Source organism: Amia ocellicauda, chromosome 7 (assembly GCF_036373705.1).
Source record: "Amia ocellicauda isolate fAmiCal2 chromosome 7, fAmiCal2.hap1, whole genome shotgun sequence".
NCBI lineage: Eukaryota > Metazoa > Chordata > Actinopteri > Amiiformes > Amiidae > Amia > Amia ocellicauda.
Genome location: NC_089856.1, coordinates 47,961,098 through 48,022,057, shown reverse-complemented (window position 1 = coordinate 48,022,057; position 60,960 = coordinate 47,961,098). Strand labels below are relative to the sequence as shown.

At 50.0% G+C, this 60,960-nt stretch overlaps 5 protein-coding genes and 1 long non-coding RNA gene across 12 annotated transcripts; 3 read left to right on the top strand and 3 right to left on the bottom strand.

Moving 5' to 3' along the window:
• The first annotated feature begins 3,092 nt into the window (after positions 1 to 3,092).
• On the top strand, positions 3,093 to 9,353 carry comta (catechol-O-methyltransferase a). 3 transcript variants are annotated; one of them, XM_066710076.1, is made up of 5 exons: positions 3,093 to 3,192; positions 7,239 to 7,532; positions 8,311 to 8,504; positions 8,592 to 8,723; positions 8,858 to 9,353. In XM_066710076.1, the coding sequence occupies exons 2-5, from the start codon at positions 7,247 to 7,249 to the stop codon at positions 9,035 to 9,037; spliced, it is 792 nt and encodes a 263-aa protein (XP_066566173.1). In that variant the 5' UTR covers positions 3,093 to 3,192; positions 7,239 to 7,246; the 3' UTR covers positions 9,038 to 9,353. The 3 variants fall into 3 exon arrangements, with proteins under 3 accessions (XP_066566173.1, XP_066566172.1, XP_066566174.1); XM_066710075.1 differs by lacking the exon at positions 3,093 to 3,192 and adding an exon at positions 3,453 to 3,567; XM_066710077.1 differs by lacking the exon at positions 3,093 to 3,192 and adding an exon at positions 3,484 to 3,585.
• A 385-nt stretch (positions 9,354 to 9,738) lies between these two features.
• On the bottom strand, positions 9,739 to 13,235 carry abt1 (activator of basal transcription 1). The gene is made up of 4 exons (XM_066710074.1): positions 13,033 to 13,235; positions 12,041 to 12,531; positions 11,705 to 11,880; positions 9,739 to 10,722 (listed from the first exon to the last, which is right to left on the bottom strand). Exons 2-4 carry the CDS (start codon positions 12,528 to 12,530, stop codon positions 10,330 to 10,332), a joined length of 1,059 nt encoding a protein of 352 aa, XP_066566171.1. The 5' UTR covers position 12,531; positions 13,033 to 13,235; the 3' UTR covers positions 9,739 to 10,329.
• Positions 13,236 to 14,699: 1,464 nt separating this feature from the next.
• Positions 14,700 to 39,571, bottom strand: elk1 (ETS transcription factor ELK1). The gene is made up of 9 exons (XM_066710073.1): positions 39,034 to 39,571; positions 26,891 to 27,099; positions 25,423 to 25,827; positions 24,351 to 24,506; positions 22,943 to 23,212; positions 22,693 to 22,831; positions 22,023 to 22,252; positions 21,811 to 21,912; positions 14,700 to 21,255 (listed from the first exon to the last, which is right to left on the bottom strand). Exons 1-9 carry the CDS (start codon positions 39,056 to 39,058, stop codon positions 21,157 to 21,159), a joined length of 1,635 nt encoding a protein of 544 aa, XP_066566170.1. The 5' UTR covers positions 39,059 to 39,571; the 3' UTR covers positions 14,700 to 21,156.
• A 6-nt stretch (positions 39,572 to 39,577) lies between these two features.
• LOC136753731 (uncharacterized) lies at positions 39,578 to 41,528 on the top strand. Its single transcript, XR_010817464.1, has 2 exons — positions 39,578 to 39,664; positions 40,952 to 41,528. It is a non-coding gene; the product is annotated as an uncharacterized LOC136753731 (long non-coding RNA).
• Positions 41,529 to 44,559: 3,031 nt separating this feature from the next.
• On the bottom strand, positions 44,560 to 51,712 carry uxt (ubiquitously-expressed, prefoldin-like chaperone). 4 transcript variants are annotated; one of them, XM_066710069.1, is made up of 7 exons: positions 51,568 to 51,672; positions 51,201 to 51,308; positions 47,429 to 47,510; positions 45,753 to 45,820; positions 45,361 to 45,468; positions 45,194 to 45,257; positions 44,560 to 44,934 (listed from the first exon to the last, which is right to left on the bottom strand). In XM_066710069.1, the coding sequence occupies exons 2-7, from the start codon at positions 51,281 to 51,283 to the stop codon at positions 44,872 to 44,874; spliced, it is 468 nt and encodes a 155-aa protein (XP_066566166.1). In that variant the 5' UTR covers positions 51,284 to 51,308; positions 51,568 to 51,672; the 3' UTR covers positions 44,560 to 44,871. The 4 variants fall into 4 exon arrangements, with proteins under 4 accessions (XP_066566166.1, XP_066566167.1, XP_066566163.1 ...); XM_066710070.1 differs by having other exon boundaries at positions 51,201 to 51,303; positions 51,568 to 51,651; XM_066710066.1 differs by lacking the exons at positions 44,560 to 44,934; positions 45,194 to 45,257; positions 45,361 to 45,468; positions 45,753 to 45,820; positions 47,429 to 47,510 and adding an exon at positions 48,385 to 50,789 and having other exon boundaries at positions 51,568 to 51,712.
• A 121-nt stretch (positions 51,713 to 51,833) lies between these two features.
• On the top strand, positions 51,834 to 57,500 carry LOC136753729 (ER membrane protein complex subunit 3). 2 transcript variants are annotated; one of them, XM_066710072.1, is made up of 9 exons: positions 51,834 to 52,018; positions 52,548 to 52,703; positions 52,963 to 53,020; positions 53,269 to 53,362; positions 53,721 to 53,825; positions 54,250 to 54,331; positions 54,504 to 54,583; positions 54,923 to 55,005; positions 56,196 to 57,500. In XM_066710072.1, exons 2-9 carry the CDS (start codon positions 52,549 to 52,551, stop codon positions 56,322 to 56,324), a joined length of 786 nt encoding a protein of 261 aa, XP_066566169.1. In that variant the 5' UTR covers positions 51,834 to 52,018; position 52,548; the 3' UTR covers positions 56,325 to 57,500. The 2 variants fall into 2 exon arrangements, with proteins under 2 accessions (XP_066566169.1, XP_066566168.1); XM_066710071.1 differs by having other exon boundaries at positions 51,835 to 52,018; positions 52,544 to 52,703.
• Positions 57,501 to 60,960: the final 3,460 nt, after the last annotated feature.

The window sequence follows — 60,960 nt, the reverse complement described above, 5'->3', positions numbered from 1 at the left end:
GGGCTTATTAATGCTGCTGTCATTGTTATTATTCATTCGAATTATTAGGAGAGGGGGTGTTCATATTATTTAAAGACAAAGACTGATTTTTGTATGTAGTCTAAAATGTAAATCTGGGAACATCATTTATTTTGTTTATGATTCAAGGAGAAACAATTATAATACATTTGCTTACAAATCTGAAGTTACAATGCATCAGTATTTTAAGTAGACGCCTCTTCAACGTTCACAGAGAGTAAAAGGGGAACATTATGCCCCAATAAACACAATAAACGTGTATTTTTCCGATTCGTTTCATGTCTCACAATGTTCTGGCAGCTGGCGAATACAAAGTAGAACAGATCGGGTTTTAATGTGGGTTGTTACCTTTGTTTTGCTTTGGTAATGTGTCATCCATTTAGCTGTTGTCAAAATGACACTAAAAAGTAACACGACTAAGGTTATACAATGTAGCGAAGAACAGCAGTTAACAAGTTACTGGTACATTTGATCATAAACGACCTTCATGTTCACTCGTCCCCAGCAGAGGCAGTCGAGGCTCAGAGATGCCGGCTGATCGCGGCCGGTCAGGGAGGGAGTCTGCGCACTGAGCAAGCTCTGAGTAGAGCAGGAGGAGGGGTGCTAACCGAGCGGATTATTTTACACTCCAACAATAATTGCTTTACAATAATTAATAGTTACACGATAATTAAGAAAAATAACAATAAAACATCAAATATTCTGGAAACTTGTGGGAAAGTTTAGTTCTTTGGTTTTACACCAGTACAGTGTTAATTCAACACTCTTTATTTTGACACCCAGTATTGACACTGACTCTCAAGATGGTTTAACTCTCAGAGTGTTAATTTCACCCAATGAGTGTTGAAACAGACACTGTAATTTAACACTATAGATGTTGCTGTGTGGATGACAGGACGGCTCGTTATCAGTTTATCTCAAGGCAACAGAAATCAGGTGTTCAGAGAACTGAGCGTCTCTGATGGCTGGAGACACGGAAAGAAAGGCAGAGGCACGCAGGCCTGTATGAGCCGCAATGAAGTCATTTAGACAAGTTCAATATAGCTGCTGATCAATACTAGGAATTCTTACACTCTTTCTGTTCCCACATGCATATTAATAAGGACAATTTAGGCAGGAGATGTGGACACACTTTCCCGGCTAATATTTTTGAATTTTAGGCTACAGACGTCCGAGAGGAATCGACACCCAACAGCGCATAGAAACGCGTCTATAACTATAAAAGACAATGCAAACATGTGTATTCAGTTATTAATAATACTACTAGTAATAGTAATAATATTCTTTAAATATTGTAGAATAATTTTGTGTGTGTGTATCCTCCACTGCAAAAACAAACCAGCAAAAACCCACCCTGCTTTTGGTGTTTGTGCACACGCATGAGTGTGCATTATTGTTCATTGTGTTTTAACAGATGCCCTTACTCGGGGCGACTTAGGAAGTGTCACGAATATAGACTTTTCACAGATGTGTCACACATTACAATAAGCAGGACATAAAGACAATCAACAATACACGTCCTAATGTGTGTCTGTCTGTGTCTGTCTGTGTCTGCGTGCGAGTGAGTGTCTGTTGCATGATTGGGCGAGTGTGTCTGCACGATTGTGCATGTGTGTGTCTGTTGCACGACTGCATGTGTGTTTGTTGCATGACTGTGCATGTATGTGTCTGTTGCAGGAATGTGCATGTGTGTGACTGTTGCATGACTGTGCATGTGTGTGTCTGTTGCAGGAATGTGCATGTGTGTGACTGTTGCATGACTGTGCATGTGTGTGTCTGTTAAAGGAATGTGCTTGTGTGTGTCTGTTGCAGGAACGTGGGTGTGTGTGTCTGTTGCATGACTGTGCGCGGTGATGAGATTGTGGGTGACTGGAGCCGGGGGAGCAGCGCTGTGTGTTTGTGTGTGTGCTGTGTGTGTGTTGTGTGTGCGGTGTGTGTGTGTTGTGTGTTCTGTGTGTGCTGTGTGTGTGCGGTGTGTGTTCTGTGTGCGTTGTGTGTGTGCTGTGTGTGTTCTGTGTGTGCCGTGTTGTGTGTGCTGTGTGTGCCATGTTGTGTGTATTGTGTGTGCTGTGTTGTGTGTGTGCTGTGTGTACTGTGTGTGCTGTGTGTGTGTGTGTTGTGTGTGTGTGCTGTGTGTGTGTGCTGTGTGTGCGTGTTGTGTGTGTGTGCTGTGTGTGTGTGTGTTGTGTGTGTGCGTGTTGTGTGTGTGCTGTGTGTGTGCTGTGTGTGTGTTGTGTGTTGTGCCGCAGCCCCGGGCTCTCTCGGAAACACAAAGGTCACTCTGTGAAACCTTGCCGTGATGCCCACGCACGCAGGACTCGCATCATCCCGGGAGAGATGCGTCGATCCAGGACGTGGCACACGCGTGTATACGGCCAGGTCGGCTTTCATGAGCAGCATCGCGAAACTGCGAATAAACCAAATAGCCAAACGAACAAACAAAAACGTTGCGGTACGACTCGTCTACAAAGTAATGACATTGTAAATGTTTGTAAATGGTCATCTTAAAATAGGTTTTGCTATAGCACTGCACAATTAACAACCACAGCACCGTCACTTGTTGAATGAGTAGCCAAACACAGTACTGCCATTCAACTGCAGTGTGAGCTACCGTGGTAAAAACGCAGCGGTGTGCGAGCGATGCTGTGTAGTGACGGGCTGCTCTGCTCATTTTCACAATGTTTCGTTTCTTTGACCCCCACATGGAGAAACTGGAGACACGAGGCTGCTGTTGCTGTGGAATGTGTCGGCGTGTGAAACAACCCGCGCTGCGCTACAGAAAGCGGCAGGAAGACGGGAGGGAGGGAGAGAGAGAGAGGGAGGGAGAGAGAGAGAGAGAGAGGGAGGGAGAGAGAGAGGGAGGGAGGGAGGGAGAGAGGGAGATTATTGCACAGTTGGCTAAAGTAGGATTAGCATACCGCCCGTCTCAATGTTGCGTTTCTGCTGCCTTGCCCGCACTCAATCTCTCTCTCTTCCTCCTCTGCTAACCCATTAACACCAGCCCGAGCAATCACTCCCTAATTGTTGGGCCAGTGCTGGTTTGTCACATGCTGCGCTGATTTGCTGCGTTACAAAGCCCCGTCATTAAGGGTCCCTCCGTGATTAGCTGAGCTGCCCATCCACACCCCGCTGTCTGGCGTCTGCAGCGCAAGAGCAACCACTGTGTCTCAGGATGTAAGACCTCATATATCGTTTACTCTATATCTCGTATACACTTGTGTACATTGGAAATCGTAAAATATATAATGCCTTCAATTGCACTTGGTACTGCTCTTGTATTTTGAAAATTGTCCTGGAAGGGCGTCTACTAAGAAATACATAATAATAATTACTGCACCCTACCACCTCACTTTCCCACGCCCTCTGCGACGAGAAACCAAAGAGCGAGTGTAGTCAGAGAGATGGACTGGGGCTGCGAGTGAGCAACCGAGTGCGAGAGAGAGAGAGAGAGAGAGAGAGAGAGAGAGAGAGAGAGAGAGAGAGAGAGAACACAACCCCCTGAGACCCAGCCTGGCTGCACCTCCACCAACAACAGCAGCAACAACAAAAGTAAGACACCTTTCGGGGGTAAATAACATCCTTGATCTTTTTTTTCTTTCTTTGTTTCTTAATCAGAGAAGACAGTTTTCACTTGCTGGGGCAGTTGGTAGCTTAATAGTTTGAGTGCTGAGGGGTTTAAACTAAGTTCCTGTGAAGCCACGGTGGGCTGGGATGGGTGCACCTGGATTTTTCAAGAGCACTTCTGGAAGTTTGCTCTTCGGGGTGGTTTTTAGAGGCCGTGTCTGTGACTGCACTGTCCTCCTATAAGGGAGCAGCCTGCCTCTTCACAAAATGAAGTCAACAGGTTGGCTAGTAGAGCTCTGTGCACAGAAAAGGAGAGATTGCCCTTCTCAGTGGAGAAGAAAGAATGTGATGACATCAGATGCATTGAGACAGTTTAACAGCTTTAAAAGTATAATCTGAAATATTAACCTTGTTTATGTGGTTGGGTGGTGCCTTATGGTGTACGTGACCAGTTTCTGATGGTGTTGTGCAACGTGGGAGGCAATGGCAGCGCTGTGTTGCTTTGCAGCGCAGGGGGAAGCAGCAGGTTGTGTGGGTTGTGTCTTCTGTAGCTGTCGCTGGCGAGATTTCCCTCTCGGGGTCTGTCGAGGCCTGGCTAAAACCGGAGATTTCCCCTCTCTCTCGGTGTGCGGGGCTGAGTGCTCTGCCCTGGATTACCCTGGCAGAGCGTCGACGCCCACAGCGGCAGTGACCAGGCGCTATGAGAGGAGACGAACTCTGAACCACCCTGGGGGGCTGAAGGAAACTGACGGCTCCTTGGGCCAGAGGAGAGGTCACACTATTCCCAGGTTATTACCGGAGTCCGATGAAACTCTGCTCAGTTCTTGTTGTAACAGTGTAACTCACTTGGGCCCCCCTTGCCGTTCGTGCTCTTCGGCACGGCGCTCTGCAGCTGGATTCGGGGGGGTGCTGCAGGCATGCATGCAGGGTACAGAATAAAATAGCTGAGCACTTTACAGCCCTGTCCTGACCTCCTCCTCTCCTCCTGCAGTATCTCTTATGTTTGGCAGCTTTATTGCCTTTCTCAGAGATAGCATAGCGTATGCAGACTCATAGGGGACTGATTATAATGGGACACTTACAGAGAACTACCTGTATTGGGCAATGGCATGGGCCCCCAACAAGCCCATATAGGAGTCTCATACCAGGGGTGGGGGGACACAGAGTCCTCTTCTGCTTTTTGTTCCAGCGGGAGATCTGCGTTTCTCGAGGAGTGTCGTCAGTTGCTCACTCGTGGGAGTTCAGCTGACAAGTTCAAACGGGCCGATTACATGACGTTGGGAGAGAAGTGTCTCAGCTGAGAAGATGTTCTGTTGGGCAGGAACAGGAACACAAAGAGGTCCCTCTGGCACCAGTCTAACAACCCGTGCCTTGTTGTTCTGGCTGCGGTTGACCTAGCATAGGCCAGCGCGAAACATTTTTACCCCTCAAATCGCTTCCTCTCCCAGTGAAAACCAGAAGTACCAGCACACAGGGGACACCCGGTCCTCAACGGCCAGCCCGCTCCACGCCCTCCTCTCCGAGAGACGCCGCGTCGCAGAGGGACAACAAAAAGCTGCGGTGACGGTTGACAACGAACACACCTCTGGCTCCTTCGCCTCTTTCAAACCCTTGTCCCTGCCTGGGTTAATGTTGAACACTTTGTCCTAAGACGTACCTAAAAGTCTTCTAAAATGTTCGGTTACCGAGACTGTAGGGCTTCTTAATAAGTCACTGCAGTGGTGCCATTAAGAAATCACCCTGCCTGTCACTGCCTGCCGGGGTGGGGGGAGAGATTGCCAGAACCGGTGTGTGAAAAAGCGAACAGCAAGGAAGGCTGGTGTTGAAACTGGCAGAGAGGCAGCCGAGAGCGCCGGCGTCTGCAGAGGGGGCGCGGAACAGACGAGCATATGGTGTCTGTTTTAATTATTCATCGCCGGGCGCCATGTCAGGCATCTCAGACGTTTCAAAGCACAGAGTTAGCCTGAGCGACAGGACGCCCCCAGGAGCAGGGTCCCCCGGGTCTGAAGGGTCCGGACGAGACCGGGCTGCTACTGTGACGTCGTGGACGAGTGGGTCTCTGCCAGCACCGGTGAAGGTCTGGTCACGTTAAAAAACAAACAAACGCACCCTCTCACAAAGCAAGGGAGTGTAACACCGGGGGGTGTGAGGAGAAGGTGGTGCGTTACTGTTTCAGGCCCTGCTCAGCAGTCTCAGCCCCAGTAGCAGCCAGTTGGTCATGACACCAGTTGGCGTATAAAAAGATAGCAGAATAAAAAGAAATAAGCGACATTGCGTGATGTTAGCGGCAGTGTGTTGAGGGGGGATGTGTGTGTGTACAGTGTAGTGTGCAGCCCCCCACCCCCTCCTCTCCTCTCCTCTATTGTGCAGCACTAATTAAATGCGTATTTAATATCCTGCACACAAAAACAGCCATCCATTCCCATTTCCTCTGATCTCAACGTGCTGCTCACATCTCTCTCCCTCTCCACCCCCTCCATCTCTGCTTCCCTCATTCTCTCCCTCTTCCTTTATCCTCCTACTCTATCCCTCTCTCTCTCTCTGTCAAAAACCTCTCACAAACCTTGTGATGTGCCAAGACAGCCTGGTTTTACTGGACAGAACAGGAAGGAAAGGAGAGAGAGGAGAGGAAAATTAAGAGAAAAAAAAAAAGAGGTAGAGGGAGGGAAAGATTTAAGAGAATGCCAGAGAGAGAGAATCGGTGAGGCAAGAGGAGAGAATGAAAGAATGCAAAAGAAGGAACAGGGAGAGCTTTGCCAAAGACTGCAAAAGACAGAGAAAGAGTGAAACGGAGAGGGGCGGGGGGGTGTCAGGAGAAGGGGAGAAGTTCCAGTAAGTCCATTGATCCCTGAATGGGGAGAGCAGCCAACCCTCCTTATGTGCTGAAAGAGCGAGAGAGACGGGGGGAGGAGGAGAGAAAGGCAGAGAAAGGGAGAGCGGCAGGGGAGGCCGCGAGCACAGCGGGAGGCTCTCGACGGCTCCAGTCTTTCAATCCAAGTTCAAGTCCACTGTGAAAGAGCGCTTTACCGGCGCGACCGGAGAGAAGCAGCGTTTTGGCAACATCGGCCGTTCATACATTCATGCATTCATACAATACAGTTACATACACCCTCATACCACCTCTCCCTCCCCCTGCAATCGAGCGCTAATGGTGCCGTTGCTTTGTTGTGTTGGCACGCTGCGGTGGGCGAGGGCTGGGCACGGTGGCGCGGTGCCCAGGGTTAATGGCGGAAGGGCAGGGGGCCCTGTCTCGGCCCGTCTCCTGTTTACCCCTCGTGTGCCAGACCGAGTGATCTCACCGCTCGGCCCATCCTTCAGGCCATGCGACTGCTGTCTCTTTGTCTCTCTCTCTCGCATATTTGAAATTCCCTGGTGTTCATCACGGCCGCAGATCCAACTGAGTCAGAGAGATGCAGACCGTACGCACTGACACATGCACACGCCTCAGTGACTTGCCAAACCCCTCTCCCTCTTTGAAGTGTCTCTCTGCTCTATCTAACCCATTTTCCATCCTCCTCTCTCTCACCCTGTTTCAGATCACCCCTCGGTCTCTCTCTCTCTCTCTCTCTCTCTCTCCCCCCCCCATGTCAGATGTCGAACACCTCTCTCTCTGCTGTTTCTAACCCATCTTTTCTGTTCCCCTCTCTCAATCTCAGCTCCTCCAATGTGGCAGTGCACGCTGTGTGTGGCCGGGGCGGGGGCGCTGCTGTACGCCCTGTACCGCTGGCTGATCCCGGCGCTGGTGCGGTACAACGGCCCATTGGCACTGCTGTGGCACGACGGGGTGGTGGAGCGCGGCCTGGACCTCCTGACCCGCTCCACGCGGCCCCAGCGCCTCCTCGCGCATGTCCAGAAACACGCCACCCTCCGAGACCCCACCAGCGTCATCACTACCATCGACCACTTCTGCCGCCACCGGGAGTGGGCCATGAACGTGGGCGATGAGAAGGGTAGGTGACCAGTAATCTGTTGTGGTGCGTGTGTTTTTAAGCAGTGTGGCAATTCCAGAGCTCGTTAATGATTTGCCACGAGAGCGCTGTTTATTAACCAGCCGCTCGGGCGACTCGTTCACATCGATCGTGAGTGGGTGAGCGTTGGACACAGATGTGCTCAACATTTCGGTTCCCAGGATTGCAATATATAAGCAACTGAAATGGTTCCACCAAGATGAAGAAAAACAGAAGAAATCTCTCTCTCTCTCTCTCTCTCTCTCTCTCTCCACCCCTCACCTCCCTGCATTTTATTTTAGTTTCCACCTTTAACCTCCGTATCCTACTCTCTCTCTCTCCCTCTGTTCCCACCTGTAGACTCCCTCCCTCCCTCCTTCCTTCCCGCTCTCCCTCGCTCTCTCTCTCTCTCTCCTTGCCCTCTAGTCTCATCAGCCGGGTCTGGCCTCAATTGGAAGTGAAGGACTCCTGCTGTCAGCGGAGCCAATCAGATCACAGCATGACTGGCCACCCTGGGACTCGCAGAGACGCATGCTGCCATACAAGCGCACACACACAAGTACCTTATAATACACACACTACGATGCACACTCGCTAAATACAAAACACCCAGAGAGACGCGGTGCCTACTGGACTGAAGCGAGTCATACGTTTGGACTTTGTCCTTGTAATGACATCAAATATTATAATACGGTCACTATTGTCTTTCACTTTGCACAGCTTGGGATGTACAGACGCACAGAGGACTGACTGGTGTGTGTATGTGTGTGTTTTTCCACAGGTGCCATCCTTGACTCGGTGGTGCTAGAGGCGAACCCGGGCACCGTGCTAGAGCTCGGCACCTACTGCGGCTACTCTGCGGTGAGGATCGCCCGTCTGCTGGCGCCCGGCACCCGCATGTTCACCCTGGAGTTCAACCCTGCATCCGCCAAGATCGCACGGCAGGTCATCGCCTGGGCCGGCCTGGAGGACAAGGTGAGCGCCTGGGTCTGAGCCCGGCCTCCCTCTCTCGTCTCTCTCTCTCTCTCTCCCCCTCTCTGACCGTTGTGTGCGTCTCTGCAGGTGACGCTGCTCGAGGGCGCCTCAGGGGAGCTCATCCCACAGATGAAGGAGAAGTTCGGTGTTGACAAATTCGACTTGGTGTTCCTGGACCACTGGAAGGACCGCTACCTCCCCGACACCCATCTGCTGGAGGTACTGGTGCTGGCTCACTGGACTGGACCTCACAGCACTGCACATCACCGCACTACACTGTACAACATAACGCAGCGTCCCTGCACTACACAACACGCCGGCCCGGCCCCACACTGACCCGTCTCTCCCTGCAGGACTGTGGGCTGCTGCGCATCGGCTCGGTGCTGCTGGCGGACAACGTCATCTGCCCCGGGACGCCAGACTACCTGCAGTACGTGCGCTCCAGCCCCCGCTACGACAGCCGCTACTTCAAATCCCACCTGGAGTATACGCTGGCTGAGGACGGGCTGGAGAAGTCCGTCTTCCAGGGGTAGACGCACACGGGGAGACGGACGGGTTCCCCTGGGGTTTCTCTTACTCCCCAGGGGGTCTGTGGTGAAGCCCGGGGAGAACCCGTGGGGCATCCCTGTAGAACAGTCAATAGAATAAATAAGTGCACAGTTCCCGGGGGCGGATTTCACCAGGGTACACTTGGGTAAGGGCTTATCCAGCGGTGGGGTAGGACACAGTGGGAGCAGCAGCCAATCAGGAGAGAGAGAACGGCTGCCAGAGACACCCATTGTATCTGCTGTTAAAACTGTTATCATGGGAGGGGACAAATTTTTATATATAAATATTTGACACACCCAATCTGTGTTGTGTAGTTGTGTCCTCAGTGCCGCCCGTCTCGGCAGCAGAGGGGGAATGAAATGGACCTGGTCACCAGCTGACCAATCAAAGGGCCCAATACAGCATCGCTGACATCACTACCTCACGTGCCCAAACACACCAGTCCAACCACAACCCGCTGTAGGACACACTCAACACCCACCACCAAGTCCAGCCACAGTGCTGGGAAGACCAGCCCGCTTGACCTGGCACAAAAGGGAGCACACTCTAACACCCATCAACGGGCCTAGCCATGGCGCGCTCATTGGGCCAGGTCTGAGGTGGACACGGGGGCCCCCAGGGGAGTTGTCGTCCAGCTGCTGGAGATATGGGTTTGATCTGCATATATAAACACAAGTGAAGAGCCTTTTTGTTTTGTTTCGTTTTTAATCGGAAGACTTTTCCAGCCTCCTTTTCACAGAGTAGAATGCATTCGTTTATTAATTATCAATTAAAGCCCCCAACCCCACCAAGAGTCTGAATTACAGGGACAGGACTGACTTCAGCTCAACTGAAGTTACACTGCAGTGACCAGGGTTCTGGAAATGGGAATTAGCCGAAAAAAAATTATTAAAAAAATCCCGACTTCCCTGCCGTCTCGGCCGCAGTCTACAGCACTGAGTCACACAGCGCCCTCCTGTGGCGGCTTCTGTCCACTACCCTTCCTCAGCTGTTGCCATTAAACCCTCAGGAGAGAGCAGCTTGTGTAGAAGACTGTGGCAAACTGAGCCGCTTTCGACCGAGGTCACAGACAGGCACACGTCTGTACAGGAGCGCATACAGATACATGCGTGTGTCTCGTGCCGCACTGTCGTGTTGTGCTTGTCGTGCGGTGTGATTTATCATGCTGTGGTGTGTTGTGGTGTCTTGTTGAGCTGTGGTGCTGTTGTGCGGTGTGATGTTTATCAGGTGTGGTGTGGTGTGGCGCGGTGCTGGTCTAGCCCATGGCAGTGTTTGCTCAGCTGTCCTGGCCAGCCTTGCTGCTGTTGAAGATCTTGGCCAGCAGGGACACGTTGGACTGGGCCTTCTCCTGGATGAGCTGTGCCTTCTCCAGCGCCTTCCGCTGCTCCTTCTTGGAGCGGCCCGGGCCCGGGGCCTGGAGCCGCCGCTGCCGGATCTCGTCCTCGGTGCGCCGCTGGGTGAAGTCCCAGGTCTTGTCCGGCCCACCGCGGCCCTCCTTCTCCCTCCTCTTGCGGAGCCGGTCCAGGTCGCGGCTGCGCTCCACGTTGGCCAGGTAGAAGCTGGTCTCCCTCTTGGCCTGGGAGATCTCTGTGCGCAGGCGCTGCTGCCGTACGGTCTGCTCGTAGGCCAGGCGCTCGCTCAGGTGGCACCACTGGAACCGGTGCAGGTACTGAGAGAGAGAGAGAGAGATCGGAGACCAGAGATCAGAGTTGTTCTCTCGGGGGCGTGGGGTGAGCCAGGGCTGCAGTCTGAGCCCAACATCGACATCAGTGAGCTGCCACAGCGCTGGAGCGGTCCGACGCCCCCGGCCTCGCTCCCCTCGACACACAGATCAAGTTCATGCTCTGCGCAGGGCTGTCTATGCCATAAAGAATCGTGCAGGCACACCCCACGCGGCCCTGTGCCTGAGCAGCACGGTGCTGGAGCTCAGCCAAATCAACACCAGTGAGCTCCAGAGCAGTGCCAGCCAAACACTCCCAGCAAACAATGAAAACCATTAACACCAGATCAGTTACAAACTACACTGGAGAAATGAGCCTGAACCCACTAATAAACTACAGGGCTTCCATTAGCATTCATTATGACCATAATTAGCAACATTTTCATTGTTTACTATGGTTATTAATGTGTATGCACGCACAAAGCACATTTTGAATTTGAGTTTGACAGAGATGGAGTCGGAGGGATAGAAACAGAGGATGCAGACAATGAGTCACAGAGACATGCAGACAGAGAGGAGGAGGAGGAGGAGGAGGAGGGAGGTAGGGAGAGAGTTGCCGTCAGTGAGACAGACAGAGAAAGAGAGTCAGTCAGTCCAGCGGTCACTTGAACAGCCGGTCAGTGAACCCACTAACGCAGGGGCGTCAGACTCCAGTCCTGGGGGGCCGCAGAGCCCGGCTCTTGGCTCCTTAATTGGTCTAATTAAACAATTAACTGGATTCATTGAACCCTTATCTTCCAGACTCTGAGAAGTTCTGGGGGTTCAGTGTTTTGAGTCAAACGAAGTGTCAGGCAGATGACAGTTTTAGATGAGCCCACCTGAGTCAATAATGACATTCATTAAGTAAGAACAGACAGATTGGAACAACAACCAGCTGACACCGCGGCCGGCCGGTGACTCCCTGCTGGGCGGGGGGGCGGCGCCGGGGTACCTTCATGCACCACAGGTCGTCGTGGAACCGGCTCCTCTTGCGGGTGCCCATGGGCGCGCTGTGCAGGCTGAGCGCCACCCGCTTGGCCACCCGCTTGTCCCGGAACTCCACCCAGCCCTCGGTGAACGAGCGCGCGTTCGAGCCCGCCTTCTTCTTCTTCCTGCGCACGGAGTGGTCTGGCACAGAGAGAGAGAGAGAGAACAGAGGGGATAAAAAAAACACATGAACCAAACTGCTAGGATGACCGCAATGCCACAGTGCCCTGATGAGGCAGATAAAACACACTCAGTGTCTCAGGGTCCCCAGGCTTGCCACCCCCCACCCCAGCGCTCTCACCCTCCGGCTGCAGGAAGATCCGGCCGATCTCTCCGTGGACGCCCAGCATGTTGCGCACGTGCTTGGGCCTCAGTCGGGGGGGGATGTGTCCCAGGTAGACGATCCCAGGGACCGTCTTCTTCCCCGGGGGAGCCTTGGCTGCTGCCTGCGTCTCTCCATCGTCACCGACATGTTGTTGTCCTCCGTCTGCAGTCCCCTCCTCCTCCTCTTCATCTGCATTATCATCATCTTCTTCTCCTCCATCTTCTCCTCCAGCGTCAGGGCTGACCACGTCCTCCCCCTCTCCACCCTCCTCCCAGCCTTCACACATCCTCTCTTCCTCCTCCTCCTCTTCTACTCCAGCTTCATGGCTGACAAAGTCCACCCTCACTCCACGCATCCTCTCTTTCTCCTCCTCTTTTTCTTCTTCTATTCCAGCGCCAGGGCTGACCACATCCTCCCCCTCTCCAGCCTGTTCCCTGTCTTTAGACATCCTCTCCTCCTCCGACATTCTGCAGAGAGAAACATCGCTCTTTAGACCAGACAGTTGTTTTTTTATATATACTAATATTATTATTATTATTATTCTTTATAGCAGGTGGTTTACCATCTATACAACAGTGCAATTCTACATTGAAAACAGTTTAACAGAATGACGTAATTATATAATGGTAACTGAATTACACTAAAGCAGAAATACTGCCGTGGCCAACAGCGGGTGAAACACTCCCGCACACACGAGTGACGGTGAACACGGCGGGCCGCAGTGACGTAGCACAGGGTATTGAACACGATCTGCACTGGAAAGAACACAAAGCGCCCGCCGCTGTCTGTGACGCAGCTCTACGGAGGCTGATCTAAGACAAGAGTTACATTGTATTTGTGAGCGGCACACGACTGCCGCTACTCTTATCTTAACCGACGTACGAGGACAACAAGGCGTGAGACGCGTCTGACTAAAACATGTCCAGCTGGTCCACTCGCCCCACATGTCCGCCACTCAGCCTGTGTACCTGCGGAGACCCGGGGCCGGTGAGCGGCTGACCTGGTCTGAGCGACGTCGCTTGCCCGTCCTGGTCTTCAGTGTGCCTTCCCCGCAGCTCTGGAAAGCCTTGTTTCGGCAGTGATGAACTGGAGAACTGTTCTTGAACTCAACTTCACAACATGACAGCGTGCACCAACACACTGGGCGCCGCCATGTTACCACGAACGCGCATGCGCACACGCTCTTAAAGGGCAAACGCATCAATTCATATGAAGGTAAACCTGCTAGAGCAGCCAGAATACAGCAGCTGTATATCATATAAACACAGGGACGTGCAGTGTGGCATTGATATTAAACTGCAACAAAAACAAAGCGCAATGTCAGTGCCTTTTTAACATTATAATAACAAAACCCTCAAATAACGCACTTTCTCTATACGTATGTAAGGCAGTACACTACAGTAGTTACAGTACAGTGTATTACAGCAGTGTAATTATATTATGGTAATATATGATGGTGAAGTCAATGGGCTTCTCTGTGACAACAGACCAGGCAGTAAATAATGACGTCTGTATCATATACAAGTAAGTGTATGTCAGTGATATTGATGTGTAATAAGCTTTGTGTAATGAACTGTGTAATAATATGGATGCATATGGCTGTCCCACTACACTTCTTGTCCTCTGTGACACCCTTTCCTCCCTGTTGACACTTCTTTGGCTGTGTGTGGTCGCACATGACATTTGCTCTTCCTGTATGTTTTGTTCCACACTCTCTCAGACAGTTAGCTTATCCATACTACTACTACTACTACTACTACTACTACTACTACTAATAATAATAATAATAATAATAATAATAATGCCCTTCTTTGTTGGAGGGGAGAAGCTGCTCATAAGGTAAAGCTGCTGCTTCCCTGGTTTCCAAACTGAGGTGCTATCTTTGCTCTAGGCTGGTGCGGTGCTGCCCCATGGGTGAGATGCCATCTCTGGTGAGGAGGAAGAGCGCAGGTGCTGCCCCACATGGAGCTGGCAGCACTGCCTTCTACCCCTGTCCGCTGGCGCCCACCCAGGCTGCCCCTTTGTATCGCAGCCCGTGCCCAGAGGTCGGCCTGTGTGAAGACGTGTCTCTGGAGGCCGTCCAAGTGCCAGAGGGAAAAGCCCTGGCAGGCCTGGGCCAGGGACCAACGAGGAGGGATTGTTGGCATCCTGGGCATTGTTGCTTCCAGCCAGGGGGACGTCACCCCCGTCCCACCACTTCCAATTCTCGTCTGATTCCCTCTTCAGTAAAATGAGTGAATGGATTAAGGACCTGCCCATCCCTATGAGTGGCCCAGGCTGGCTAGAGTTCTGCTCCTCGCCTCTGTTGGTTGATTCTACGGGCTATAGGGCTCTCTCGTTGGGGGAAGATTATCTGATGGCCGTGGGTTTGGGCACATCATTAATTGCTTTCCACTTAATTTGAACTTAGTAAATGCCTTTAGTTTGGGACGGGCCACAGTCTCTCTGGTTTATCTCCTCCTGGTCTATACTATCCCCCTTAGTCTCCCACTTGTGCAGTTTGCCACACATTGCAATGGTTTCTGAAATGCATTCTCTGCAGGGGCATCTAACTGTAAGCCACATGGACTGGTGATTTTATATACAGGGCCTGCCGGGCCTTCTATTTGCACTGCGAGAAATCTTCACACACAAAGCACAAAATAGGGTTTATTTCATCGTCTTCATCACACAGGTTTCCATCCTTTAGAAAAACAATCGTTATACACACATCATTTACTGCACAGACACAAACACAGACCTGCCATGCGTTTCCTGCAAAGACCTGCTAGAAACAGTCAGGGGAAATAAGAGTCCCACCCCCAGAAGGCAGGGAGCTGAAAAAGCCCTCCACCCAAACGACACTTGTATCTCGAAAAGGCTGAAACAAGATCCAACTCAGACTCCAGCACAGACAACCATGACACTCAAACACATTGACGTGGCCTTTACACCAGAGTCTCCGTATGGTACACAAAATGTATAACAAACGTCTAAGGTAAGAGCTGCGAAATTATAAATGTTATGACTTCATATTCCCCAGAATTTGAGAGTCAACGGAGGGGTCTGAGTCATCATAGTTCCTTTCTTTAAAAATAAATAATGTAAATCCATTTCTTGTAACACTGAAGAGACAGAGGAGTAAAGATAAACTGTGAAACTGTGGTCAAAGGTGAGGATCTCAGTCTCCCACTGAGCCACTGGCTAAATCAGGTTTCATTGTCAATAAAGCTCTGGACCGGTCCTGTCTGGTCTTGTCCAGCAAATGTTTAGCTAGTTTCACTGGTCACCTAAAATGACTGTAGACTAAAAGAGATGGGAACGCCTGTTGAATTAATTAAGGAGGTCAATTAATCAATTAGGGGGGATGCCTGGGCCTTGAAGGTCAAAGGTTAATTAGATGTTTGTTCCCCATTGTCACTTTAATTATTGAACTGGTTGTTGACCGTGGTATGAGGGTGATTTACAGGACTGGTGGATTAGCGCTCTCTGGGAAAAGGGTTCGACCCCCCCACTGTTTAAGGTATAGTTTAAATTAGACGTACACAGCCCTGACCCCCGGAGAGCTCAACCCAGCGCCTTGATTGTGTCACCCTGTGAACCGTCCCTTTATAAGGCCAGGGCGGTGTATTTCTGCTGGTCAGTGGGGCCAGCGCACCAACAACGTACCATACGGGCCCCTGGGAACCAAACACAGAGAGACCCTCCGGCCCCTCGAGGACCCGGACTTAATCAACAACAAACAGGCGTCCCCGTCGCTTTACAATCAGCCATTGAGGGTGACCCCAGCTCACCGGCCTTGAGAGGGGCAGAGAGATCGGGTTTCATGATGAAACAAACAGAAAACACACAGCATACCATGGCGCAAAGCAAAGCAGTCAATAAAATCCACTGTGTGTAACCTTAAGGCTTAATTGATATATTTTATTGATTTATTTTGTTAATGGCAGTTAAACAAAGTCATTCCTCTTCTCTGTCCTTTTCTCTCTTGTAATAAACAGTCTTCAAGGGATTGACAATAACCTGATATTTAATGGGGGGTTTCAAGGCTGCACTGACCTTCCTTAACGGTACACCTCACCCATGAAGGTAAAACTACGACTACTCATACGAGGACGTACCGGTGGGGGGGTATTGTTCTTACTTCCCAGAAATGAGCCGTGGCCCCACAGAGTCACCCCCGGGGCCACAGGCAGCCCTAATTCAACAGTAAGACAGCAGCAAAGGCAAAGCAGACAGGAGAAAAAATCCCTTGATCCCCAACAAGAAAACCCCGACAGTCTGTATATAAATATAAACGCACATATATCACATTTGTAACACTGAGTGGAAAAAATACAATTTTTATATTTTTTTCTTATATTTGGGGGGTAAATGATCTTACAGCTTTTCATTTTAAAAATACAGTTTTAATATTTCATATTGGTACCTGTTTTCAAAGCGAGGTACTTCCAAAAAAAGGATAGAGCCTTTTTGTAACTTTCTTTTTCCCCAGTTTAGATATATAGATGTATATATCTACACAGAATTATACATGAATATATATATATATATATATATATATATGTACAAAAACACATTTTAAAATAGACAAAAAAATACAGCTCACAGTGTGTAATTCAAAAATAGCCATCTTTAGATTTGTAATATTTGGCTAAGTAAGTTCAGTAAAAGCGTTCTGTAAAAAGTCAAATTTACACAAGCGGTGAACAGCTCCCATCCTGCAGGCCGACGGGGGTGCTGTTTCTTTAGGGTTTCTCTCGGGGACACGGAAAGCGTCTCCGCTGAGGTCGACACCACGCCGATTAGCAGGTCGGCACCGAGGGGCGGTGGAGACCCGGCGAAACAGCAGCCCTGCGGTCCTGGGGGTTTCAGCTCCGGTCCGTGCAGCCATGCTTCTCTCAACCTGCACCGACCTCAAGCTCTCTCTTGTGCTTTAAAAACAACCCGTCGATACAAGCTGGGTCAGGTGCCACTTGAGCGTAGAGAGTAAAAAAATCTCTCTTCAAACTGATGCGTCTTTCAACCAAACATTCTCTGAGAGAGGAATTCAAACCCAGCACAGAGAGGCTGATCAGTTTCAACAGGAGGCGCGAAGCAGCGCTGCACCAGACCGGACCGGACAGAGCGGACCGACCCCCGCACTCAAGCGCTGCTGGCGTTCACTAAAGGGGGAGCAGGATGTCATCTGCAACAGGATGCTGAACGCTACAGCCGGTGGCTTGGCCTGGCAACGGGTTCGAAAGACGATGTCATGTCAGTCCCTTTCTCTCTGTAAGTCTGTATGCCGAAAGTATAATAAAAATAACAACAATAATTTTCATCATCATCTTCAAATAGTGGCCGACTCAGACTAACAGCCTGCCTGTGTGGAGGAACTGTGATCTGAGCCGGGTGTGGGATCTTTGGATCGAGAGAGAGAGAATAAAAAGCAAAACGTGCCACGGATTGAACCGCGTGAGCCGAACCCGAAGCCACCGGACCAGCCAGCATCGCGCGGCGCGAGGGAGTCTGTCCACTCGACAGGACGGCCTGCAGGGCAGAGGGATTAAGCAAGGCGCTCGTACAAGAGTAAAAAAATACACACACAGGACACGCGGACGCAGGACAAGCAAGGTGCCCGTGGCGGGCCGAAGGAGGAGCTCCACCGTGTGTGTGAAGTCACGTGTGTGTGACAGTGTGTGTGTGCCTGCGTCTGCACATGCGTGTCAACAGCCTTGCGACGTGTCCACCCATAATGCTCCAAGTTTATGCTTTAGATGACAGGTGAATGGTCTTGTGTTTTTTTTGCCTGGTGCTTTTAATTCTGGACAAACGATCAATTAATTTTTAAGGCGTGTCAAACAAAGTAAAGTCATTTTGGATCATTATTTTTTTGGTAAGATGAACACAGAAACCATCAAAGATATCATGTCGGTGGAACAAAGTCTTTGTAACTAAATGCATCACTGCCTTGACACGTAGCCCATTCGTCATTAACATCTCTGCGGTTGTATGTGATGTGGTGTATTCGTTTGCTGTGAATTAATGTTTCTGGATCTTCTGTTCTGTCACACGATCCCCGACTCACAGGCGGTGAGCGTCCTCCGAGAGCCTGCTTGTTAGACGCCGCCGTGCGCTCCAGCGCGTTTAAAACATGTCTCACATCCATAGAAAAATAGGTGTTGCACTCTTGGTATGGCAAAGATCCAAGAGGCCAACGACAATAAAATAAAACATCCTTTCTGCCTATAAAACCTCAAAAGAGTAAAGCTTTTCTTTCATACAAACTCAAAGGAGAGGATCTCCTCCGATCAAGAAACCCTCAGACACTTTAATACAATCTGTGCCGTCGCCGACCCCTTTAAGAGCGCAGGGGAGCTCAGCACTTATGTGTCACGTTCCCACACGTTTAGGTTGTCGATATAAAAGCACACAATAAACATTGCAAACATTCCTCAAATATGTACACTCATCTCGCCGCGCTGTCCGTTTGTCCTGGACCTGTAGTGTTTGGAGAACTTCGAAAGTGCGAACGAGAAAAACACTGTTGCGGGCGACAGCGATTCGTGAAAAACAACAGGCGCGTATGACGCTCTCAACGCGAACCGGCTGCCGCTGCGAGGAGGCCGAGCTCGTCTGCGGTTACACTGCGCACAACACAGCGTTGTGCTTCTGAACCAGGACGCGCGTGCGTGTGCGTGTAAATATAGAGACAGGATTATTCTCCTCATTGCTGACAACATGCCATAATTTAAAGAACCCTGATTCGGTTGTCCTGGCTGCTGGTGCAGTTATCACTCATGCAGGAAATATAAGTAACATTTTATGCTTTGCTGCTATAGCTAAGTGCAGAAGGGGCTTGAGACTGAACAGAGGGAGGCTGGCGGGTCGCCGTAAGAGCCCCCTCGAGTCCAGGACATTCAGAACGGAGGGAGGCTGTTCCCAAACCGCACAGTCCTACATAAACCAGCATCTGCCGGCGCTGATGGCTTAAAAGATGTGTATCTTTGACAAACTGCCCTGATGATGAGAATAATGACTGGCGCACTGGTGATTGTTGCACAGCGGCGCAGTCTGAACAGCCGTCGTGCAGATACGGTGGCCAGCGCGAATGTTTTGGTTTTTAGACAGGCAGCGATATCATTGTTGAGCTGCCATGCTGTCTAAAGCCATTACCCTGCTGTGTAATTGTTACGGTGCATTAAAATATATATCCATCAATTTTTTCCATCTGATTTTGGTTTTGGTTTCGGGGCAGATGTGTTGCCGGACAATGCCGCAGGATCCGCGCACTTTGAGATGTTTACCGAGAGTTCACGGTGGTTCCCTATGGGTTTCACCTGCCTGTGCTGTGTTTTAATACACGGGACCATGGGGACACCCCGACATATCCTCAGGCCTGTACCATGGGGGACCAGGGTATATTCATGGTAAAGTGTAATAAGGTGCCAGGAAAAATCCATAGGAAACCAGTGAGATACTGCGATACAGACATTGATCATCAGCTGCCAGGTGAGTCCCTCTCAGGACTTCAATTCCATATGGAAAATATACATTACAAGCCTCCCGCCCACAGAAGCACAGACAGAGTGGCGATCAAAGAGAGGAGAGAATATCCCTAATTTCCCACAGCCTCTGCTCTGCAAACCATCAATGAAATCACCGGCCACACAAATAGTTGCATATCCAGGGGGAAAAATAGTAATACAGACGAGAAATCGAACATTCAAAGATGGCCTGTTGTGTGCCAAACCCACAGCTGTGGTGCGGGGGGCGGTCTTTACATTACCCTGGTCTTATACAACACCTTCTGTACAGACAGCAGCCCAACCTACTGTTGCGCCACAGTATTTGGTAGCTCAGGAGATTAGAAGTCAGTGTAGCCCTTTCGGGGAAAATGGCACGGGATCCATCCCCATTGTCAAAGGTGGAATACAGATACAAAAATACATCGAGACAGAGCTCTGTAAGATCTAACTCAAAAGCTGGCTTTGGTCAACAGTCTCTGTCTTCTGGGAGTTGCGTAAAAAATAAATAAATCAGACTTGACATCTGTGGCGACACCAAAACTTCCCACCAGGTCAGATCTGAGGAAACCGGCGGAGGAGTCGGTGGAGAGATCGGGAGCGACGGCCGTTTCTTGAGATCTGACAGGACATGCAGACGGACAGGTGGCATGGAAGTGCTGGAACGTGACCTTGGAAAGCAGTTTGCGAAATTAAAAAAATAATCATGACTGCAGATTCATAAAATAAAAATGAAAACCCTTCTGAGAACAAAAGGAAGGATGGAATCGACTGCTAACAGATTGTCCCGTTTCGGACGAGGTGAGACCACCTGCTTTGATAAAGGCTTAGATCCCTGGAATTAAAGTCCAATTAAAAGACTCACTTTCAAATCTGAAGCACAATCAACAACCCACGGGAATCGAGACTCCAGATCTTATTCTTGTTCCTCCTCGAAAAACAGCAACATCAATCCCTGTCCGTCTGTAACATGACTCGTCTCCGGAGCAGCTGATCCATAACAAACTGCCCGGGATAAAAAAACACCTTCATGTGACTCTCTCTCCGAGTGGAATGATCTCAGGTCTTCAGTAAAAAGACATCCCTGCGAATCTGCCACCTGTTTCTTAAAGTCTCTCTGCAGCCATTGGAAAAACCGCAAGCCCCGGCGAAAAATAACGACAATCAAACAAACGAAGATACGGAAAAAAACTGAACAGGAAAAACTGCCGCGACAAACCAAGTCCCAAGACGGCAGAAACCGAGGATGACAAGAACCACTGCTGCTCCATGCGGGAAGCAAAACATGATAACCGTCCAAACACTAGGGATAAGAACAAGACGACGACGGCGAATTCGGGATAAAGATTCAGACGGGCAGACTCTGTGTCTGGGCTCCACGCTGTGCCCGAACTCCAGAGCGTCTCGGCCCGGCAGCGCCGACAGGGAGCTGAGAAAACAACCCAAGGTCGGCCGCTCCTTCGCAGCCCGTCCTAAAGGCGCCCGGCCCCTCCGCGCCGCTCCGCGCTCATCTCTCCGGCCCGGCGGGGAGGCGCCCCCCGGGAGGAGGGCGAGGAAGAGGCCACAGCCCCTCCGACACACGACACCCACGCCTGTGCCTGCCGCTCAGGGCTTCTGTGGCCCAGGGGACAGCACCACGGGCGTGGAGAGCCCGTCCACACTGAGGGCCGGGATGTGGATCTGGTTGCTTCCGTTCGTGGGGAACTGGGGAGACAGAGAGAGAGAGAGGAGGAGTCAGTGTGGAGTTGTGGTCTGTGAGAAGCCATTGATAAAGACACACACACACACACACACACACATGCAGAGACTCTCTCATACACACACAAACACTGACACATGCACACAATCACACTCTCACTCACACACACACACACTGACACATGCACACACACACACAAACACACACAGCTGCACCCTTTCCTGCGGCCTCCCTGTGTGAACACTATCAGAGCGATTCTTTGCCAAGTTAAAATTTTCCAGTCGCTCCTGCCAGGAGGGACTCGCAGTTCCCTTGGACTCCACCAGAGGGGATCAAGCGCTGCGGTTCCTTCGCTTCGTTCATTTCTGTATTTCATTCTCATGAACAATATCCAGGAATTGATCCATTCAAGAGGAGACTGACTGTAATAGCACTAATTTCTTACATGTCTGTATATTTGTATATAGTACAGGAGTGATGCTAGGAACATCAGACTCAATGCACCAGGGCAACACACCAGACCATGTGACCCACAGACACGTCAATATCTCTGGTCTTACCTGGAAGGACAGCTTGGCAGGGCTGCGTGGGGCGATGGGGCTCAAGGTGCTCCAGAAGTGGATGGTGGAGGGCAGGGGGCTGGGGGTCAGCAGCACCGGGGTCTGAAACACAGAGAGGTGAGGACAGGGACAGTCAGAGACACAGATAGGAGGGGACAGGGACAGTCATCCTTTCCACCCCCCCACACACACAGTCCTGCCGCTCCTCTCACCAGCGAGTGTGAGGTGATGACGGTGGGCGTCAGGGTGTTGGTGGCGCTGCCCGGCGCCAGCAGGCTGTTGACCGCGGCGTTCATCTTGTCCAGAGACAGGCCGGCGGGCAGCAGCGTGGGCGAGGATGGCAGCTCCAGGCCTTTGGGCTTCTTGGCTTTTGGGGGCTGGACCTCCTGGGGGGCCGCGGAGGGCGGGGGGGCAGCGGTGGTGACGGGGGCCACAGAGCTGTCTGAAGTGCAGGGAGCAGAATGGGAGGGTGTTAAAGCATTCGGGGCCACGGGGAGGATGAAGACACATTCATTCACAGCACAGTTTAGACATGAGGTTCCTAGCCCTGCTCCCGGGGCCCCACTGTCCCGCCCTGCTCCCAGGGCCTCACTGGGGTCCTGCTGCTTTCTGTTCCAGCTGAGCCAAGACGCGCTGGAGTTCGGGCACAATTATTACTTAATTGACATCCTAACTGAACTAAACTGACTTTTACAATGGTCTGACTTGCATAAACTTAAAACCTGACCTCTCTTTGTCTATTGCACCATTCTTTCTTTCTCTTTCTTTCTTTCCTTCTTGACTCTTTCTTTCTATCTCTTATTTTCCGTTCATGGCAAGAGCCCCAGTGACACCCCGCCCCCACCCGGCTCAGCGGCCGCTCCTTCTCATCGGTGGCTTTACCTGGCAGCTCCGCCTTGTCCCGGACCGGCTCTCCTCCCAGCAGCTGGCCAGCCGGTTCTGCGGGGGACAGTGGCAGCTCAGTGGAGGGGGCGCTCAGTCCAGTCACGGTTCCCACCACGGTGCCGGGCTCCACAGGGACCTGACACACAGACACACCCGGCATCATTGGCATCGCAGTGAGGCACTCACAACAGCGTGAACCAGGACAAAACACAAGGCATAAAAACTGTGGCCCCAGCAGCCCCCTGACCTGCTCCTCACTCTTCTCCTCCAACCCCACAATCTCCATCAGGTCCTCCTTCATCTCTTCCTGCTCCTTGCTTGCCAAGGACGATGGCTTGATGACCACGATGACCTGCTGGCTGGCGGGCGGGACTTCCTCGCAGTCTCTAGGGATGACGGGCGGGGCGGAGGCGGCGGGGGCCGGGGCCAGGGGTGCGACGGGCCCCAGAGAGGTAGGGTCCGAGACGCCAGTCAGGTAGATCTGCGGAGGGTCACCCAGGGCCGGGTTCTTCTGTGGCTGGGACCATTGCAAAGAGAGGATGTTGGGAAAATACCACTTAGCACCAGTTTACAGCGGTTCAAAGCAGTTTAAAACAGTTTCCAGCTGCTTACAGCAGTTTAAACCGGTTTACAGCGATTGTAAAGCGGTTTTAACAGGCTTACACTGTGCTGTACCACTCTGGACCCTGGGGATGGCATCTATACTTTGATCAGTCTCAGGCATGTTGACTGTGGTGGCCAGGGGTTCCTCACGGTCCAGGGCAGTAAAGCACAGAGAGGGCACGTCAAACCCGCACAGGAAAGCAACCACGTTAAAACGACACAACTCTGGGATGCTTGCCAGGGTCAATGAGCACAAGACTTCCTCCTGGGCCTCACATAGGAAACGCCCCCTCACTGGAAACACACACAGCATTTCAGCAGCCTGTCCAGAAAGGAACTGTGACCCGGGACCTCAAAGTGGGCTGCAGTGACGAAATGTGGAGACCCAGTTCTACACAGCACTGGAGGGGGGTTCCCCACGGTGTTGACGGATCTGCATGTGTTTTAAGTTAATTACCACCTGGGGGAGCGGGTGTAAAACAGCTCACCAGACTGCTCGTTTTCTATAGTTTCACTTTGTTTCTGTTTTGTCTTTATCATGAGATAAATACGCCAAAAAGTGCCTAACAATGCTGACAAGAATTTTGGAATGAAATGAAGTTCCCTCAAGACCATTTCCGGCCTTCACTCCAATCACACTTGTGCGCCTCAGGGGCCGGGCTGTCCCAGGTCACCGGCAGACGAGGATAAACCTGGCCGTGCCCAGCGCTCCGGGCCGGCTCTCCTCCTCCGACACTAATCTCATCGAGAGCCTCACGGGAATCAGACTGTTTTGGGAAACCCTGATGGGATTGAGCTGCAAATTATCTTAATCCAACTCTAAGAGGATCTGGAAGGCTCCGCTCGTCGCTGCGGCGGCGTTGGCGAGACTGGGCTGACATCTCGATTTAGAGATTTACTGTGTGGGTAGGCATGGTATATAATATATATCATCATCATCATCATCATCAGTATATGTCGATTCACAGCGATGGATAAAGCCGCTGAGCCCTGGCCTCCCACATCTTCGCTCAGGGTTGGATTAGAGCTCCCTCCACATGACCCTCACTCACCACACCGAGCTCGGGGGGTCCAGTGCGGCCCTGGGGGCTGAGAGCCGGGGTGGGAGAGGGCGAGGACTGCGTCACGATCACCTGCAGGGTGATGGGCTCCTCCAGGGCGGTGCTCTCCACGCAGCCGGGGTGCGGCTCCACAGCACGCACACGCACCTGCGGGGGGAAGAGCGCGGTCAATACAGCAGTGCAGCTCTCACACACGTACAGAGACTGCCCGACAGAGAGAAAGAGAGGCACAGTCTCTCTGGGCCGGGTTCATCTACAATTATCATAAAAGTGAATGAAAGAATGAATTATTAAACAGCCATTACAGCGTGTTTATGCAGCCGGTGCAATCAAGACGTGCTCAAAATGAGTTAGCATTTGATTGCAGCTAACGGGCGTGTGCTCAATCACAGTGGCGCGGTGCACACGTTGAGCGAGGCACGCGGGAACACAGGCGGCGCTCGATACCAGTGTCGGCGCTCGTGGAAGTGTGACGGGTAAATAAGACCATAATAAACACATTTCAGTAGGAAGAGTCTGAATATTAAGTAGGTGAATATTGAGATAGATCTAAAACTGAATGAATCAGAGATACAGGTGAGGCAGGATTGGTTTAAAGGTCAAATTTAGGGAAATTTAAGTTCCAAGTGGCACTAAAAATCGGTTTGGTGATCAAATAAGGGATAAACTTTGGTCTGGGCTGCAGCCACCAGGAGACTCAGGCTTTGGTGAAGGTCAGGGTTGTGTTTCTACTGCCATGGCTGGATTGTGTGTCTTGGGCTGCTCATGTCACACAGCGAGCTCGATCACCGTTCAGAAGCAGGACTCTCGATACGACTGAGGTGTCCGGCTGATTAATCAACGTCTCCCAATTAGCGAAAAATCTGTCTGATGAAGATAAAGATCACGATGACAGGAATGGAGAATCGGAAATGAGAGAGATGTCATCCAGATGAATTAATTAGTGACACAGATGAGGGTGGGAATGATCAGATAGTTACAGTTAGGTTGTTTAGTGAGCAATAGTGTGAATTAATGTACCTAATTAATCCGCAGAAATAGAGAGAGAGAGAGAGAGACCGACCTCTGGCAGCGTCCGCTCGGCACTGGGGGGCCGGGGGCTGGGCTCGGCGGACAGGACCAGCTCGGTCTTGATGGCCCGGGGGGGTTTGCTGGGCGCCTGCAGGGACTGGATGGTGAAGGTGGAGTAGAGGCCGGACTTCATGTAGTCGTTGCGCGAGCTGCGCTGGGTAGCGGCGGCAGTGCCATTGGCATGGGCGGGGCGGTGCAGGCCCAGCGTCTTGGGCAGGCAGGGGGCGCCCTCCCCACCGGCAGCTGCCGCCCCCCCCGCGCCTTTGGGCAGGCTCAGCAGCTCCCCTAGGGTCTCCCTGCGTCGGCCCCCCTCGCGCACCGTCTCCACCGCGCCAGGGTCTGGGTAGGTCACGAACTTGTACACGAACTTCTGGCCGCTCACCTTCTTGATGATGTTCTGCAGGAGAGGAGGAGGCGGAGGGGGGGGGAAGACGGTGAGAACAGAGCGCCGAGAAGTTCGGTCAGGGCAGGGGAGCCAAATCGATCCCAGAGTGAAGCGAAAGATGATTGACAGAGATGGTCAGAGCTCTACTGGGGCCAGTGTGAAGATCACAGAGTGGAGTCAGGAGATCAGACGAGCACAGGGACTTCGCATGCGCTTATTATTTAATAGTTCTTTATTTTCCGAGCTGCTCTCAGTGTGACTCACAGGAGACAGATGCTGTGTGTGGAACTGAACTGCTCTTACTGTAATACGTCATGATTGTGCGACTTCTATAAGTCGCCCTGGGTCACGGCCATTGCAATAATAAGGAAATCAATGATAATACGTAAAAATCACAGTTTGATAGCAAAATTGTGAGAAACATAAAACATAAGAGCCTCTTGGTAAATCCAGCTCATGGCTTCCATGCTTATTAACTGACTGATCGACTAGGCCAGTCGCTCCTTCCCCCATTTACCTCAGCTGCAATTCAAAACCACATTTCAAAACAGACGTAGAAAAGAAAAAAAAGAAGAGGAAATTACAAACAAAAGCAGATGGAATAACAGAAAAAACGTGGTACAAGACCCGGTGCAGCCCCGTGGCTCGGGCAACGCAGGTTTGTTGTGGCTTTGGCCGATACGGCATCAGAAAGGGGCTGTGGGACGTATGGCCCTGGACCACACTGTGTCCTTGATTTTCATTGGTCACTATCATTGGTCTGTCTCTGGGCGGCCAAAAGACATCAGGTGCCATTCGCAAATATGTTTGTTTTTTTCATTTCACTTAAAATTACATTTTTATTCCGTGTATTTGGGAATTTGAGATGATGGTCTCTTTAGAATGTAGTTTTGTGTATTTTATTGTATGATTAAAAAATATTTTGACAATGCGGAATTTTTTTCACGGATCTACGCCAACAGCGCTGCCACGACTGCTCGATTAGCTGGGGAACATACTGTACCAAACAAAACAAACAAAAAAAAGGGGTGAGACAGATGCAGCGGAAGCTGTATTGGGCGGCCGGTGGGGGCACCTTGTCGTAGTAGTATCTCAGCGCCCGGCTCAGCTTGTCGTAGTTCATGTTCGTCTTGTTCTTGCGGAGGCCCCAGAGCCGCGCCACCTCCTCAGCGTCCAGCAGCTTGAACTCCCCGTCGCTGGATGTCCACGAGATCAGATGCTGTTGGGTCTGGTCCTCCAGCAGGTGCAGCAGGAATTGCCACAGCGTGATCGACGGGTCCATAGCTGCGGGGGGAGCAGACACAGGGTGAACACAGACACGCAATGCGGATATAGACACACACACAGTGGATACAGACACACACAGGGAATACAGACACAAACACACTGGATACAGATACACACAGTGAATACAGACACACACAGTGAATATAGACACACACACTGGATATAGACACACACACTGGATACAGACACACACACACACTGGATATAGACACACATACTGGATATAGATACACACAGTGAATATAGACACAAACACAGTGGATAAAGACACACACAGTGAGTATAGACACAAACACTGGATATAGACACACACAGTGGATACAGACACACACACACACTGTGTGTGTCTGCCGCTGCTGTGTGTTTCTGCACCGGCTGTGTATGCGTCTGCAGCGGCTGTGTGTTTCCGCAGCTTCAGAACTGACAATATCTATTTATCCAACACAGCATCATGGAAATGTAGATTTTAGCATAAATATGGGGGGGATTATTATGAAGTAACAACTTAGACCGTTAAACCGCCGGGGGACAGAATCCGACGGAAGGCCAGCGAGCCTCTGTCATCGGTGTGTGCTGAACGATCTGTCGGCTCTGCGACTGTGCGTGTTTTACAGCAGGGTCTCATTTGCATGTGATGAGCAGAGCATCGACGCTTCAGAAGGGTAACACTGCAGCTTGTTTTTCTTTATAAAGAACCGGTACTGATTTGACTTGAACGACGCGGAACAATGGCAGGATAGCAGCAGATCTCTCACAAATTCCTACAGTTACGCAGCCTGCACCTCCACCTTGGAAACCAGTGCCTTAGCAACAAGTGTATCGGCAGCCGTTACTATGGGCTACAGGAAGACATTGTCAACTCCGAATGAAACACACGCACACGCATGTACACACACACACACACACCACTGCACGGATCTGCGGATCTCTGAGATTTGACGGATCCCTGGAATAGTCCTGTATGGGCAGTGGCGTGACGGAGGAGACCGCTATTCCTGCAACCCCTGTCGAGAAATCATTGGCAGGTTTATATGTGGTGTGTATGTAGATAAAAAGAGAGTGGGATGGAGAAATATCATGCCAGATATATGTGTCAGAGACAGAAACACACTCGAGCCCCAAGCAGCCAATTTAATCCAGAACCACAGGTTAGTGGTAGATGTGACCCTTAGCTTTATTTTGAATATATAATTGAATAATAATCTACCTATATATTGCACCGTGTCAAATGTTTATTGAAATGTATTAATAAAGGTAATCTTACAACCCAATCTAAACCTACTTACCTACCTACCTATCTGTCAGTCTGTCTCTCTCTCTCTCTCGCTCTGTCTCCATCTGTGCATCCACACTCCAACACACAGGGAATATTCATGAACCGTGAAGCACCATCTCGCCCTGCCAGTCGTGATTCAGGCGCCAGTCTCTTTCTTGCCAGTTTCTCGAGCTCCGGTGTTGGAATCTGCAGAGCCACGTCTATTAATAGTGTCTCGTTGCACAGATGGCAGCGGCAGGGGCACGTACGGACACCCTTACACCCTCCCACACGGCCTGCCCCCCGCCACCCCCTGACCAGACCCTCCTTCCCATCCATCGCTACCCCTTCACCTCTCACCTCTCCCTCGTCCACCATCACACAACAGAGTGAAACATTGAGGACAGTCCAATCCCTACAAGGAGCAGCATCTGAGCCCAGTCCACTCAACCTGGGACACACAACACAATCCCACGGGCCACTCTGGGGCCACTCAGGCATCGCTGGTACAGCCAGCTGGTTGTGAGAAACCCAGATTTGTTGAGTTTTGCCTTCTAACGCCTCAGAACGAGTGTCACTTCTCCGATCAATGTAACGAAAGCAGTTCCTTTTTTTAACCCAACGGATTAATCCCAGACACTTGCAAAGAGGGGGGTGCATTGGTGTTGTGTTAGCTCTACACCACTGCACTGGACCAACTGGCCGCTGGACCGATCACACAGCCTTTGCACAACATCTGTAGAAACACGTCGATCGAGAGTGACCTGCAGCTGTGGCCAATGGGGGAGCAGATCCAACCCCAGTGCTCATATAGGACACGGGGAAGGAGGGCCGAGGGGCCATGGCATGGCCTGGCATGCATTATTGGGTGCTTTGCCAGTGTGCAGCAGCAGAATCGGACACTAAGCAGTTTAAGACAAACTCGCCATTGGTAGCATTTAAAACCACTGGATTGTGAAGTAACAACCTAATCTCTGAGCCTCACACCACGGCCCCCTTGTCTTAGGCCTTGAGCTTGTCAGCATGAGTCTGCCTGCCCAGCTCCACACTGTGTATCATATAGAGAGGGACATTAAATGAAAACAATCAGTACATACCTCATAATCGTGTTACTAGAAGCACCAGTGCATGTGAGGAACACACTCCTCAATAGCAAACGTGCTCGACACGCCCTCCCCTCCGAGAGAGGGATAAAAAAACTCCGCACTTACAGCTGGCGACGATTCTGCACGCAACACTAAACACACCCCTCGCTCCGCTGAACCCGTTTGCAAATCGCCAGCGGCTTGCTGATACCTGCTCAACACTTTGTACCTGAAGTCTTCGAGACTGCAGGAGTTAGAAAAGTGTGAGCAGCTGAAACACACCTCATTCAAAAGATACTGAGCTCCTGGGCACCGGAGAGATTTTCGGGTCTGGCAGCATTAACACAGTAACGCAGCGTCTTTCTCCGCCTCGTCTCTCCGGGCTGGCCAGCCTGCAGGAATGGTTTACAGTGCTGTCTCTCTCAGGGTGAGCGCGTCCCGTTCCTGTCGTGGCTTGTCTGGTTCTTTAAGGTGCTGCTCTATTTTTGTCCTTCTTCTCTTTTTTTCGACGAATGTTTTAAGTGCTGCAATTTTAGCTGGCTTAGTACAGAAACACACACATACACACACACACACACAAACATGTTTAGACCAGTGAGCTAACCTGCCCTATCATGCCAATTCAGCAATCAATAAAAGACAAAAAAAAGTGCTGTTCAGAACAAGCATAACAACACCGACCTAAATCACAACCACCTGCCAGTCAGGTCTGTGTCTGAGTCCAAATACAGATAATTTATGTAGACCTGGAGGATGTTCAGCTGGGACACTAAGATCACAGGTTTGAAACAGACTGTTACTGACCAATCCACAATATTGGAGTGAACCCTCCATATTTCAGTGTCTAACCCCGCACTGCCACACATCTGCGTTGTGGGACAAAGGGGGGGTGCTATTATAATTCTATCATGTTTTAAGCGGCTGCCAGGCTTAATCTGACAGCACTTAGTGTGCATGCGTGGGAGGCGCTCTCTGATCCATTTACAAAAAAGACCACAAACAATATCAATAAATACACCAGAAGAAATAAGGGGGGGAGAACATAGTCACACAATTCATGAATTAGCCAATCGAGGTCAATCTCTAAGTAAACGATCCCGGCGGTTTGAGTGGTGCTTGTTTATCAGTGGATCCCGGCGTTAGTGGACGGAGTCCGTGGAAAAGAGCAGCACGTGGAATTACACCAGAAAAAAAGAGAAGAGAGAGACGCAAACAGTTCATAGTTTACTAATGGTCGACTGTCCGGTTCACCGAGCGGGAGGCAGGTGACGTAATGTGTGTAGTGAGCCCTTGCTCCGGGAGACAGGGACAGGGCCCAACGCACACCTGACACGCTGTGAGCCGACATTGCGGTCAAGGCGTTGACACAGGTTTTAGAAACAGGAATATGTTATTACTGTTGATTGTGTATTTCCCAGCAGCCACCCTTTTCCCCGGGGATGAGGAGTCACGACACAAGACTTTCACAGATCGATCAAAATACTTGTTATCCAAATACACATACCACCAAACTACAACCCCACACAAGAGCCAGAAGCTGCCAGAACAGGATGAGTCCATTGCCCTGGAAAATGATCATACAGTGTTCAATAAGCTACACGAGTGCAGTGGGCAACGAGGGCAGGGTAACGCGCAGACGCCGTACCGCACTTCCTCAGTCTGCGGTGAGCCGGTTTGTACTCTTGCACTACAGCAGACAGAGGGGGCTCAGTTACACATAACCACACGTTTGTTTGATTTTTTTTCTCCTCGCCTGTGTCGAAATACGCTTGGCACGCGGGCGGTCACCCTTCACGCTACAGAAGCCACTGCAGAAATCCCCCTGCGACAACTACGCCGCTTCCTGCTACCCTGCTCACAGTAGCACACTAACCCAACTGTTTAGCCTACAGGTTCAGATTCACGAGAGTGTGAGAGCGACGTACACGGGTAGACAGTGGGTCGAGCCGAGCAGAGAGAAACCTGGGCACTCGTGAGGTGGGTCAGCCAGCCTGCCAGCCGGCACTGACCCGGGCAGAGCGAGATGCACAGGGCACTTCCCTGGGGGACGGAGTAGCTCAGTGTCTGGCCTCTCATGAATCATGTCGCTCAGCAGGACCGGCCATTACAGGTTATATTGGCATCCGCTGAGAAACGCCACGGGGGCCCAGACTCATTAAACACTCACCGCCCGCCCCCACCCCCTCTGAAGACAGGCACACTGGGAGCTGAACTACGGCACAGGCGTATCTTCCAGGATGCCCGTGTTCCTGCCCGCAGCAGAAATCTTCTGGTCTGTTACGTTTTGGAACAACACAGTATAACTGCAACCCTGGGCCGTAACGCCTGGAGCTCTTGATTTTGTTTGGCTGGTAAAGATACTATAGGAGAGCAAGTGCGCTAAAAAGACAATGATAAGAATCATGATCATCATTTCTCTACAGTACTATCTCTGATTAGAGTGGGGTCCTGCCCCTCTGAGCGGAGAAGATAAGTGTTTTAGTGTCACTGCTACTGCGCAAATCAAGGCATCAAACTTGTTGCCTGAACGGTACCTGTACACAGCCCCCCCTACACCGAAAAGACTTGCTTTCAGAAAAATTGTTCCTTTGACTCCACCGGTACCATCCAAAACAAAGACTGGAGTCAAAGTCTTTTGCAGCAGCGTATTTGGTAGTTATCTATCTCTTGTTAATGAAAAAGCGCTCCGTTACTGAGAGTAACAGCAGCAGATCAGGAGAAGGGAGACTCTGATCTTCTCGCGCTGTGCTTGTTTCTTCTCTTTTCTTTTTGGGTTCTTTTCATATGTTTCGCATTTCTGTTCCACGAAAACAAGTAGGACTGAAAAAAAATCCGCCTCTTCGTTCACTCGCCGCCGCCGCCGATGACATCAATAGATACCCGACGACAGAGATCGTCAGATCGCGCAGTTCACACACCGAGCGCGAGAGACCGGCGTGGAGATCAGGCGCTGCGAAGACTCGGCGAGAAAGGAACATAAACAAACCTGAAGGATGTTTAAAAAAAAAAGAAAACATGTTCCACTCGATGTGGATTTATGAGTCTCTGTGTACATGTTGTGCAGAAGCTTTAATAAAAAGCACACCAGTTTCCATTTCAACTGATGGATGAACTTGCTTCGCACACTACTACAACCTAACAGCAAAGACGCTGTCTCTGTTCCAGGGAGTTCCCTGCGACGGCTCTTCTGGCCTGGGGAAGTCAATTTTTTTCTATTAATTGAGGACGGTTTCTAGAATAGTCATCACTGTCGGAAACCAAGAAACGGCCGCGGAAATACTTGCGGTCCAACCATGATCACGAACTCATTACTCACAATCCCGATACGAAATGTAAAGACCTGAGCTCCCAGGACATAAAGACGACAACATCTAAACATGTGCGTAATCCCAAGGGGGTGGGGGGGAGAAAAATCAATCAGTAAAGTGAAAGTTAATCTAGAGCAAAGAGGCCACATTTCTCACATTACTCATAGACATAATAGTGTCATTGACAGGCTTGAACAGGGCAAAGAAGACAAAACAACTGCGTCCATTTCGTTCTGGGTATTCCCGTCTCTTTCTCTTTCTTTCTTCTCTTATCAAAGTCTCACCACAAAAGCACAGTCAAGGTTACAGGTGAGTGAGCAGAGATGGTATTGTCAAAAGTCAGGCGTGCGATCGTCCGTAGGTCCGAGCGGCTCAGATCTGCACATCGCACAACTCACCTGGTGTGAGGCCGACGATCTGTGCTTGTTTGTTTTTATTTAAAAAGTTCTGAAATACAGCCGACTGTCCGGTCAGTTGCTTAGCTCTGAAATGAAACATCTCACTGGAACGAAACCCCGGACACGTCCAGTTCAAACTGAAGCACCAGACTCTTTAACTCCTTAGCTCCCTGTGCATCGTTTTTGCGTGCCTAACAATGTGTGGGCGAACTAGAGTATATAAACCCAACCCTTACGCAACCCCAACCCTTACAATCTCAATGTCAGTTCTCCTCCTGTTGTCGGGAAGATCATATGAAAGCCAGAAGCTGCCCCCGCTCTCTGTGCCAAGTGCGTAGTGAACACAAAGACTCTTATCCCCTCTCCTACAGTGTATTGTTTCCCATAAGGCATGGCCCACAACACTCGTATCCACTCTAGTCTTCAACAGACTACCCTGCTCACAGCGAGCATTAACTCAAATGGGAGAAAAAGCCCTGTTACAGGCAAGGGAAGGTGAAAAACAATAAAGTGGGCCAGTGCTGTTACAACAAAGGGGGCGGGGGGGTGAACATACACTAAGAACAATCAAGTTACAATAGATGGCTGCAGTACAAACAGAGTAGTCCGTCTGCAATAGGGGGAGCAGTACAAAGTCCTGTAACAATCGAGGGCTATTTGAAGTCCCGGCTGCTTTGTGCCGGGCTGCGGTGAACGCACGCACAGTGCTCGAGACACAGTAGAGGGCTGGAGCCGCCACACAATAGACTACCTGTGCTCAGGTGGATAGGACAGGCAATATGGAGTTGTAAGTTGTAAGAATTGTACAGGGGAAAGCTTTTGTGCACGAGGGAGAACAGCACAATCCTCCTGATACAACAGGGAGCCCAGAGGACAATGTGAAAACGCTGTCACCCCAGGGCCGCAGGACACATTTGCTCTTGCTCTCTCTCGCTCTCTCATACACACACAGAATGACACACATACATACACACACTGACTCTCTCTCTCTCTCTCTCTCTCTCTCTCTCTCTCTCTCTCTCTCTCTCACACACACACACACACACACAGAATGACACACATACACACACTGACTCTCTCTCTCACACACACACACGCACAGAATGACACACATACACACACTGACTCTCTCTCTCACACACACACACACACAGAATGACACACATACACACACTGACTCTCTCTCTCTCTCACACACACACGCACACACTGACTCTCTCACTCACACACACACACACAGAATGACACACATACACACACTGACTCTCTCTCTCTCACACACACACACACACACACAGAATGACACACATACACACACTGACTCTCTCTCACACACACACACACACACACACAGAATGACACACATACACACACACGCACACACACTCTCTCACACACACACACACGCACACACACTCACACACTGACTCTCTCTCTCACACACACACACACACACACACACAGAATGACACATACACACACTGACTCTCTCTCTCTCACACACACACACACACACACACAGAATGACACACATACACACACACGCACACACACTCTCTCACACACACACACACGCACACACACTCACACACTGACTCTCTCTCTCACACACACACACACACACGCACACACAGACAGACACTCTCTCTCTCTCTCTCTCTCTCTCTTTCACACACACCCACACCCACACACATCATTTGCAAATTGTTCCTTTTCTCTTCTTGATTTAAATACATTGGTAAGACACCAACAATGCCTCTTTCAATAACAGGTAAATCAGTTTGCATAACATGCCGTAGCTGTGTGTTATTCTACCCCCTCAGTATTTAAATAGAGGCAACAGGCCAGGAAGCCAAACACTGTAACCTTCACATTCGCACAGCAGAAGGGCAGCCGAGTCGCCCTGACGTCTCCAGCACGTCTGTTTGCACTATGTTAGGAGAATAGTCCCAAATTGTCACCTCTGTGCATATATTTAACAATATTTTGAAAAAGCCAGAATCATAAAAGCCTACGGTTTGATTGGTTTATTTACAATGACATACAGTTAGGTCCATAAATAATTGGACAGTGACACAGTTGTCATCATTTTGGCTCTGTACGCCACCACAATGGATTTGAAAGGAAGCAATGTGCTTTAAGTGTAGACTTTAATCTGTAATTTGAGGGTAGTTACATCGAAATTCGGTGAACAGTGTAGGAATTACACCCATTTCTATATGTGCTCCCCCCAGTTTTAGGGGCTCAAAAGTATTAAATTGTGAGTTTCAATACTTGGGTGCAAATCCTTTGCCATCAATGACTGCCTGAAGTCTGAACCCATAGACATCAGCAGATGCTGGGTTTCTTCTATGCCAGGCCTGCACTGCAGTGTCTTTAGTTCCTGCTTGTTCTTGGGGCGTTTTACCTAAAATTAAAGATGAACGTCTACATTTAAAGCACATCTTGATTGCTTCCTTTCAAATCCACTGTGGTGGCGTACAGAGCCAAAATGATGACACTTGTGTCACTGTCCAAATATTTATGGACCTAACTGTATTTCCTCTTCTGTCACTGAAAAACACAAAAAATGAGCAAAGGAAAGCACAGCACAGGTCTGCGATTGAGGCTATTTTTAACCAATCGGAGAACAACTAGAGATTGGAAAGCAAGCTGTGAAACACTCACTTTCAACAGCATTCGATTTCCCCTGCATCTTAGCGGAGATGAGGAGAGCCTCGCCATTTCATTGCCAGATTATTGTGGAGACAAACATGTGTGAAGGAGTAGATCGCACTCCCAGAAGAGAACGCTTCTAACGCTTGTGGTTACAGTGGTAAAACCGGGTACAAGATGAGGAGCAACAGCCCTGCAAAGACACGCGTGGGCACGAGGTCACTCCCACATTGGCCTTCGAATCGCCGGCTTAGCCCCCATCTATAGGCAATGTAGAAGCGAAGACGACACAACAATTCTGCAGTGCACACTTGACACAAGGGGCTCGGGGGATTCACAAAGGAGGAGGAAAAGAAAGGGAGGGAAGAAGGAGAAAGCACCAGCACGCTGCCCTGGGTCAACACTGTACCACACCACCACGGCCTGAAACAGTGTTGCCTCCGCTCCCTGAGCCAGGCACTTTCTCCAGCCCTCACTCGACTGACAGGCCCCCGGGGGCTTGGTCACCCCCGAGATTTGTGGTGGCCACTGACCGTCACAGGAACCCCAGTGCACTGGCTGAAGGAGCTGCCCTTCCCATCACATTGGTATGCTGTCCTGTGGGTTCTCTACAATAAAAATCAACACGTCTGGCCAAAGGAATGTACCGCCTGCGGCCTGGCAATGCCAAGCACCGACGTGCCCTAAAACACCTCCGGGTTAGTGAGACAATAAAGTGGCATTCCCAGAGCGTTGTGTATATAGCGGAGACACAGCTAACACTTTTTGCTCTGGCAACACTGTGTCGGGTTTTAGTTCGGCTGTAGTTGTAGGTTCAGATTGTTTTCTGATTGTCATAGTCTGCACACTGTATAGGCTCAATACATATCAACCGGAATTATTTCCATTGCATAATTTCAGTGTAAATATCTTAAACGTTTAATTCTCTCACGTCACTCCGTGTCTCTGGAATGTTAGTTATATTTGTGTACTTTAATAATGTCATTTTACAACATGCCCCGGAGCCTGCACATTTGCATTTCCACAGTTACATTGTTCTGTGTTCACTTTATTACAATGTTGCCACGAAGTCGTATTGTTAGCTGGGTGGTTTTGGGAGACCAATAAAAATATTTACCATCTCTGTGAACTGACCTCACCTCGGCTGACTGGCGCTTTTAATTTACATCTACCTGTGTATTGAAGAGATCTGTAAAAAACCTAAAAATGTGTGGACTGAGAAAATCTGGGTTGAGCTCTACTGTTCAATGTAATTGATTTACTGGAGCAAGCCTGATTATTGCTGCTCACCCCCATCTCTACAGTACATTTGCATAATCATTGTGGTTGTCTCTCTGACTTCCCCTTAACAAATCCTAAAACATGTAATTGTTTCCTATGGTTTGGTAAAATGCATTAAACACATTCTGTATCATACAGCACCACTGACATGAATTCATACTCTTTAAAGATGAAAGGATAGGTCGATTTTGCAAGATTATGCAAATGTAATAAACGAATGTGTTTTTGCGTGTTATAATTAAAACATGGGTTAAATCTATCACTTAATATGGAAATTAACCTGTTGATTTCACACCATATACTACTAAATTACTCTCTGTTATTTCTCCAAAGTAATTAATAACAATAACTTCCATGGGTCAGTTTTCAGCATGAATTACATTTTGCCCTTTGCCACTGTACAGTCTACAAGGCAATAGAAGGCCTCGGAAATCATCACTATGTTGCCAATGATCTATTTCTGGATTCATTTTCAACTTTTCCTCCTTTACACAATATCCCTGCTAATTCTATTTTTATTATCGAATACCCGAATATTCAAATGATAATTGTATTGGCGGTATTCGAATACCCGAATCTTTGGTTCCGCCGATGTAGCGCTTTCAGCTGATGTACGTCAGGGGGCGTCACACCAATCAGATACAGCTACAACTATTTACAAATACACGGCCATCTCTGAACAGGAGCAGGGAGACAGACACCTAGTTTTTCCGTGAAGAGGTGTTATTTGGTGCACATGCAGTGTCAATACCTTTCCATACATTCAGCTGCTCATTATTGATGCCATGTCTTTAAACCTAAATCAGATTTACAGTGCATGATTTCACACTATTCACACTATGTACAGCTCAATAAGTGCAATTCTTATCATTATTACTATTATTACAACTGCTACCACTACTACTATTACTACTAATAGAGAACTAAGTGCTATTTAATGTTGCTAAGTGGATTTTGAGAACATTCAATGTTTTATCTAGTCTTTCCGACTTCAGTTGTTATGTCTGCACTTGTTACCTACTCGGATGTATGCTTATTGCATTTTGTATTGATTGTATTATTTCACTTTTGTAATAAATAAATTAAATAATAATAATAATAAAGGTTTGTTGTCAATTTGTAAAGGGGCGAAGATGCGGCTGGTGCGTTTCTGGAGAAATGCCGGTTGTCTTGCACAGAGGATCTCATGGCTTGCTGTCTCGGTGTGAGAGGCAGAGACACAGACAGCCGCCCCCAGTCCAGCCGCACAGCCGGCTCTGCCTCACCGGAGCCGGGCACACTGCGCACAAAACAGCCTCCTCCAAATCTGGTTATTAAAGTAGCGGGAGATAACAGCAGTGGTCCTGCCACAGCATTGGGCCAATGCTATGAATACCAATAATGGCTATCAACTCCGCCGTGGTTATGTAGTCTTTGGTTAGCTGGTATGTTCTGGTGCAGTTCAAATATGAGAAGGAGAAAAAAGAAAAGAACTTGATTTCTGTCTTTGTTTAAGCATTTATGATCCCCCTCGCTGTTAAAGGGGCATCTGATTGTCTATCTGTGCGATAAACCCACTGTAATATCTATTCAAATACGCTTTCTCCCACAGATGTGTGAAGTTGTAATTGATTCCAGATGTTCCCACACCTCTGTGCATTTATTTTGACTCGCATATCCTGTACTCAACGGTCCGAGTCAGCGGGACTGCAGGTAAGTTTCCTGAACTAGAAGGAATTGAGCTGTGCGGTGCCATACTTTAGGAAGATGTGGAGACATAAACCCACTTCCGTCAAAACCAGTACCAGAAGGGGGAGGGGGGTGTCAATGACACCACACAGACAATATCTGCAGCGACAAATCCCAGCAAACATGCGATGCGGTTTTCGATAATAACCCACAGTCGATAATCGATACCGCACAATCGATACGGCGCAGTCCGTGCGCACTGACTCTCACGCACAACTTACCGCTCAGCAGAGGGTTTGTGTCCATGTTTGCTGTGCTGTCGCGTCTACTCGCAGCCTCTAGTCGTGATCATATTGTTTTAAAATGAAAGAGCACATGACGCGGCCGGAGACGTCAAAAGTCGGCGTGGAGGGAAGGTTTAAGGGTGGGGGGCAGTGGGAAGGGAGGGGGGCGAGTGTCGTCAAACACAATCCAGCTCTGCAATTATGTAACAGCGCTCCGGGAATAACCCAGGTCTCGGCTGAGCCATCTCTTCAAATGCCCCGCTGCGGTCTGGGGTCCGTAGCGCTCCGACTGCCCGCTCCGGCGCTCTCCCTCCCGCTGCCGAGTGCGGTTTCCGTGCGTCGCCCACTGTGGACCCGGACCCTCCGGCTGTGCGACTCTCACTGGGGTGCGGTGGCGTCGGGTCCCCCGGTTTCCATCCCCAATCGGCGGCTGCAGTCCGTCCCCTCGAACCGCTGCTCCGGGACGCGCCGTGCGAAACCGTGCTGTCCCCGCCGGTGCGACTGCAGCTGCGCTCTCTCTCTCTCTCTCTCTCTCTCTCTCTCTCTGCCGTTCCTTCGCTTCCTGTTTCCACAGACGCCGCGGGTGTTTCTCTCCGTCGCGGCCTCGGTGCGGCTGCACAACTGGGAGGTGAGCGTCACAGCGCCCGTGACGTCAGCTATTTCCAGTAAAGACAGAAAAAAAGAGCAGAGAGAGAGAGAGAGAGAGAGAGAGAGTCGTTTAAGAGTTGGCCCCGGGAGGTGTTGCAAGAGCCAGAAGTGTGAAAAAAGTTAATGCAGCTGCACCAGACGCTTCAGAGGCGTGCGATGCAACGTGTGTTGGAGTGTCCTCCTCCTGTACGGCTGGTGCTCCGTGTTAGTTTTGCAAAGTTAGTTCGTTAACATTTTGTCTGGTCTTCAAATCTTAATATTTCGCGATTATTCAGACTTTTAATCTTGTCCTGTCAGTGCACCCGCCGCCCTTGTGAAAGGAGTTGTTAGTAAGACGTAAAAGCCCTGTTTACATCCAAATAATATTTGGAAAAAGGCTGCAATTAACTGGTCTTCTCCAAAATGCAGAGTTTTCATATTTATTTAAAGTGATCAATATCGTCTCTGTGGACACCTGGTCAGAAATCTCCTGCTGCCTTACAACACAACCAGCTGCGCCCTGCTGCAGCAAAACACCCAGAGCGAAACAGAGCACACACTAACACACGCATGTGTTAGCTCGGCCTGGTGCACATGCAATTAATCCCACAGCTGCAGAGGTGCAGTGATGAAACTATTGCTCATCTAAACCAGAACTGGTGTAGTTGGATGGGACACTTTGGAGCATAAGGGGCCTTGTGAAAGTGCTTTCCCTGAGAGAGACTGTGTTCAGGCACAGAGCCATCCAGTGGAATGTGTCGATGTGTGGCTCCAGTCAGCCCCTTTGATGGGGAAAAGGCTTCTTCTGAAGTGTCACCTTTCATCTCTCAAAGAGTCCCTCAGTGCAGATTTTCAAAAGCCCAACGGTGCCACGTGCAAAGTTAGCTGCTTCTAACCCCCGAGATCAAAACGCACAGCTGGTGGTCCTGATGTCTGTGGAGACGTTACAGCACAGATAAAGTAAACATCCCAACACATGCCTTCCATTAACAGACTCGTTCTGCCGGCCGCGCTCTTCCGGTCGCATTTCGCAGGGTTGGAAGTGGTGGGTTTTTAGGTCGCGCACGTTTCTGACAATTTGTCATTTGAATTGTTTAGAGCAGGGGATCGGATTGCGTTGATGCAGGAAAAGCCATGAGGCCACATTTCCCAACATTCACTTTCGCAAGGGCTTCAAATGTCCATAGGACCTGGCCTCAGTTTCTCCATGAATATTGATTGTAAACTATATACTTTACATACATATTCTTTCCATTGATCTATGTCTGTCTCTTGTTCCAACTGACAGGAGCACGTTGCACAGCATCGTCGACACAAGTGTAACAGGCCACCCCGTCTTCCCCTCTCCCGAGCTGCTCAGCACAGCAGGTGTGAATGTGAGCCACCAATGCAGTCACACCCAGCCGTCACAGGAGACCCCCCTGTCCCACCGGGGCTGGAGCGAAGAGAGGGACACACATTGGGCCTACACTGCGCTGCTTCAAAGACCCGTTCAGGAACAGCAGTAAGCAGCAGTGTGTGAGCGCGTGTCGGCGGCGGTTGTGTTCTGATTTGCGTTCGCCTGCTTGTGCTGAAGGCATCCCTGTGTCTCTGGGTGTGCGTATGGATGTGTGTGTGTGGGGGGGGTGCGTAGGTGTGCGTGTGTGCCACGGAGAAAGGAAATCTATTTCAGGCGGCAAGTCTTTCATTGCCACCACAATTCCGCTTCCAGTTTCCACGGCAACGGCGAACGAGTGCCAAGGGATGGCCGCCTCGGAGAGACGCCCGGGAGCGGGGGGGCAGGTCTGCCAGCACCATCTTCTTTGATCAGCCTTCGTCTAATTAACCTTCTTCTAAAATAAAACATCACGACGTCACTTTTATAAGGACCAGTGTGGTGAATCTAATTGTTATTCCTATTATTGGTGTTATTATCATCACATAAGTGCACCACCTGAATCTAATTTCCTGTGCAACGCCTGTTTTTCTATTCCTCAAAGTACCTGTTGCATGATGTGGAAAAGAGACAGATGGACAGACAGAGGGGTGGAAGTGTGCGAAGCAGTACAGATCCCATGTAAAGCCCTCTTTTTCTTCTTCCTATTATTATTAATGTTCTTGTAGTTGCAAGAATCACTTATTAAACTTAGAACTGCGTTCATTACATTCATACGTATTAACCTTTGACAGACACGCATATTATTTACTTCTCAGCAGGCGCCTTCTCCCCCACAGCCAGTTACACACACTTATACTTGTGTGTGTGTGGTTGTATACAGATGAAAAATTGTACAGTGAAAAAATCCCTTTACTCATACGAGGATTTAAAGCCATTTAATCCTCACCAGCACCACCCGGCGTGCTGTGTTTCGAGATGACTGTTGCTCCCGTGCCCGGGCTGTGCAGGTGTGAGGGTTCACATGCGCATGTACTGGATGGATCAGGCGTCCTTCATGTGTGTTTGGGTGCGCTGACCGTGTTGGCGCGTCTCTCTAAATGACTGTGTGCTCTGTGTGTGTGGGCAGGGAGGTAGGAGGCAGCGGCGCAGCGTGATGCACTGTACTCGCCTGAGTGAGAAACGCAGCGCAGGAGGCGAGCAGTGAGCACAGGAAGCCAAGACACCGTTTACAACCGTGACGAAGCCAGGGGGATGTCCTGCAAGAAGACAATTTGTTTTTCTCTGCAGGATGCAAATGTGGCACATCGATCTGCAAGATTCGTCAATAGATACCAGAAAACAGCGCCTCTGAGCGTGGCGGGGTCTCGCTCGTCTCGCCCAGTCTAGTCCAGAGGAGCGTCCCTTTGGGTGGCTCTGTCTGCTCGACCCGTATTGTCTGGGCATAAAAAACTACCCTTTTGAACAGACCCTTCAGTGAAACACGCCACACGCACCACAGACGCAGGCACACGCCGGGGAGGAGGGGCATGTGATCACGCATGGGTTGTCGTGACAACCAGGGCCTTTCCCTCTCTTCCTCCGTTGAAGCCGTTTCCTTCTCCTCCTCCTCCTCCTCCTCCTCTGTCAAAGCCCAGTTTCCCTCTCCTCCTCCTGTCGAAGCCCAGTTTCCCTCTTCCTCCTCCTCCTCTGTCGAAGCCCAGTTTCCCTCTCTTCCTCCTCCTCCTCCTCCGTCGAAGCCCTGTTTCCTTCTCCTCCTCCTCCTCCGTTGAAGCCCAGTTTCCTCCTCCTCCTCTGTCGAGGCCCAGTTTCCCTCTCTTCCTCCTCCTCCTCCTCCGTCGAAGCCCTGTTTCCTTCTCCTCCTCCTCCTCCGTTGAAGCCCAGTTTCCTCCTCCTCCTCTGTCGAGGCCCAGTTTCCCTCTCTTCCTCATCCTCCTCCTCCTGCTCCGTCAAAGCCCAGTTTCCCTCTCCTCCTCCTCTGTCAAAGCCGTTTCTCTCTCCTCCTCCTCTGTCGAAGCCCAGTTTTCTGTGGACACTCGTGGATGGTGCCGAGTTGCCTTGGTATCCACCTGGAGTGGGCATTGTTGTGAATTTACTTAATTAATCCGTTTCTTCTTTCACAGAGTAGGTCGCCAGATGGATTGTCATTGTGGTACCACCGCACAAACACACACGTAGGGCCGTTATGAAACCTCACATCGAGAAAGGCCGAAACCTAGGCGACATCAAAAGAATCACATACGTTGTGCACGACGGGGAGCTGGCAGGCCAGCAACATCACGAAGGCAAACAGTGTTAGGGTATATTGTCAAAAGTGTAGAATTGAGCACAAGGGCAGTGATGTTCAGACTGTACAATGCACTAGTTAGAGCTCATCTGGATACTGTGGACAGTTCTGGGCTCCACACTTCAAGAAAGATATCGCTGCGCTAGAGGCAGTTCAGAGGAGAGCAACCAGACTTATTCCAGGTCTGAAGGGAACGTCCTACTGAAAGACTGAGGACCTGAACCTTTTCACCCTGGAACAGAGGAGACTACGTGGGGACTTGATCCAAGTCTTCAAAATCATGAAAGACATCGACCACATCAAACCAGAGGAGCTTTTCCAGATCAGCAGGGACACACGCACCCGGGGACACAAATGGAAATTGGGCTTCAAGACATTCGAGACAGAAAACAGGAGACACTTCTTCACACAGAGAGGCGTCACAATCTGAACAAACTCCCCAGCGATGTGGCTGAAGAGACAATTTCGGAACATTCAAAAACAGACTGGATAGGATCCTTGATCACTTAGTGGACACCAAACGAGCACGATGGGGCGAATGGCCTCCTCTCTTAATGTACGGGCAGCCGTGGGGGTAACGGACCCTACGTGCCCTCGAGACGTGCTGCTCTTCAAAAAGGGACACTTCATAACTGAAGAGCAGGGATTCTCAGGGTGAAAAACACCTTTCCAGAACACACAAGCTTTAAATAACTGGAGGGTTTGAGTGCGTCAGACTGAGCATCTCATTTTGGACTGTCGGGGGGCGGGATTCAAGTGAGACGTGTGGTGTGGAGATCGTTGTCTGCGCCTGTAGGCAGTAATGGAGACTGATCCGGTCAGATAAGGCCATCACAGCACTGTGCTGCTGGTCCTCCATCGTGTTGCAGTGCTGCTGCCGTGGCCCGTCCTCTTCATCCTCATCAGAAGACCTTGATCCCCCGTCGCCGTGCCGTGGCTTCAGCCTTCATCTGCAAATGCACAGCAGCGATCTACACCCCCACCCCGCGCCCTTGGGACTAGCGCAACAACAGACACACACAAGCCTCCGTATTCAGGCTACCCTCACACCCTCCTACAGTGTGTAGCTGCCCACACCCCACTTTCCTCGTGTTTTAACTGGCGAAAAGGCAGGAATTTACCAGCGGTGCACAAACGGGCTCTGCGGGGGGTTAGGACAGGCACAGGCAGCACACGCTGATCCGGGCACTCGCACGCGCCCATCGTGAATTCGAGAGTCAACAGGACAAAGAAGCACAGCAAACACATCATCACATTTTATTCTGATTGAACACTGGGGAATAAAAATGGCTGCACACACACTGGAGTCCCCGTTTAAAAAACCAAGGCTCTCTGTGCCTCAGTGCAGCTCTGTGGTCTTTGGTGCGATTCGTCTAGCGTCTGCCCACGCGCGGAGAGACTGCCGTCCTGCCCAGAGCGCACTGCGGGACGGCTGGATGCATTGGATCACTACACACTTGTGAATATACAATAACAACAACAACCACGAACCCCCCGCCCTCGTGTGTGTGTTCCAGAACAAAAATCAAACAAACGAAATCCAACTCTAGAACACTTCTCGACTCCTCTCCTCGGGAAGCTCCTTCAGTCCCTGTAGTTCCCGCAAACCCTGTGAACGACAAGCGGGACAAGAGCAATTAGAGATCTAACACGGGGCACGGCTGTCGGACTCATCACGCCTCAAGCCAACCAGCGACGCGGCCCGAGACAGCGGGGTATTACAGGGTCGTGGTCTAGTTCCTGCTGTTTTCTGCTCTGGAAAGGGGTGTTTGAGAACGAGAGAGAGAGAGAGAGTAGACTCCACCTCCAGCTAACGTTTTGGTCGATTCCCCCCCCCCCCCAAAAAACCGTGAGAAGGTCCAGCGTACCTCCAGGACCATGCGGATGTTGGCTTTGATTTTGGTGGAATCCTTTGTAAGTCTTTCCGTCTGACTGGAGGAACAAAACAAGAACAAGAAAAATGAAAAAAGGAATAGACAAAACACCTCTGACCTTTGACCTTTGACCCTGACCCAACCCCCGCCTCCAGACCTACACTGTGAGCTGACTGGTCTTCCTCTCGATGAACTTCAGGGCTTCCGGCAGCGTCAGCTCCACAAAGAACCCATAGCCCACAGCCACAAAGATCTTCGACGGGTCCTGACTGGACAAAGAAAAGATAAGAAGCACACAAAAGAGCGCGGGGGTGAGCGGAGCGGTGTGTGTGGACGCTGGGGTCCGGCACATTGTGTGGCGGGGATTCATTGTGGAACGGCAAGGCGCCATAAAACTGACAACATGAGAATGGATGGTTTTGAGGATACCTTCAAAGGGAGGGAGGGGGTGAGAAAGAGAGAGAGAGGGAGGGAGGCCTCAGGATAATAAGTTTAACGACAGAAAGGAAGTAAAACAATGAGGAAGTACAGAGAACCACAGACCAGGACTCACACTTGGGCTTGGACATAGAAATTACAGCCCAGGTCCACGTCAGTCTTCAGTTCCTTGTTTCCCGCTTCCTAGAAAAGAAAGACGATTTCTCAGAAAGGTCGTCCCTATTGAGAGAAACGAACTCCCGCGCTCTGAGCCTCGCGTGTCACCGGCACGTGACCCTGATAAACTTGATTTGATTGAGTTTATGAAGCCGCCTTGCTTTTTAAAATTGTGATCTGGGTTCACAAAACACTCGCCTCGGTTCGGCACCGAATCTCATCACAGGATGCTGCTGTGCGCGTTTATCGCCTTTCCCCTCCGTTGTCAATATACACTCACCTAAAGGATTATTAGGAACACCATACTAATACTGTGTTTGACCCCCTTTCGCCTTCAGAACTGCCTTAATTCTACGTGGCATTGATTCAACAAGGTGCTGAAAGCATTCTTTAGAAATGTTGGCCCATATTGATAGGATAGCATCTTGCAGTTGCTGGAGATTTGTGGGATGCACATCCAGGGCATGAAGCTCCCGTTCCACCACATCCCAAAGATGCTCTATTGGGTTGAGATCTGGTGAGTGTGGGGGCCAGTTTAGTACAGTGAACTCATTGTCATGTTCAAGAAACCAATTTGAAATGATTGGACCTTTGTGATATGGTGCATTATCCTGCTGGAAGTAGCCATCAGAGGATGGGTACATGGTGGTCATAAAGGGATGGACATGGTCAGAAACAATGCTCAGGTAGGCCGTGGCATTTAAACGATGCCCAATTGGCACTAAGGGGCCTAAAGTGTGCCAAGAAAACATCCCCCACACCATTACACCACCACCACCAGCCTGCACAGTGGTAACAAGGCATGATGGATCCATGTTCTCATTCTGTTTACGACAAATTCTGACTCTACCATCTGAATGTCTCAACAGAAATCGAGACTCATCAGACCAGGCAACATTTTTCCAGTCTTCAACTGTCCAATTTTGGTGAGCTTGTGCAAATTGTAGCCTCTTTTTCCTATTTGTAGTGGAGATGAGTGGTACCCGGTGGGGTCTTCTGCTGTTGTAGCTCATCCGCCTCAAGGTTGTACGTCTTGTGGCTTCACAGATGCTTTGCTGCATACCTCGGTTGTAATGAGTGGTTATTTCAGTCAAAGTTGCTCTTCTATCAGCTTGAATCAGTCGGCCCATTCTCCTCTGACCTCTAGCATCAACAAGGCATTTTCGCCCACAGGACTGCCGCATACTGGATGTTTTTCCCTTTTCACACCATTCTTTGTAAACCCTAGAAATGGTTGTGCGTGAAAATCCCAGTAACTGAGCAGATTGTGAAATACTCAGACCGGCCCGTCTGGCACCAACAACCATGCCATGTTCAAAATTGCTTAAATCACCTTTCTTTCCCATTCAGACATTCAGTTTGGAGTTCAGGAGATTGTCTTGACCAGGACCACACCCCTAAATGCATTGAAGCAACTGCCATGTGATTGGTTGGTTAGATAATTGTATTAATGAGAAATTGAACAGGTGTTCCTAATAATCCTTTAGGTGAGTGTATACTGACTTCAACGGGGTGCGTTTCTTGTTTCAAGCACATCAGGGTTTCGAAACCTCGCCCCCGTGTTCACAGACAGGTTTCCCGTCCCGACGGTCAGGCAGGAGGGACGCGGTGTCCGCCTGTCTGTCAGAGCCGTACCTGTAGACTCTCGATGACGTTCTTCAGCTGTAAGTACTGGGCGATCTTCTCATACAGCTCATCTCTCTGCTCCAGGATCTTCCTAACGGGAGAGAGATTAAACAATTTAGCTGGATCTTCATCTCCAATATCCAACATGACGTGCAAGTCTCTGAAGAGGACTTGAAGAAGCCCTGAAGTCTGGGGAGACCGAGGCCTCAGGGGTCTGAACTGGCAGCGCAACACACATTCTTTATTGGTCGGAAGGGGGCCAGGAAAAATAATCTGCTTGTTTTAATTAATTAATTAATTAATCAATTAATTAATATAAAGCTGTGCTTAATGACCTGCAGCTGCTAGTAACCCAAGCTGGGTGTCTGTCAGGTTGTCCACAGCTGTAGCATCAACACATTTCCGTTGGACCCGTTTGGAGACACTGATGGAGCTGAAGTGACTCTGGTGCTTCAGTCGCAGGGAGCAGAAGTCTTTCGAACTCAGCGTCTCTTTTCTCTGCACGAGACGCTGGTCAGTCGTTCTTTAGGGCCGTTACGTGCCGGCTGTCTGTACAGTTAGTTATCGAAGCACATTTTCTTCTATCAACAGTCTAATGAATTCTCACACAATGGTCTTACGTTGACATTTTCTGACACATCAGACCTGCCGACAGTTAAAAACTATGTGGGGCGACTGCTTCTTATACAACATATTGAAAAACATATAAAACTTTTTCCAGTGATCTAATTGAGATGTGTAATTAGGCTCATTCCCTGAGAATAAAGTGTCATTCTAAGTTTGACTCCTCCCCATTAAACAGGCTGGAGCTAAAATTAGGCTCCATTGAAGAACTGTTTTTAAAATTAGCAGCAAAACATTGCAAAGCTGCACAAAGTCAATATAGAGGTATTTATGGCACTCTACACACAACATAATCGAGAGCACACATTTGTAACACTGAAAAAAAAGTCACTTACACATCGTTCTTTGACATATTTATTTCAATCTAAAAAGCATTTCACATGCTCCTTTTAAAGTCAAGATTTTAAGTCTGCAACCTCGTAACACCTTAAAAAACAATCTGCAAACTTTATAACACTTAAAAAAAACTATTTAGGTCATCATTGTTCTTTGGTTTACTTTGTATTCATTCTGTTTTACTACCTCTTTTCTGCTGACAGTCTGTTTAATATGGTTTAAGGATTACATTTATTTTATTTCACTGGAGCTCAGGAGAGCAGCCACGTCAGCCCAACTCAGAAAGAAACACACGCCACACTGACACTTTGAAATCTGCAATACATACGTGTTGCTCTTTACTGATCTAGAACACGTCTTGACTCCTATTCTCAGTCTATCTCAATCAGTGCATGGAAACAGTCTCCTGGTTCTGTATGGGATGCAGGTACATAATGGGACACAGCCGGTTCAGTTCATTATTGATACACAGGGGGGGAAACTGGAGCGACCAAAGCACGTGCTGGTGCCACTGACTGAAAATGTTAGCAGCACCAGCGGCACTAGTGGAAAAAGTCAGTCTAGATCCTTGGACCTCTTCTTCTCCCTCAGAATCTCCTCATAGCAGGCCAGCATCCTCTTGATCCCTTGTCGGGTGGCTGCTGCGCGCTGCTCATTCGAATCGATGTCCTCAAGAACCCGGATGCCGGCTTCGATGAGTCCGAGCCCCTCGGACAATTTCGAGACCGTCATGGTCCTCCTCGTCTCCCGGGGCTCGGACTCGAGTTCCTCGGCTTCTTCGAGGGAGCTCTGATTGCAGATTTCAGCGAGGTCCTCGGGCGTAAGCTCCCGGTCGTGGGAGCTCAGCAACTCGAGCACGTCCTCTGCGGTGACTTTCAAATCAAGTTCACCCGCCATAGCGACGATTTCCTCCGTCACGTGGGCCACAGGGTCGACTTCCCGAATCTCCGCCGAGTCTTGAACCTCCGTGAAGAAGAAAGGGCAAAGTTTCCTCCAGGCGCCGCTCATTGTCTTCTCTGCCACGGCAGCCCAGGAGTCCCCGATGATCCTCACTGCATCTAGGAGATTAAAGGCCCTCCAAAAGTCCTTCACCGTCAGATCACTGTCCTCCTTCACGGCTGCGTTCAAACTGGCGAAGCAGCGGAGGGTGTAATACACCTTGAACGCCTCGATCACTCCTTGGACCATGGGTTGAGTTAGGAAGGTGGCGTCTGGAGGCAAGAAGACCACCTTAACTCGTGGATCAAAGTCCAGGAGGGTCGCAGGAGGGTGGCCGGGAGCACCGTCGACGATCAGAATCACCTTAAACGGCAGGTTCTGGGAGCGGCAATAGCGTTCAACTTCCGGAATGAAATGGTGACCGAACCAGTCCTCGAACACAGACGCAGTAACGCACGCCTTGGAATTGGACTTCCAGATCACCGGGAGACCAGACTTGGACTTGTTCTTCAGCGCTTGCGGGTTCTCCGAGCGATAGATGAGGAGCGGCTTCAATTTGCAGTCACCAGCCGCGTTTCCGCCGAGCATTAGCGTCAGCCGGTCCTTCGACGCTTTAAATCCAGGAAGCGTCGCCTCCTCGCGGGTGACAGACGTTCTCCTGGGCATCTTCTTCCAGAAAAGCCCCATTTCATCGACGTTGAACACGGTCCTGGAGCAATAGCCTCCCTCCTGTATCATCTCCTCCAATCGACTGGGGAAGGAAAGAAACTCCTCCTTAATAGCACATGCATCCTCCTTAATAGCACACACAGCCTCCTCATGAGCCATTGCAGCCTCCTTACTGGCAATCACAGGCTCATTATTGGCAATCGCGGCCTCGTGAGCAATCGCGGCCTCCTTACTGGCAATCGCGGCCTCATGAGCAATCGCGGCCTCCTTACTGGCAATCGCAGCCTCATGAGCAATCGCGGCCTCCTTACTGGGAATCACGGCCTCACTGGCGCCTGCAATGTTATGCCAGTCACAACGTTGTTTAAATCGATTAAACCAGCCGTAGCTCGCGAGGAACACGTCATCCTTCGCCTCGTCTCCAGCTTCCTCCTTCAACCGGGCAAAAATCAGCTTGGCTTTGTTGCAGACGGCGCTCTGATTGACGGGGCCGGTCTTGAGCTTGACCCGGTCGAGGCACCACACGTTCAGCAGGGATTCCATCTCGGCGACCAGGCCGTGGCGCTTCCTGATGATGGTGGACTTCATGGGGCGAGCGTTCCTCACCTCGGACAGGAGACGCTCCTTGTCCTTCACTATGGTGCGCACGGTGGTCTGGGCGAGGCTCATCTTGGCGGCGATCTCGCAGGCCTTCATCCCTCCGTCGGAGAGCTGGATGATTTCATATTTTGTCTCCAGAGTCAAAGTCTTTCTTTTCTTAGCGCTGGATGTTGAAGCAGAAGCCTCCCAATTCGCCGCCATCCTAACAATTCGGAAGCAAACAGTTAAACCAAGCGTTAAGAGAGAGAGAGCAGAGTTTCGGAGACAAGCTTGGCCTGCAGATGAACGCTCCAGGGGGCCCTCATTCACGCCTGCTCAGTGCGAAGCTGCTGACGTCAGGGTGGAAGGACGTAAAATGAGGCACGTAAAACGAGATGACGTAGGTCAGGGGGTGACTGCACAAGCACCTCCATTCAAACACAAACGTGGGAATGGACAATGTCTCTCTGGGCTTCTGCAGGGGTTAAACCAACCACAAGCGCCACTTCCTGTACAACTGCACCTTCTCTTAAACTGGTCCGGAATGCAAACACGTCTTTATAGTGGCATGCAGCAGAAAAATAATCCCTCTACGAGAAATAAACGTCATTTCCTTTTTGATTATTATACTTACTGTAAGTCTCTCTTTAAGACCTCGTCAATAAACGTCTCGTACTCCAGCACTTTGTCTTCCACTTTCCTCTTGCCCGGAGTCATTATGGAGGCGCCGCACAGTCCTGTTCTAAAGAAAAGTGAATGACGGTAAATAAGATCACAGAAGTGCCGCAGTGCGATTATTTTTAAATAAATACGTAGTAAATAATTTCCCCAACACTAACATGTCAAATAAACCACTAGTAGCTTCTATTACATTAAGCTAATTTAATACAATTCATAAGCTACGTCAGAATGCAATAGCTTGTACAATAACACTTCTTGTGTAATTGTATTTTATTTTAGATATTGTAGCTAGAACATGAAAAATAACTACAGCGTCTTACAGTGCATGTCTGTGTATCTCCTAATCCTTATACGATGCAATGTTGATGCTTTTCCAGTCGACTTCCGCATTCACTTCCGGGTTACAGTTTGCATACGTTGTATAATTTAATTGAACCCTGTTTAGCAGCCGTGTAACAGACTGTAGCCTAAAGTGTGTAAATATTCAAATTTAAATAGTATATGGCACGTCCTTTAAAATATATTTGTGTACTTGATTCTTCTTACGTAGCGATGCACGCAAGGGTCACAGGTCAAAGGTCGCTCCTCGGGTCCTGTCTGTTTTTAACACGTGCATTTCGCCCAATACCAAAATGTCGTTTTAGTGACGCTCGTCTGTGGATGTTTAAGTGTGAATCTGGACATACAATTGACGAGATCGATATCTTCATACAAATCAATTGACACTTACCGCTGGAATTAGCTCACCGCACTAAAGGGCAAAGTCACAAGGTAAGCAAACAGGGCCGGGCAGCGACCCCGGCCTCTCCTGGCCTGACTCGCAGTTACCGGCCGTCATCTCCGGGGATCGCTCGCTGTGTTTTCACCAGCATCGTACATGAAATAATAATAATAAAGCAGTTTTCCGAGTATTAGAAGTATTATGTACCTGTGCATTGAAGGACTTTGCTGCTACCCAGCTGCTCATTTGTCAATACGCGAGTGTGTTTTTGTTTTATTGACAACGCCCCCCCAGTATAAGTGATCAGCTGTTACTGTTTAATAATATCTGTTGTGATCACACTACCTGCACAGTTGCACCATGTTTAAGCAGTCTGTGAAAAACAACCTGACTTTTCGTTCAGCCAGCCTTCACTGCACACCCGGGAGCGCTGCGCTGTCTTTGTTTGATCAATATTATTGAAATCGGTTCCCAGTGATTGAAAGCGCATGCCCGCCCCCGCTCCTGTGAAAGGCAGCCGCCCGGGGTGTGCGGGTCGTGTTTGTTGCACCTGAGCCTGTACCCCTGTGTCTCAGTCAGGATGGCCGGGCCGGAGCTGCTGCTGGACTCCAGTATCCGCCTGTGGGTCGTGCTGCCCATCGTCTTCATCACCTTCTTCGTGGGAGTCATCCGGCACTATGTCACCCAGCTGCTGCACAGCGACAAGAAGGTGGACCTGGAGCAGGTGTCCGACAGGTGGGTGCGGGCGTCTGGGGACTTCAGTTTATTCATATGAGTTGAGCACAAGGGCAGTGATGTTCAGACTGTACAATGCACTAGTTAGAGCTCATCTGGATACTGTGGACAGTTCTGGGCTCCACACTTCAAGAAAGATATCACTGCTCTAGAGGCAGTTCAGAGGAGAGCAACCAGACTTATTCCAGGTCTGAAAGGAAATGCGTTGTAAAGCCTCCCAGTAAACACACTGAAGTAATGCCTGTTGTCTGTTTTGTAGCCAAGTTTTGCTTCGAAGCCGCATTTTGAGAGAGAATGGCAAATACATCCCCAAACAGGTGAGTCTGACCCAGCGGAGATGTTTGAATGATTACGATCCTCATTATTGCTCAGCTTTTGTGTCTCCTGTGACGTGTCGAACAAATGCCAACGGTGTTAGAACTGTGGCGTGTGTGCTCTCGTTTTTAATCGGTCCAGATGTCAACATCATCCCCACACAGTGCCAGCAAAAAACATTGATGTTACGCCCTTGCGGACGATCCCCTGTTTGATGTCTTCCTTGAACCGTGCTTCTCTCCTCCCACAGTCCTTCGCGATGCGGAAGCAGTACTTCAACGACCCGGAGACCGGCTTCTTCAAGAAAACCAAGAGGAAGGTGGTTCCCAAAAACCCCATGACAGGTGAGGATCGTGCACCCAGGAGCCACTGCTGCAAACTCAGTGACAGCCGGGTCTGAATTCCAAGCAGGCTCCCTCGGGCCCGGATCCGGTCCAGGTACGGCCACCCGTTCGTATCTGACGCTTCAGAGCGTGCACCGTGGTGTTTGAGTGACATGAGACGAGGCGCGGCGCTGTAGGATAGGGTCTGGGCGGGGTATTCTCCGCCGCGTTCACACAGACGTTATTCCCAGAGACACGGTGACACTCGCTGGCACCGGAGCTGAGGAACGGGGCAACCGCTGGGCTCGTTCTGTCCCACGCGGGTGCGCCCGGGGGGCGGTGGCCGTGCTGTAACGCGTGTTTCCCTCGTCTCCCTCAGACACCAGCATGCTGACCGACATGATGAAGGGCAACCTGACCAACGTGCTGCCCATGATCGTGATCGGTGGATGGATCAACTGGGCTTTCTCGGGGTTTGTGACCAGTAAGTCCCCCGTTAGAAGTGAGAAGCTGATGATCGTGTTTATTGTGTATGTGTATGTATTCAGTGGGTTCTGTAGAGAGCGAGAGAACAAACGCATCCATCTGACTCGTGTTTCCAGTTCCCTTTGGAATCCCTTTGTCGATTCCTACTGTGTCAACGACAAAAACCGGACCTGGGGTTTGGACCGGGTCAGAAACTGGGCATTGGACTCCACCCCAGCCCTGCAGTCTGGTCACGAACATCAGATGGTGCCGTGGTGGGGGGGGATTTACAAGGGAAATGCAGAGCTGAGAGCCGGCTTCGCGGACATCCGTGGGCTGGAAAATGAACCAACTGACAAACCGCCTGATAAACGAGCGCAGATGCCTGATGCCTGATCTCTCTCTCTCTCTCTCTCTCTCTCTCTCTCTCTCTCTCCTCACAGCGAAGGTGCCCTTCCCTCTCACCCTGAGGTTCAAGCCGATGCTGCAGAGGGGCATCGAGCTGCTCTCTCTGGACGCCTCCTGGTATGGCTGCTAACGATGGCTCTCTCCAACGTCTTTGCTCCTCTTCGCTTTTGTCACTCCTTCCTCCCTTCTGTCTCTTTCGTTGCCTTCGCTCTTTGACTGATGATGTGTGTATTGTGTGTGTTGCTAAAGCTGTATTCCTCCCCCCCACCTCTCTCTCTGGCGTCTGCAGGGTCAGCTCTGCGTCCTGGTATTTCCTGAACGTCTTCGGACTGCGCAGCATGTACAGCCTCATTCTGGGCCACGACAACGGTGGGTGTCCCCGTCCCCGCGCCCCCCTGAGGACCGCTCTGTCCTCGTAGAGACCCCCAGAGGAGCGACTGTCTCCAGATATAACGATCTTTCTTTCATTGGTTTATTGTTGATGTTCACAGTGCCCTCCATTATCGCTCTCCGCTGCCCTGCTGGTTTTTATTCCAAACAAGCTCTTAATTACTTAATTGAACTGTATAGAGCTGTTCGTTCAATTAAGGATTCAATTAAGCAATTAAGAGCTCAGTTGAAACAAAAACCTGCAGCGTAGAGTTGGAAACCACTGCCTCTGTATGGACTCCCCCCCCGTCTGTAATATCTCTGTATGACCCTCTGCAGCTGCCGACCAATCACGGATCATGCAGGATCACATGACCGGCGCAGCCATGGCGATGCCCCCTGACCCCAACAAGGCCTTCAAGGTGAGACATGCAGCCGCGGTGCGTCTGGACTCGAAAGAAGTGCGTCTGACGCCTTCACCACTGCACCCTGACAGAAATCCGACCGAGCTCCACTCTAGTCTGTGGTTCGGACGGCCGCCCCTGAACTCAAATTCAAACCCGGTGTGACGCCTTTAACGAGCTGCTTCCATCGGGCGATTACAATCGTGTGTGCGTGTGCGTGTGCGTGTGTGTGTGTTAGGGTGAGTGTGTCTGTCAGTGTGTGCGCACGTGTGTGTGTGTGATGTGCTAATTAAATTTCCCACATCTTCCCATTGTGTTTCATTTTGCATTCGTACCCCCCCCTTGAGGAGGCCGGATCTACAAAGGCTTCCCCCCCCACTTCATCCACCCCGATCCTCCTCGAAATTAAATCTGCAATTCATGGCGGCGCGGGGAGACGGAGAAGAGCCTTTTAAAAGCCTTTTCGATGTTTCTTTTAGAAGCGCTGAATATTTTATTGTCGGAGGGAGAGATGAATAATTCATCTCCGCCGGGGGCTCTCCCCCCTGTGCAGTCCACTGCGTGTGTTAATGTACCGATTGAGCTCGACACACGGACGGCACGCTTTCACTCTGCCTCCGGTGCTTTAGCCGTGATCAGAGGGAGTGATTGGTATTCGTTAGTCCGTATGAACAGCCATCATGATCGCGATGACGGTAAATATAGTAGTGGTAAGAATATCAGAGTGTCCAGTCGAGAGGAGGCCATTCGCCCCATCCTGCTCGTTTGGTGTCCATTAATAACTCAGTGATCAAGGATCCTATCCAGTCTGTTTTTGAATGTTCCCAAATTGTCTCTCCAGCCACATCGCTGGGGAGTTTGTTCAGATTGTGACGCCTCTCTGTGTGAAGAAGTGTCTCCTGTTTTCTGTCTTGAATGCCTTGAAGCCCAATTTCCATTTGTGTCCCCGGGTGCGTGTGTCCCTGCTGATCTGGAAAAGCTCCTCTGGTTTGATGTGGTCGATGCCTTTCATGATTTTGAAGACTTGGATCAAGTCCCCACGTAGTCTCCTCTGTTCCAGGGTGAAAAGGTTCAGTTCCTCAGTCTCTCAGTAGGACATTCCCTTCAGACCTGGAATAAGTCTGGTTGCTCTCCTCTTGGCATTGGGGGGGTTCTGGCTCTGTGGGTCGGTTCTGGGGGGTCCTGACTCCGTGGCTGTGTCTCCGCAGAGCGAGTGGGAGGCCCTGGAGATCGTGGAGCACCAGTGGGCCCTGCAGAACGTGGAGGAGGAGCTCATCTCCCGAGACCTCAATTTTGGGGGCTTCTTCAGCCGGGAGGTCAAGACAGCCATGTTCTGAGTGGAGAACCAGACAGCCCCCCCGCAACAGCCTTCAACGTGTCACTGCAGCTCTGGCTGGGGGGAGGGGGTTCTCGATGGCAGCTCTCTCTCCCCACTTCTCTGTATCTCCAGTCTTTTTTAGCAGGTTTGTGTGGTTGTTGGGGGGGGGGGTTGTGCTCACGTTTGGTGACGTCACTCGTTGACAGTTAGGATCGGAGGAAGTGATGAAACCCCCAGTACGAGGATCTGTCAGTGTCTTTTAATGTTTTTAATGCAAATGTCCAGATGTGATCTCTCTCAACACACTGTTGCCTTCGTTGCCCCCCCACCCTTCCACTCCGTCCCGTCTCACAGGCTGAAGCGTCACACACCTTCTCTACACCAGGGGTTTTCAAACCGGTCCTGGAGTACCCCCTGCCCTGCTGGTTTTTGTTCCAACTTAATTGCTTAATTGACCTAACAAAGCAATATACCATTCAATTAAGTAATTAAGACCTCGGTTGGAACAAAAACCAGCAGGGCAGGGGGTACTCCAGGAACGGTTTGAAAACCCCTGCTCTACACCATCTGCCTTTGATTGAAGCATGTTTTATATAATATTAAGTGACACCCCAGGCCCATAGTCTCTTTCTTCTACCCTTTCTCCTAAAATCTAACCTCCCCCCACACACTCTCTCTATTTGATGGTAACTGTGCTGTTTTGGTGTGAATCCACGCTCTCTCCAGTTTGTTTCCAATAATTATTTCAGTGCCTCCCGCAGGTTTTGCTCATGGGCTGAAATGAGCCCACGTTACATGTGACATGCATGTGTAAATGTACAGCCGAAGTGTCTCCCAAACCCCCCCCCACTCCATTTTTTTTCTAAAACCAAGTAATATTAGTAAGTGTGTACATTTACACTGAAGAGCCTGACTGTGAAAAACTCTGTTGGGCCCAGTGTCTCCCTTGCAAATGTTACGGCCTAGACTGTGTAAAAGGATCTGGACTGGGGTTGGGGAACGACAGGTTTGTTGAAGGGGTCTTTGCACAGAGAGTGGCGGGGGCAAGCCGGTTTATTTGTGTATTCTCTGCCTGTTCAGTCCCGATGATGATACTGATTAGAAGGGGGTGGGCCGGGAGTGTGAGTCCAGCAGGTTGGGGGTTGTGTGCCTGCCTGGAGAAGAGATTTTGTGATGAATAAAGTCTATTTATTGAGCACCGCCGTTTCTGTGTGTTCATGGGCTGGTTTTCTCCCCAGAATGAAGCTCCTCCCCAGTTCATTAAAATAATTAATAACTGATATTTGCACAAACCTGCCCTTTTGGTTTGGTGTTCCAAACACGCTGCACATGCGCAACTTAAAATAACACCTTTAAATATTGTTTTCGTTGAAACTTAGTTTGCAATTGTTCTTACACTGTAAGTATTTTCCCTTCTGCCACAATGGTCACTTAGTGAAACAGTCGAAGTGAGTCGGCTTAGTTTAAGAACAGGTCCAGCAACTCTTAGATATAAACAGTGCTTTACCAATCGTAGGTTTAATAATTATTTACACAATTAAACTGGTGGCTATTGTCAGCACAGCCCCTTTTGCAATAGCAATAAAAGCTGTTGAAAGAGGTAAAGTGAAGGATGGGGTTCTGGCAGTGAACTGTGTGCCAAGAGGCCACTCTGCCCACAGGGTGGCACTGTGGGCCAAGCGTGTCACAGACTGGTTCAGACATGCAGGAGGCACAACAACAGGCCAACCACCAACAGCGCTTCATTTAAAATAGTTTTTCTTTATTTACAAACCTTGTCTTTTACAGCATGCGAGAAAAATAACTCTTCCCTCTACAATCAATTAAACATCCTTAAAAATTGGCAAAATCCTGTATGAAAATACAATATACATACATAAGTAGGTGTATATACACAGTAGAGAGCCGCTGTGTGCAGGTACGAGCGTACCCATGCCCGCGTCGCTGGTTTCATTGCGTCTCTCTGTTAGGGACAGTGCGACCCTCCCTGCAGAGGAGGGCGATAAAATAATCCATCGACCCCCCAGCCCCACTGTCCACCTGAAATGTACACTGCCAGAGGTGGGCAAGTAGTGGCCTTCTGGAAATGAAAATAAAAAGGAGACGGATGTCATCGAAAACCACGATTGCCGTCCAGCAGAGCACTCATCGTCCGGCAGTCGGCCTGCGTGTGACGAGGCCCCCGGCTCGGTCCTGGGGGGCGTTTCTGCTCAGTCTGGCGAGAGATGTTGTAACATTCCCTCCACAAGGATAAGAGGAGAAAAATGCAAAAATGTGACCGTGATGACCCCCCCGCCCCAACGCGTCCCGGGCACTAGAGCAGCACCTGATCGTGGAAACATGCCTCGCGCCCCAGAGCAGCACTCGCATTTCGCTATTGTTGTGCTGTTTTACTCTCCCTGCCCATGATAAGCGTTGCGCTGCTGTGGACATTTTGTATCCTTGAATGAACGCAGGCTTTAAACAGTTAAATAAAGTTTAAAAACTGTGCACAACTGGTGGTATCTTACGGGGACACTACCCTGATACTGATCTCCGTCGCCCCGCTTCGGTGGATTGACACAGTATTTACACTTTACATGACAAAAGAGGTGCGTCTGCTTACATATATATATATATATATATATATATATACACATACACAGCTCTGGGAAAAATGAAGAGACCACTTAACATTGACTTTTTTCCAGAGCTGTGTATGTATGTATGTATGTATATATAAATATAAATGAGTTCTGTCTTGGGTAAAGCGGTTTGGTACTCAAAGACACTTCTGACTTGGGGCTGGAGCCAATACTTAGTTTTCTCTCATTTAAAAATTAATTTAAATATATAATGGGCTCCATCTGATCTGCAGTCTCCCCGTTCCCTGTCTGCAGAATGATGTGCACTCTGTGTCTAGCGAGCCTCGGGACCCTGGACCGGCCTGCAGTCACTCTGAGAGGGGGGGTGTCTCTGCACAGCGAGCGCTCACTCTGGGAGCAGGAGGATCGCAGACCGCCACCAGCGCGGCCCACGATGCACTGCAGGGGGCTCCCACTCACGCCACGGCACACAGGTGACCCAGACACCGCACTCTGCGTGTCAGCGCAATAAAAGGTTAAAACAACCAGGAGGAAACTGAATATATTCAAATCTATACATTATATAAAACTAGAGCGGAATCGAAAAGGGGATCGAATTGAGTCAGTGTCTCATTCAACCTCTACCCGTACTGCCTACTGTGCTTGTGAGAGAAAGAGAGAGAGACTGTGTGTGTGTGTGTGTGTGTGTGAGAGAGAGAGACTGTATGTGTGTGAGAGAGAGAGAGAGAGACTGTGTGTGTGTGTGTGTGTGTGTGAGAGAGAGAGACTGTATGTGTGTGAGAGAGAGAGTGTGTGTGTGTGTGTGAGAGAGAGAGACTGTGTGTGTGTGTGTGTGTGTGTGAGAGAGAGAGACTGTGTGTGTGTGTGTGTGTGTGTGTGTGAGAAAGAGAGACTGTGTGTGTGTGTGTGTGTGTGTGTGTGTGTGAGAGAGACTGTGTGTGTGTGTGTGTGTGTGTGTGTGTGAGAGAGAGAGACTGTGTGTGTGTGTGTGTGAGAGAGAGAGAGAGAGAGACTGTATGTGTGTGTGTGTGAGAGAGAGAGAGAGACTGTATGTGTGTGTGTGTGTGAGAGAGAGAGAGACTGTATGTGTGTGTGTGTGAGAGAGAGAGAGAGACTGTATGTGTGTGTGTGTGTGTGAGAGAGAGAGAGAGAGAGAGAGAGAGAGAGACTGTATGTGTGCGTGTCTGTGTGTGAGATAATATCATCATAATACAAAACAATCCACCCCATCATTTAAAAAAGAGAGAGAAGATGGAATGGTCACAATGCCGTGGTCCCCCGACTCATCTGATCCAGACGACAGAGGATATAACAATAGTCATCACAATACAAAAATACTGTACAGCTGCATTGCAAATCTGCGCGAGGGCAGAGCGGCGCCGCGCCTCCTCCCCCGGCAGCACAGGACCCGGAGCAGAATTAAATAGGATTCAAGCTGTCATAAGACCATTTCATAAAAATACAAAATTAAACATCTGGTAAAAGTCCGGACGGCCGCAGGCTCGTCCAGAGAGTCTCCGGCGACGTTAAAATGAACCGGCCCGTCTACGAGCACCGGACCGAAGGAAGATCGCAATCAGAATCTTTGTAAGTTGTGCCCGATAAGAAAAAATGTATAGCGGACAAAGTAAGGCTAAAACACACGGCCAGATCAGGCTGCGAGTATCTTGTCTTTTCCATTTCAAAAGAAACTCAAAACTTGAGGAATGATCTCCAAAAGAAACGCCCCCGCTCTTTCGTTTGAAGCGGCCCGTCCCAGCACCCCGCCCCTCGGCCAGCCCTGGGGTCCGCAGTGATCGAATTGCACCTTCGAGTGGATTCAAAAACGAATGGGGGTCATCGGTCCAGAGGAGAAGACAGACACACGGAGTCCTCTGAGATGCAGTAGCCTTGGCGGTCGAGAGATAAACCAGTAACCTCGAGTGTGACCTCTCCCACCCCCCCACCGGCCCCGGCCCGAGTCCCGGTTCATCCCGACCCCGGCTTCACTCTCTCCACTAGAGATTCGACCGAGCCGGGGAAGGTCGCGACAGTGCAAATCCCCGCTTCCGCCATTTCGGCTCCATCCCG

Bases quoted from the DNA above. Each gene is read 5' to 3' on its own strand.
- LOC136753729 (XM_066710072.1), top strand. From the start codon at position 52,549: ATGGCCGGGCCGGAGCTGCTGCTGGACTCCAGTATCCGCCTGTGGGTC. The intron at 53,021-53,268 runs GTGAGTCTGACC...CTCCTCCCACAG, and splicing joins GCAAATACATCCCCAAACAG to TCCTTCGCGATGCGGAAGCA. The intron at 53,826-54,249 runs GTAAGTCCCCCG...CTCTCCTCACAG, and splicing joins TTTCTCGGGGTTTGTGACCA to CGAAGGTGCCCTTCCCTCTC.
- uxt (XM_066710066.1), bottom strand. From the start codon at position 51,283: ATGACTCCGGGCAAGAGGAAAGTGGAAGACAAAGTGCTGGAGTACGAG. The intron at 50,790-51,200 runs GTAAGTATAATA...CCGAATTGTTAG, and splicing joins GTCTTAAAGAGAGACTTACA to GATGGCGGCGAATTGGGAGG.
- abt1 (XM_066710074.1), bottom strand. From the start codon at position 12,530: ATGTCGGAGGAGGAGAGGATGTCTAAAGACAGGGAACAGGCTGGAGAG. The intron at 11,881-12,040 runs GTGAGAGCGCTG...TCTCTGTGCCAG, and splicing joins GATCTTCCTGCAGCCGGAGG to ACCACTCCGTGCGCAGGAAG. The intron at 10,723-11,704 runs GTACCCCGGCGC...TCTCTCTCTCAG, and splicing joins ACGACCTGTGGTGCATGAAG to TACCTGCACCGGTTCCAGTG.
- comta (XM_066710076.1), top strand. From the start codon at position 7,247: ATGTGGCAGTGCACGCTGTGTGTGGCCGGGGCGGGGGCGCTGCTGTAC. The intron at 7,533-8,310 runs GTAGGTGACCAG...GTTTTTCCACAG, and splicing joins GAACGTGGGCGATGAGAAGG to GTGCCATCCTTGACTCGGTG. The intron at 8,505-8,591 runs GTGAGCGCCTGG...GCGTCTCTGCAG, and splicing joins GGGCCGGCCTGGAGGACAAG to GTGACGCTGCTCGAGGGCGC.
- elk1 (XM_066710073.1), bottom strand. From the start codon at position 39,058: ATGGACACAAACCCTCTGCTGAGCG. The intron at 25,828-26,890 runs GTGCCCCCACCG...CCTCTCCTGCAG, and splicing joins TGAGATACTACTACGACAAG to AACATCATCAAGAAGGTGAG. The intron at 22,832-22,942 runs GTCAGGGGGCTG...TCTGTGTGTCAG, and splicing joins AGGAGAAGAGTGAGGAGCAG to GTCCCTGTGGAGCCCGGCAC.